We start from the raw sequence: 71,251 nt of genomic DNA, 5'->3' as shown, positions 1-71,251 counted from the left end.
CAGGGCGGAGATGTGGTTTTAATGTGGGTCAGAGAGAGGCGGGTGCATCGTATGAAGAAGGCTAAGAAGAAAAATAACTTATATTCATCTCCCTGACAACTACCAGGACTCTCAGCATGTTCTTGCTAAGAATAACAAAAAAGAGAAAATGGTTATAGAAACTGTTAAAAAATTAAATTAGGTCTCATTCAGGGCTCAAGTTAAGGCATGTTTCTTTTGGTATTGTGTTTGCATTGTGCAGGTTATTGGTCACGTTATGGTCTCTTATTTTTAACATCTGTCTGTCGAAGGACACTTCTTATTCTACAGCTTGCAGACAACGCTGGAGAAGCACTACTCCTTTCTATAGCGTTCAAGAAAATCCAATTACAAAACCAGGTCATACGAGATGAATGGATATGATTTCATATCCCAACAGATATGGAGTCAGTTAACCCACCACCTGATTTTAAGAAATATATGTATAAGTCAAACTTGCAATAAAATGAAGCTGCATTACTTCCTTAGTACATGTATGAAACCTGAGCATCCTGTGGTGGTCGTGGTCTACCACTGAATAATATTTTCATTAGAGGAACTTTCCTTCCATGCCAACAAAATTAAAAACACCAGAGAGATATTATGAAAAATACTAGTAAAACAATATGTGTTAACACAAAAACATTATTGTACCAAACATTTTTTTTTTCATATTTGGATGTTATTCATATTTTACAAACGTGAAAATTTATTGTCCAAACGTCAAGAAGATATTGTTAAAACAATAATAACAATGATGGGTGCATCACTCTATCTGCCTCTTTTCTTAGCACACAAGTTTCAGCCCGTCACTCTGGACCAGGGTAAGTCTGGACTCACCAAACCACATGATTTCCATTGCTCCAGAGTTCAGTCCCTATAAGTCATTGAAAAATGTAGCCTTTTTATCCAGTTAGCCTCCTTGATTATTAGTTTCCTGATGTTTCACAGCTGTTTAGTCCCAGCCCTTTGAATCACCTAAGGAATTTGTGTGGAAATACTCTTACTTTCACTAAAAAACATACCCCTGAGTTTTACTATTGTTTTTCTTTTGATGTGATTTCAAACAATTGAAACATTTGATTTCACCAAATGTTTAAGTGTTCGGTGAATATGTTTATTTAGGACCCCCCCCCAATCCACAAGACTGTTGTTACTCACTTTCCTTCCAGGTTTTAATAATGTGCTAGTTTTAGTAGTTTCTGCAGCTCCTTGAATGTTTTCTGTGCTTGATGCAGACCAAAGATTTGACCCATCTTAAACAGACTAACATCTTTTCAACAACCGTAAGATGTGTCTTTCGACATGGTTGTTTAAGAAAAGCCAGGTGAACTGTAATAACCTGTGCAGTTTCTACTTTGTGTTGGTGCATCATATAAAATTGGAGTGAATTACATTGTATTTGTGTAATGTGTGTGTGTGAAAGTAGCAAGACTCATCTGTCAACAGGTTAAAAAAAATCTGAATACATTTGCAAGTATCGCAAATAATTCCTGACGTTTAAGGCTTCTGATATTCTGCTTATAAATATGTTTTTCCAGTAAGCAGCAACATTTAGTCAGGTCATGTGTCTGTTTTTTTTTGTGTTTTGTTTTTTTTACAGATCAGACATTACAGCTTTAAAGACTAGAACCCCGACACAGTGTGTGAAATCAATTGTCTTAGTACAACTGAGTTTTATGGTCTCCTAATTTAAATTAGAAAAACAAGAGTGTAAGTCTAATTTGAATAATAGACAGATTTTCTCAGCATCCCGTTATGATCCGTTTCTAATATGCCCCACGGTTGCTTTATAAGCGTACTATAATTTCAAAATAATCACATTTTTATTTGAAGGTTATGAGCAGCAAAAACATGAACATTTGTTTGGGGCTGATTGCCAATCACAGTGTTGTCTACAGACGTTTTTTTTTGTATTCGTTTTTTAAAAAAAGGCAGAAACAAATTGTATTGCAAAGTGCCTTTGTAGGGTCTATAGATTAAATTTGATTTCCTAAATCTTGAAATGCAGCCCAGATTTCTCCATTTCAGCTTGAAGATATCCACAGAATCGAAACAGTCCTACTTTCAAACGAGAAAACAATGACATTAGCATCGCTCGCTACGGCTGAATTTATAGTCTGAGAGGAGCTGTGTTCCTGTGTGTTCTGTCTGTCTTTTCGTCTGTCCTCTTCCACCAGCAGAGTCTGTTCATCTGGAGGAAGATGAAAGGATGACATTTGCTCATTGATATAAATATATGGAGAGATAGAGAGGGATGAGGCGAGCCCGTGTGGGAGGGGAGATATCCTTGGGGCGAAAGAAGGAGTAGGAGAGAGGGATGTGGCGAGCGCAGGGAAAGAATGAAGGTGGAGGGTGAGGGCTAGAGGGAGGTGAAAAATGAGGAGTGGGAATACGGAGAGACTGAGAGCGCGGTAGTGAAGAAAATTCTGAAAACAGATGGGAGAGGGAAAAAAAACAAATAAATAAAAGAGATGGGGATAAAGGGTGTAAATGAAAACGAAATTCCCTCAATAAAAATTACAACCGGCATAAAAGGCTCAGAGTGATTGAGCGCGTATACGGCCTGTGTTTCCCAAAACTTTGATATGCGTGTTACAAAATGTGCACATTTGGTCTCTGCCCACACACGTTTCTCTACATTTGTAGGCATGTCTGAACGTGGATCAACTGGCTCTTGGTATTTTGGGGAGTTTATGAGCTCATCTGCCTATTTTACACTGAAACTTGTGTGCTTGTGCAACTGCCAAGAGCATGTGAGTGTGTGTGTGCATGTGCGTGCGCGTGTGTGTGTGTGTGTTCAGAGCCTTTATATCACCCACCTGTTCATGTTGAAGTACATTCATACGGAGCTCCAGTTAACCTTTCTTTCCTGTCTAAAGGCACAGAGTTGTGACATTTTATTAACTCTGGCAGGTGATATATTACCACACTTCCCACAGTAAGATCACATTACCTCTCTCTCTTTTCTCCTCTTATTCTTCTTTACCACTCCACCTCCTGATATCTACCTGGCTTAACTGCTTCTCCTGCTTGCTTTTGTTTCCTCCTCTCCTCTTGGCAAAATAGATCTCCACTGCATTGCTACGTGACGGCATTCACCACAATAATTAGGCTGAAGGGATAAGGGAGAGAAATTAAAGTCGCAAGAGACTGTAAGGAATCTTATTTTGAAGCAGTTTTAGAGAAGTGGAGAGAGTGCACACATCCATAAGAGAAACAGAATGTAGAAAGAAAGAGACACACAGAGAGAGAGAGAGAGAGAGAGAGAGAGAGAGAGAGAGAGAGAGAGAGAGAGAGAGAGAGAGAGAGAGAGCACCTTTCAGGAAGAGACAACTCAAAGTGCTTGTACAAAGAAGTTAAAAACAACATATATTAAGAAAAAACAAGGAGGAGACCAAGATGAGAAGATTGAGAGTAAAGTGTTTTGAGTTTTTTCTTTTTTTTTGCATTTATGGGCATCCCATGTGGTTACAAGTGCTGACATTCGCTGTGGTGTCAAGGTGCCTGGAACTCGTACATAATATGTAGCTTTACACTGGAAGATGGTTGCTACATGAAAGAAAAAACTGGCATGCTTCATATCGGCGATTCTCTGTTAAAATAAAACTGTTGCCTCAAATTCTCAGGTTCAAATCGCAGCTCGGTCCGTTCTCCGTGGAGTTTCTTCCCATGCATGCTTGGGTTCTCTCCAGGTACTGTTAAAGGTTTCTCCCAAAATCCATAAATCTGCATGTTGGGTTAATTGCTCAGTCCAAGTTGCCCTTATAGACAACTTAGTTCTCATAATATGGATACAGCCTATACGTATTAAGGATAGAGTGTATACTTAACATGGATACACCTGTAATAGGGCCCTGGATGGATGGATGGATGGATGGATGGATGGATGGATGGATGGATGGATGGATGGATGGATGGATGGATGGATGGATGGATGGATGGATGGATGGATGGATGGATGGATGGATGGATGGATGGATGGATGGACGGACGGATGGATGGATGATCTTATCTCTTGAGTGATAGTTATTCAGACTGTGGGAGAAATCTGAGCAAAACGCATCACTGCTATAACCCATCAACAACAATAACAACATTTAAAGCACAGCACCTAGTTTATGAAGCAGCAGAACAACGTTTCCTGTATGTTTTGCTGACGCAAGAGTAATTGGAATTGCAAAACCTTTTACAAGTTCGGTTATCAACAAAGCATATCAAAACAAAGAGCCGGGGAACTGGAGTTAGCCACAGCAAACACTTCTCTCTGCACGGTCCCTTAGGAGAATGCAATGAGCATTTACTGATATGATAAGGCTACACAGCATTTTGATGAAGGATTATTAGAACATTAAAGCAGCTTCCTAAAACCCAATTAACCTTGTGTTGGAGAGGGCAGTCCAGAAACTCCAGAGAGATAAAACATCAATTGTTAATCAAGTATAGATTGAATTTTAAGTTTACATCTGAAATGTTCTTATCTCAGAAACGTCTTCACTGAAAACATTTTTTTTAACTACACAAACACTTAGACAAAACTACGTTTTCAAGATCTTTAAAAGTTTTCTGGTTTTCTATTAAATATTACATACTGAAGGTATAATTGAATACTTCTTTCTTAAAACATAGAAATTCATTCATCCATCGACTTTTTTTACACCCTTGTCCCTAAGTGGGGTTGGGAGAGGTGCCGGTGCCTATCTCCAGCTAACGTTTCGGGTGAGAGGTGGGGTCACCCTGGACAGGTCACCAGTCTGTCGCAGGGCAACACAGAGACACACAGGACAAACAACCATGAACACACACACACTCACACCTAGGGGCAATTTAGACAGACCAATTAACCTGACAGTCATGTATTTGGACTGTGGGAGGAAACCGGAGAAAACCCACGCATGAACAGGGAGAACATGCAAACTCCATGCAGAAGGACCGGGTCCGGGAATTGAACCCAGAACCTTCTTGCTGCAAGGCGACAGCTCTACCAACCTTGCCATTGTGCAGCTCCATAGAAATTCAGAATATTTAAAATTTTATTTCGGGAAAAATAAAATTATATTTTTGATTTTAAAAATATAGTTAATTTTACAGGGTGCTTGAATTGGGAAGTTCATTGAAGACATGTCACTTTTTTTTTTTTTTTTACAAAAGCTTTTCTAGAAAAGCTTTTTCTCTATCTGGTCCAGCTCTGTGATTTCATGACACAGTGTCTTATTGCACTTCAGTCATTTTCCATATACTTCTTTTGTCTCTAAAAAGTGGCTGTTTGTTGAGGCATAAAAAGTGATTAGAAGTAGATTGAGTTAAGAATCACTTCTAAAATTAGAGTGCTCATTACACTTTCTTGCGACAGACTGGCGACCTGTCCAGGGTGTATCCTGCCTCTCGCCCGGAACGTTAGCTGGAGATTGGCACCGGCAGCCCTCCCGACCCCACTAAGGGATAAGGGTGTTAAGAAAATGGATGGATGGATGGATTACACTTTCTTGTTAAAAATGAAAGCGGCTTAGGGTCACAAACAAATACAGCATAAATTATTTTGCTTGTAAGTTTTAAGCAAATTGAAGAAAAGCAGTTTTCTCCTACTTCTCCAGGTTTTTGACCTAACCTACGTATTCGGTTTAGTCCTTTAAATGTGAAGTATGAGAGGAGTGAGATGAACCTGATTTTGCCATTACGCACCTTATGTTTGTAACTGAACATCCTTGCCTTGGAGGAAAGGATATTACTGAAAAAAGATGGGAGGTAATAATTTTATAACCCTACAGATGTGAGGATTTGCAAAAAGTGCACAATTTTAGTAGAAAAATACACAAAAAAAAGATTGATAAGTAACAAGAAATTATGTATTCTTGCTGAAACTCATTTTATAAACATTCGTGCTGGAACGTGTTCTTTATTTTAATTGCCATATGTCATGATGGGTTTGAGGTTCTTGACCCACATGCAGGAACACTCAGAGGCGAGCGGGTCTAGTTAAAGGTTTTATTTTCAGCTTAGTGGAGATAAGAGAGCGAGCGGGGAGAGGCAGGCGGATGCGGGTAGGCGAGGCTATCTCCAGGTTGTAGGTGGACCAGGTAGTTCGCAGGGCTGAAGGGCGGACAGGTAGGTCTATCCCGCTAGACCGAGAGGGAACGGTGCAGGGGCGGCAGGAGAGGATTCCTCCGAACTCGGGTATCACGAAAAGGTTCCAAAGAAAACTGGCAACGACCTGGGGAGGATCCACAAAGACAGGTTAGGTCACAAAAGAGGCTATGAATCAAATTACAGGCTGTTAGGCAACTCAATGAGGGCTCTGTGTACCAATGCTGGCAAACACTCTGGCGAGGAGGAACTGGCCGCCTGCTGCTCATATACTCCTCACGGTGATGATAATTTCTTGCAGGTGCGTCAACTGAGACCCGTTGGCCCACCCTCTGAAAAGACGTAGCCACAAGGAGCCCTCTGGTGGATAAACCTGGAAAAAGAAAACAACTACCCCAGCCTGGTCCCCAACACCATAGTTGCTAACATAAAGCAACCATTGCAATCAAAGAGCATTTTTCTAAATATAGCCAGCTTTCGTAAAAATTTGAATTTTTCAGACCATGTGAAATGAGCTTGGTGGTTTTCAGGGTACTATGGCTTCCTTCCACCATCTACTAACACACATGTCAGGTTCATAGTCCACTCCAAATTGCCCTTAAGTTAATGTTTGTCTCTATGCTTCCCTGTGATGTCATGGCAACCTGTTTGGGCCATACCCTACCTCTTAACCTCTGGCATTTGGAGAGGCACCAGCCTCCTCACCCAGCAGCTCTAAAGATGCACTTTTCTGAAAAGGGAGTTTAATTTCAGCTGCATGTGTGTGTTCCTGAAGAAGGGAATGACAAACAGAATCTAAAGTAAGTTTGTGTTAACCACAGTATAAAACACTAGTTACTTGACCGGAAATCCTGTGGATAATAGTAAGTCCTATACGTTCAGCAGAATCTTTTGATCTTTATACAGTAGCAAAGCGCTAAGCATGCGTGTTCACCACTTTCAAGTCCATCCCTCCTCTCGTTTCTTCCTCCATCTCCTACGCCTTGTCCTCTCTTTGATTTAACTCGACTGGATCAAATAAACGAGACGAGCCATGATGCAAAGCTCCGCTTTATTTGGCAAGCCGCAGGGAACTAATCCAAATTGTCCCTATAAATCCCGTTCACCCTGTTTTTGCAACTTGACCTCTCAGAACTAAACAATAAAAGTTGCGGAGTGTGGACTCAGATGAGATTTAGAGCCACAAAAGACCAATTAACTGCAAACTACACTATGGTAAATCTTCCTTTAATTAGGAAATTATAATTAGAATTGTGCCTATTTTGAAAGGCACAAGCATTTTTCTCGTTCTGTTAACGAATGTAATTTTGAGATGTGCCATTAAAACTTACGGTTAAACCTAAAATAGTTAATTTTGAGAGTGTTTTAGTTGTTGACTTTTTAATGTATTTGTCTTTATGTTTTTTGAACCGTCGCCTTCTTTTTTTAAGATCATGTCTTGCAATTTTCTATCTGGAAAATCTTGACTTATTCTTTTCCTGGGCTTGTTTCTGTATTCTGTGGATTGCGTGACATTTTAATTTGCAGAGCCTGTTTCTTGTTCACTTTTGATCACATTACTGATTGGCACTAACCTTTTCTCTGTACCTTTACGTTTCCTCCCTCTGAATGCTTTCTGGTCCTCTTTGTTCTTTACTAGATTATATGAAGCTACTCTTTCAGTGTGTTCTTTCTTATATAATGTTCTTTGTGCAGAGCTCAAAAAACAAAAGTCAGTAATTAAACTGTACCCCGGACCACCAAAAGAAAAATGTCAAACGATGTGGCGTAATCAAGTTTATGTTACATCATTTTGATGGTGTGTTTGTGTGCCTTGAACTGCGCCACCTAGCCAGCGAATGCCACAGACCATGACCCTTTCACAGAACCTGTTAGCTGGAGCATCTTTCAACAGGTTAATGTAACCTGCAATAAAACAAACAAACAAACAAACAAAAGAAACATGGTTCATCCTCATAAAAGTGTTCAGAAAAAAAAACAAAACAGACTTCATTGACACCCCGATAGCATATTTGATCTCCAAGACAGACAATGCTAATTGGTATATATAATGAATGAAAGCTGAATGAGCTAAATCCCATGTTTTCTCTTGGGACGTTATTTATTTCAGATGAATGCAAATAATTCATTTGAGGAGATGATTTGAGACCCACATGAAGAGCAAAAGAGGACATACTCAGGTACTGAAATTACAGCTCAATTAATAGCTGGAGAGTTTTTTTGGCCCGCGCGCGACTGTTGGGAGGGGCCTACCTATCACCTTAATATGACAGACAGCTTTTGGATGGGATTCGGTCCACTGAGAATCAGCCGCTCACCAGCGCAGTCAGTCACCTTCATAGAGTCTGACACCGGACCGCTTTGGCCTAATTCAAACTTCACATCCGATCACTTTTCATCTTCTCATAAATCTCGCTAAGCCCCGCCTCCTTTCCCCGCACTCGGCTTAGGTGATTGTGTGTTTTAATTGGAGTCAGCGAATCGGCCATTAGCTGCAGCGGACAAGCTACTCGTGTACCGTCGGCCAGGAGCCCGGCAGCTGTGACAGTTCATCCTCTTTCACTCACTCATTGCCCAACGTGTACTTGCTAACAAAAATTAAATGCCCCCGTCCGCTTTTAGGAGATGAGATTAGCCCAACTGCTCAAGCAGACAGGAACAGACAGGAGCCCTGAAAAACAGAACACAGAGCAGATGGGTAAATCTGACTTCCCTTGCTCCTGGGCTGTTAGGTTAAGAAGTAAGATGTATGCTGACATATTTGCAAGGTGTTGCAGAGCGGTAGAAAAAGAAAGAATAATAGAGAAGAAGATAGAGTTAGTTAATTGCAGTTGCAGAGGGTGTCAGTGTATTATCAGGGTCTTTTTTTTTTTTTTGCTTTGGAGTTGACTGGCAGCTTGAGAGAGGCTTTATCAGAAAGAAGGAGAAGTGAAAAGAGGCTGCGAAACAGGAGGGAATAAGTGATGAAAGAGAAAGAAAGAGAAGGGAAGAAATAGAGCAAAAAAACAAACTAGAGATGGATAAGAAAAAAGATTTTCTTGTTTTCTTATTTGCAAAAATGGAGACGCTGAATCTTCTTCATTCATCAAGATCCAGTTCAGAACTTCAGAGGATTTTGACTTGTTGCCAACACAAAAACATTAGCAATTATGAAGAATAGAAGCTAAACAAACTGGCTTCCTTTTTGCTAATTCAAAACCCTCCTCCGCACAGTTCTTGTACAAGAAGGCCTGGTTTCGACTTTTTGCGTTTATTTCTGTCTACAAACATGTTTGCCCTCCATAACTGCCTCGCAAATTTTCCATTTTTCACGAGTTTTTGTTGCTTTTATCTATTTCCCATTTTGTTCTGTGCTGCTTGTGCTTTTCAGCTCTCCCACTCTACATTAGTTCATATAGTGCCTCCTTGCTCAGCTTCCCTCCCCTCTGCTGCACTTTATTGTCCTGCTCCAGTGAAATTCAGATCACATCTTGATATCAAAGATGCCAACCCTCCAGAAACCACTACTTTCAAGTGATGAAACCTGCTTATAATCCTTTCAAAGCTCTGCAGCCCAGGCTGAATATTAACATCCCACATTATTGACCTTTCTCCCTCCACGAACCTTCTTTGACTGCTATACTCAAAGTGTCTATGAACAACAAACTCCTGGGCAAAAAGCATCCCATCCAACATCTGCACATTAGGTAGAGTAGTTTCATTTGCTGCAGTGTAAAGGACGCAATGTTCGTCCTTGCCATGGTGAACGAAGTGTTCTGGATGTCAAGAATGGAGGCGTTTTTTTTTTCTCTTTTAGTGTCACAATGTTTCCTCTTCAGTTGATGTCACGAGGCATAAGGTCATATTTTGCAGTTTTTTACAGTTACCTAACCATTGCAGTTTGTCCAAATTGAAGATGTTTGGATGCTGACTAACCTGAAGATGTCAGCTGTGACGCTCCAATGAATGTCACATCACCTACAAAAGAACAAAACACAACAGAAAATGACTTGCTTATTAATCATGTTTTCTTTTCTGTCCTTTCTCTTTTAAAGAAGACAACATACATCAGTGAGCTGAATGGTTAAATACAATCTTCTTTTCTAGAGTTAAAAAAATTGGGAGTTTTCATGAAGCAGCAATCTCCTGCATTTTTGCACCTGTTTTATACCCATATTCTAAAGTCATTACATGATGTTTGTACAGATATACTATACTAAACTGCACATTTGTAATTATATCATAATATTTGTTCATTAGGCAGGATGTAAAGTTATTCCTTGAATGTGCCTCACCCAAATTACAATACAAATTTTTTTTTTGTTTTTTTTTGTTTTTTTACAGTTAAAGTATTTAAATTCTGCAAGTTTATGTGTGTAAAGAATAATCTGCAGTGCTTCACAATCATAAGGTCAGAGTTGCACATCTAAAAAAGCTAAACAACCTTTTCATCGATTAGTGAAATTATTTGCAAAAATATTCGTCAGATCTTTCTAGAAGAGAGGATACTTTCCCTGAACTCCCTGACCCAAGTTTTTTATAGCCAGACGGACAAAAGGTTTGTGTTTTTTCTTCTTTTTCTTCTTGAACCAAAACGACACTCAGACTTCAGCAGAAGGGATTTGTTCACACAAACTCTGTGGTACGAGTCTTTGAAAACTTGAAGGTATATGGTCTGGCTGTAATTTTCATAAAGTATGGACAGACTTTCCCTTAAATGCAAAATAGCTAATTTAAGTGTCCAGGAAGGGAGATACATTTTGCTTGTCCATGATATTTTAAAGCTGAATTATGCAACTGTTATGATGTGTTAAAACTGCCACCAGGTCGTGACAGTGTAGGAGACAGATAATCTGTTCAATCTTACGATCTTTCACCTTCTTCCACTGCTACTATTGCCTGAAGAAATGCACCGCTCCCAGTCAAAAACAACCAATCAGAGCCAGAAGAAAGGTTTTAGTGCTGTCAATCGAGCTTGTGCATGTGCTGCTAAATGTGCTACTGGTGGAAAAACAGCTGACCATTCCAGGGAAAGACGTTTATATGTCTCCATCAGTGGCCATGCCAACTAACCTGAGCATTCATGACTGCCTCTGCTGACAAGGAAAAGCTCCAGCATGGCAGAGAGCAAGGGAGGATGTGAGCAGCATGGATGACTTACAGTGCTAAGCCCTTCCTGCTGACTGTGACTGGTTGCTTCTGACCCAGCTGTGTATTTCTGTAGTTAGTACTGGGAGCACTGGGAGAAGGCAGAGGAGCTCGATTTGTTTCACCACTCAATCACACCACAATTTATCAGTAATAATTCTGAACGTTTGGAGTATTTATTTTGTCATTTCAAAGTGTCGTGAAATGCGATTTTACTGCTGGACCAAAATGCAGACAGAAGGATGGGATAATCAATCAAATTCAATCAATCAAATTTTATTTGTATAGCACATTTCAGCAGCAAGGCATTTCAAAGTGCTTCAGATAATTAAAATAAAAACAGCATGTGACATTGAATAAACAGTGAGAGAGGGAAAGAGATTTTAAGAAAGCATTAAAACGGAAACAGTGAGAAAGAGAAATAAAAATAAATTAAAAAGTAGATATAAAAACATTAAAGAAATAAAAAGAAAAATACAACAAAAACATCAAAGACATCAAAACCCACACTCTAACCCTAATTTAGCTATAAGCAACTCTAAACAGGTGGGTTTTAAGTTGAGATTTAAAGGCACCCAGTATTTCAGCTGTTTTACAGTTTTCTGGAAGTTTGTTCCAAATTTGTGGTGCATAGAAACTGAATGCTGCTTCTGGGGATGCAGAGCAGACCAGAACCAGAAGATCTGAGGGGTCTAGACGGTTGGTACAGCAATAACAGATCTTTAATGTATTGTGGTGCCAAACCGTTCAGTGATTTATAAACTAGCAACAGTATTTTAAAGTCTATTCTCTGAGCTACAGGGAGCCAGTGTAGGGACTTTAAAACTGGTGTTATGTGCTCCTGGTTTTAGTGAGAACACGAGCAGCAGCGTTCTGGATCAGCTGCAGCTGTTTGATTGATTTCTGTATTGATAATCATAGTAGAGGTTTAAAAATTAAACGTACAGAACTTGCAGCAGTAGAATGAGGAGTACAGGACATGGAGCACAGATAGACAAACGGGAGAAACCAGTGACGAATAATGAAAACCAGTGTGCTTAAATGCTGATGGAGAAAATAATGATAATGGATGCAGGTGAGGAAATCAACAGAATGGGAAAACCCTGAAGAAACAGCCAATTGACCAGGTGGGAAAACACATAATGCGACACAGTTATAACAGAGCTGCTAGGTGCTTTGAAAGATATGCTTATGTTCACAGTAGCTGTTCGTGGCGATCAGATGTTATCTCACATTCATCAACTTTAACATACTAAAAGATGGAGTTTGATAATTGAGGCTTCTTAGTAAAGTTGTCGCCAAGAAAAGCTCTCTGTTAAGTGGATTGATCTGCCTAATAATGGAAGCACAATTAATTGAGTCAGGGGAGATAAATGGCTGAGCACCGATGATCCGGTGACTTTGCAAGAATTGATTTGTCCCTTATCTTTGCTAATAAGATGCAGTGGGAGGTGAGGGGGGAGTAGCGCTAGTTATTCAAACTTAAGCTTTTGTATCTAACTTAAGGATGAGGCTGATCTCTGGTAAAAACAATATTTGTTTAGTTATCAAATGTGACTAAGAAGGAACTGTGATGGGAAATTCAGGGTTCTTGAGGCAGAAAGAGAATTTGTAATTCTAATTCTAATCTAAAACCCAATGAATATGTGTAAGCAGCTTTAAAACAAGAAAGTATTTTACTGCTGTAGGTTGAGCCTCTAAACTATTTGACCCACTAACTTTGGGTTTTTCCATTCGAATGCATTTTAGTTGACAACTGCACCAGTAAATGTGCAAATTCCTGAACTTAACCAGTCACATTTAACATTTACTTACTTATTTTGGCTGTGATCCTGCATCAAGACTGTGATTAGTTGGTGTTATCCAACTCTTTTTACACTACAACTGTTTCAGGGAGCAAAGAAACCTTCAACAGTGTGCTACAGGATGAGTGACTGTGCCTCATGATTGTGCCCTATTGCCACAAAGAACATTGCCACTTGAACAACAGCGACCATAGGCAGCCCTACTGGGTGCAATTTCAGAATAAAGCATTTTCTATGTTGCAGGCAGCAGAGGGCTGCTCGGCCTGAAAACATGACATCCACAGATAAATTTCCTGATTACCGTGCCTGTAGTCGCTCCTGCAGTTGTGAGATAAGCACACTTTAAAATAAGTGCATCTTGCTTAGAGTTGTTTTTAGTTAACACTATTCAAACTGCCGTTTTACTGAAGACTGATTGCACCTGATCCATCTTTACTAATTTTAGTGGAAGTCTCATCAAGTGGAAAAGTAATCTTTTCATTAGCTGCGATGCATCTGAAGTGACTGCCGGTTCCTTGGGGTGTATGCAACCTCTGCATGGTCAGAATGTTTTGGAAATACTCCAAAGATAGATTCATACTTTGTCAAGAAATGTCAGTAGATGACCTGCTTAAGGAAGTAACACATGGGGAAAAAAATGGATAGAGAACATAATAGTTGACATTCTGAATAAAAGACTGACATGTAAATTATATGTGTCACCTCTCTCTTGCATAGCGTATAGTGTTTCCCCTTAATAAGTGAGGTGCAGGTGCTGGACTGATGGAACTCGGTGAAAGACATTTCAGCCTTTTATCTGCTCATAATGTGGCAACGGCAGCCATGACACAAAACTTAGATAAATACTGTAATTATTATTCCTGCCTTTCACAGCTCACCCGTTTGCCAATCGTCTGTCTTATTCATCATGCCTACACAAACACGTATTTGCACACATGCCAACAGACAAGCATGTGCACGCAGTGTTTCGATGTGTCAAAGCTATATCCATCGTGGCGAGTCAAAGTGTGATTTAGTGCAGCACACTGGCAGGGTAACTGCAGTGTGGGCGACTTCATATTAAATTGTCTACTGAAGTGGGCCAGATTGTGTTAGGACCAGCCTATCCATTCATCTGGGTTGGTGCTTTACTGCCTTCATCTATTTCATGAGGGGTAACAGAGGAGGACAATTCCTCAGGGAGAAACAGAGGAATGATTTTTTTTTTTTTTTTTTTAGAAGACCCAAGATAGAAAGGTCGCTAAAGAAATTAAAATTAAACCAAAAATATGCAGCACTGTTTAGATAAAAAAGTATGTTCACAATGCCTACGTAAAGCTGCTGCTTACATTTGCCTGGCTCAAGTACACTGGGTTTTTTTGAATGTCTGCATATTTTATTTGCCTTTACTAGTTTTTAAACTAATTACGAGTCCTTCTATCTGACAATGACAGCGTAAGAAATTAGGAAATCAGATGACAGAATAAAAGGGTCAAGGTTAAACTATATGTTGCAGTTGAGCCATATTAATAACACAGAGTTTATAAATAGTTTTCTTAAAGGTAGATTTCACGAATCCCATTCTGTGATTTAAACAGTTGGTAATAAGTGTAGAATACACTGCAGTCCAATAATACATTAGTTATTCAAATGATATTGTGCTTAATATTTATGTCTAATTATATGGTGAATCTATGGTTTAGCAGATTCTGAGAAAAGTTTTAAAAATGTGCATATATTTCAAGCTGCATTTTAAAAAATGTCTCCTCAATGTGTGATGACGAAGTTTGGCGGTCAGAGGGCCGGCAGCCTCGCTTCTGTCAGACTGGCCCAGGACGGCTGTGGCTACACTGTAGCTTACCACCACGTGCATGAAGGACTGAAAATAGCGTGAAGGAAGCGCTTTGAGGTCCTCTTGACTTTATAAAGCGCTATACAATACAGGTCATTTACATTTAAAACAAAGAAAAGTCTAAGCAGATGCTAATTTCAGAGTGATTAATGGCCAATTTCTTGGTACTTTGTCACTCTGTCAGAATTTCTCTTTGCTGTTTGCAACAGTGTGTTGCTGGCCCCTTTATCAGCATGGCCTCTCTCAACATAGAGTTTGTCTTGCAAAGTGCTGTCCAGTTGCTGCCACAGCATGTGAGTTTGCCCGGCAAAAAAAAAGTCTGAAATGCTATTATAATCCTAGCCTTGGAGAGGAGCGTTTCAAGCGCAACACTGCTTGAAATTCCTATTAAAGCATTAAAGCAATTAGTGTTTGAGCTGCTGTCCTGTTGTGTTAACATAACCCTTGTAAAAATATTGTTGGCCTTACTGGCAATGCTCTATTCAACTGGTAGTGAAGAGCCTTCGACCCCGTTTAAGTGTTTGTGTGTCAGGATTCTGGGTCCTTGGTGGCAATAAAACAAACAAACACTGACATAATGACAGACAAGATGTGGTTTGTAAGAATCGATTCCTGAGCACACTTTGACTAACCAGTAGCCACAGATGATGCTGAAGTCGGCATCTGCTTCAGAGTTTATATGAAGATTAAATGAATACAGTTTGAGATTTGTGAATTTTTCATTCATTCGTAAAAAAACAAAAAGGGGGCATTTTATCCTATTCTAATTTTATTAACCCATTTTCATGTATTGTTTCATGAGCTGGATCTATCATTAGGCCAGCTATTTACTATTGTGCAGTACAATACCATACAGACCCATTAAATAAGTTAGAATTTTAAGAAAAAACCCATTTATTTCAGTAGAGAAATGCATCAAGTAAAATATTTAAATTAAACAGAAACTGATATCTACAAGCCTTTTTTTCTATTAAGTATGTTTTTCTCCTTAGAGCTAATAAAAAAACATTTAAGATCATAATATTACATCACACCAATTTAAACTTCTAAAGCAGATATGTGGGCTTCATGAAAAGTATTAGCACCTGCTTGAAGGCCACCGTTTTTTTCAAAAGGTACTTTTACTCCTCGTTTTGATTCATCACCAAGAACTCTACTCTCTCTGCCCAATTCAACAGAACCCAGAGGAGCTGGGGACCCTTTGGCATGGAGAGTGCGGCTCCTCGTTGTGTCGAAGAGCTGTCAGTTACCTAAAAGCAAAATAACAGAAAGCACAATAATCATCACCATTTAACCAATAACATGTTCCTCTGAGTCTGCCTGTTTTCTGAATTATGAAAATGATGATTAGTGGATCTCCACTCTTAAGAAAAAAAATTTGTATTACAGATTGCAAGTGGCCTTGGAGTCCTAGCATGATAGTTGTAATTTTATGTTAGTATCACCTCAATGAATTCAGCTGTTGCTTCAGACTGTTGAAACCGTGAATGGCCGAGGTCCCTCGGCGCACACAGACGGTCACTGTGACAGAGCGACTCAGAGTCTGTGCAGCAAGGGACACCTTCATCTTCTGCGAATCAAACTTCGCTTGTCTGTTACCCTGTTGGCAGCATGCAACCCAGCTTATGTTTGGACATCGTTCAGATGAATGATGTATCTCCAGTTGATCCGGCCACTGGTGATTGTTAGTGGACTGTAAGCCTGTAGCCTATCTTGTGCCGACCTTAGCATGGGGCAAGCATCCATCATGACAAACACCCTGTCACCAAGAATGTTTTGAAGGGTTCAACGTGGCTTCCCTTTAGCTGCTACCCAGATAGACAAGCCCATCCATTGAAGTCACATACCACTCGTGTACCACATGTGTGCAGTTCGTCCAATGGATGAACAAGCAGAACCTCCTGAGTTTCTGGCGACAGGCTCTCAGTCAGGTAGTAAGCTACCAGGGCCTTCCAACAGCCTTTGTTGGCCAACCACCATAGGAGAAGAGCTTCAGTGGCAACATCTGTCCCACATCCACAAATTTTGTTATGTGGGTTGTACTGGACATGTTTTTAATGTCTAAGGTGTCCAACATGAGACACACACAACCATATTTAGCTGGGTCTTCGTCTTGTCTTTCCTTTAGCATGTCCAGCATCATGACGTTAAGGTCAGGCTTGGTATCCACAGAGCCCGTCCACCGTGGCAAGAAGGAATAGCAGCCATTTAATGTGGCTGCCTTGCTAAAGATTTTTTTGTTTTGTTTTCACTAATCACCAGAAGCAGTATTGGAACACGTTTTTCACGATAGATGTGGACATGTCCAGCTTTTACTCTGTGCTGTTAAAACAGGATAAAATGCACAGCTAACATGGAAAATAATTCAAATAGCATGAATAAATCTCTTTGTGGATGTGGGAAGTTGAGATTAAAACTCAACTTTGAACCACATACAGTTGAAACCAGATATTTACATACACCCAATAAAAAGACAACATACAGTGAGGATAGAGATAATTTAGGTAATTCTAACTAAGCTAAAACAATAAAAGTTTGGCTGGATTTAACTTCACAGTGAGAACAAAAAAACTTGTTTGTGTCCTTATTTGGTGCAGGTAAATATCTGGTTGGAGTGTTTATGGCTTTGTGTTGTCAAGAGGTTCTAATTAAATTTTGAGATTTAACATTCAATTAAAATTTTAGATCTCAAGTTACACTGAAATCATTGCCACAGTCCAGTGAGAGGGTCTCCTGTACTCTCTCAAAGGATAAACGATGGAAATGATCCAGCAGTGCAATGCAAAATACATCCTTGACTCCTTCACATTCAGAAAGGGGAAAACATACAGCAGAGCTACACTGCAATCTTGTGGAGATGAGCTGTGAAGCTGAGGACTAAAGGAAAGCTCTCCAGCTCTGATCCTGACTGTCTCTGTCCTGTCAAAATCATCTGGTTTGAAAAGCTCATTGCAGAGCATGGATGACGAGCTAGCAGAAAACCGTTACCGCTTCTGACAGCTGTTTCTCATTGCTTTCGCAGCACTGTTTTTTTTTTTTTTTTGGAACACAGAGAATACAAAAAAAGCTTGCTAAGCAAATAGCAACAATCACAGTTACTTCCGGCCAATTTAATTAAATAGGAAATATGTCTTGGTTTTAGACTGGTTGAAGGGCAGAAAATCACAGCATGATGCACGGGAATTCACAATAACGTTAGGACATTCTGCTTGTAAAATGACTATATAATGGATAAATACAGTCATACATATGTTTCCATTGATTGTTAACTGTGAAAAGTAATGCCAATGGATCTGGTCTGTGCCATAAAATTGATAGTATAATTCCACATTACCCTGTTTAAAAACCAGTCCCTTGTTCTATGCTTTGCTACGTATAGAGGATCTGGACGCACGACTATATATATATATATATATATATATATATATATATATATATATATATATATATATATATATATATATATATATATATATATATATATATATATATATATATATATATATTGTTTCAATTGTCAACCAAAATGTACCTGAACTGAAATGGTTAATGGTACTGTATCCAGTGTTGTGCAACTTCAACCTTAACAAAAACTAGCTCTAGATTCTGTTGAGCCAGTTTAAAATGAATAAATACATGTTCACAGTTCACCAGTTAAAGACTGTTCACTAAGCTAACTGCTGCAATATGAAATAATTCTCATTCATTTAGCATTTCTTGTCTCAATTTTTAAATATAGATGTCATTTAGAAATTACCACATCAGCTATGTAATCTGTACAGCTCATTGAAACTGTATCTTGTAATGACTGAATTACCCCCCAAAAAATTGCTCCAAGCTTCAGTTTCATTGCTCAACTTTGCTGTTGAGCATGTAAGAAAAAAAAAACAAACAAAGCGGTGCAAAAAAAGCTGAAGGCTACACAGACCCGTTTATAACAGGCAAAAATGCATAAGTCTGTATTATCAATACGAGTAATGTGAGAAATGGCAAAAATGATTCACTTGTGTCTGAACTTCATATCTGCTGCCCACATGTGCGCATTCACTTACCAATAACTCAGTGCTCGCCTCAAGGGAAAATGTTCCAGCTCTTCTGCTTGACATATCCAGAGGGTGCCCTTAAAAAACACAGTGTAAATCCCAGAATAAAGCACAGATGAATGAAGTCAGGAAAATGATGAGATGTGTTTAAGTTCATCATGTAAGAAACGATATTGTTCAACTCAGAGTTCTCAAAACTCCACTCATACACAACACACTGACTGTATCAGATATTACTACTTGATTCAAATGTGATTTACTGCAAAGAATGTAACGAAATATTTTTGTTTGTATTTTAAAAAATGTTATATATATTAAATAAAAGCAACGAAAACAAGATGGGTCTTTTATGAGACTCTGGTGGTAATGAGGTGCCATTTTTGACAGGTTGTTGACAACATTATTACGTCTTACTTCTAAACAATTCATAAGTCATAATTAAGTGGCTCCACAAAAATGGAAGAGGAAAAAAAAAGACAAAGACACATTATAGTTCTGGATTGAAATTTAGTGAGAAAAACAAAGCTGTGAAAATCTAAGAGGAACCATGAAAAGCCATAACAAAGCCTGAATAAAAATGGACTAACAATAACAAAAAGACTGAGATTAAAAAACGAATAAAGAAGGAGCAACTTGTTTTGAAGAATTCAGTGGATGTAAACAAAAAGATAATTGCAACAGCAGAGGCATTTTAGGCATTGGTTCTCCATAGCAATTAGCTGCATTGTTATTTTCACATTTGCTTGTAGTTTTAAACGTTTTCAGCTCATAGCTCCTGCTGTAAAAACCAATTGAACTAAACAAGACCTAATGGAACAGTACAGCATGCCATGTACAGTACACAGCACAAGCCCCGCTAACAAGGTTCTGTGGTAATGAGCTGGAGTAGCTGAAAACACATATGCATGAGTGGACACACCCGCGCACACACCCACAAGCAACACCTCAACGTGCCGAGACACCATCAGCGGGCTCCCACTTGCCGTCACCCCTTTGGAGTGTTCGTTGCTATGGCGACACTGTGATTTATTTCCCAATTAAGACTTGGTGAACTTGCTCACTTTACGCCCGGTAATATCAAGCTGCACATAAATTACCTTCAAGCCTAAAGTGGCCTGTGTGCTACTAAAAACAAATGAATACCGCCATCCTGTATCTCTCAGACGGGTAAACTTCGGCATCAGGAGTTGCGTCTTTGTTTTGTTTATCGCGCACGAACGGATATTTCCTGATAATTGTGCACTGTATCTAATTGGCAATTAATGCGCCTCCAAAATACAGATGAATTCCAGCGGTCTTCACATCCAATAACAGGCCCTTTTTTCATCCGCCTCGCTTAAAATGAAGATAAACAACATGCGGATGGATGAGAGAGTCAGCAGGCAGGTGGGAATGTAATGGAATCAATTAGGCAAACACTCGTGATTTATATTCGGAGCTGATAACAAAGAAAGCTTAATTTAGTTTCCCTTCCCTTCTTTTCTTCCTAATGTTTGTACGAAAACAGCTGATAAATCCCACACCGCATCTTGTGACAAATAACCACGGCGTCAGGCCTTTCTTTCTCTGTATTTCCTTGTTCGTTCTCGTGTTGGAATTAGCTCATGCGCGTTGTATCTGCGCGCATATGTTTGAGTCTAAATTTCTTTATGTCGACGCGAACTGTGTTTGCATATTTCAGGGTGTTTGAATGTGAGTGAAAGAGCCTTGTTTGTTCGAGTTTGCAAATGCGAGTTTAGCATTCTCCTGTAATGAACCCCTTCTGTTGCTCTCTCTTATCTGTTCCCCCTCATTGTCTCCCCCCACCTCCCCTCCTGCTTGCTGCGGAGCTCTTGAGAAGAAGAACTCGTCTGGCCCTCATTAATGTCCTTGGCATCCGCTTGGCTCTGCAACTCTCTCTTCCTCTCCCCAGCCTCTTACAGCTTCATCCCACATTCTGACCATGCAACTGTTGTACACAAAACACTAGCAGGCTTCAACTGCAATTAGTGCTTATGTCGTCAGGCGCTTGCAAATGCGTACACACACGCACACACACGCACACAAACACACACACTGGAGAAGTGTTTCCAGCTAGATCTTTTTCATGCCATAGACCGTCTTTCCCATCCTTCACCCCTGCAGTCTTTTAAGTAATGAAGGACTTGTTGGACAATAATTAGACTGGCTTATTAAGCATTCAGTTGTTTAGCAGAAACACACTAGGATGCCATGTTCTCTTAGAGAAGGCCTTCATTTAGGGCAAACACTGGGACAACTCAGCTCGAGAAGGAAGTGTATGTGTGGAGACAAAACTGAGGACAAGGTTGCATAAAGTTCAGGCCTAATTTACACTTTGCGTGTTGCTGTCATATTTTGCCTTTTAGCAGGCAGAAAAGTCTATATGTTGAATTGGAATTTCACAAGGGAGACCTACGCAAAGTAATGCATAACTTGAAAGTTGAAGGAAAGCTATGCATGATTTTAAATGTTTTGGGGTGTTTTTTCAGATTAAAAATCTCAAAAGTTTCCAATGCTATGAATGCAGTTTTACTTTTGCGTTTCTAAATAGAATCTAGTCCAATCAAAAGTCATCTGATTATTAGATTCCAGGTGTATGTATTACAAATACTGGGTTTTTGAGAAAGACTTCCGAGGTTTGTTAGAGAACAATAACCACGAAAACCAAGGAACACACCAGATTGGTCAGAGATAAAAACTTGTGGAGAAGGATAATGCAGAGTTAGGTTACGAAATAATATCTCAAGCTGGCCATCCATCCAAACTGACAGGCTGAGGAAGGATAGTTTTAATCAGAGTAGCAGCTATGACGTCCCTTTGTAGTGGTGGAGGAGCTGCTGATATGCGCAACTCAGGTGAGACAATCTGCTGACCTGACCAGTGAGTTGTGCAATCCACAAATCTGGCATTTATGGCCAAATGGGAAGGTTGTTAAGTTGTTGAAAACAAAGCCAAATATTTAGCACAGCTACTATACTATTGGGGGGTAAATCAAAGATGAGGAAAAAACTAATTCAAGCAAATGGGACCAAAATTAACTAACACCATAAATACAGCAGTTCAACCATGAAGCCTGGTGGTGGCAGCATCATGCTGTGTGGATGTGTTCTCTTCATCAGTAACAACAAGGTTGGTCAGAGTTGATTGGAAGATGTTTAAGCAGTCATCCATTCCTGGGTCCCCATCATTTGTAGGTCTATATGACAATTACTGTATGGTCAGGGTGGAGCTGCTGGCGTCACTCAACAGAGTCCATTAAATAAGGAACAGAAAAACGGCGCTGTTTGTGACAAGCACAAGACATTTGTTGTTCCACTAGTATAGAGTCTATCTGGCAGTGGAAACACTCTCCTGGATAATCTTACTGAACACAGCCCGGTTGTTCTAAGGGTACATTCACATCAGTCACGTTTAGTCCGCTTTAATCAAACTCTGGTTTATTTTCCTAGAAAGTCTGGTTTGTTTGGGGAGGTATGAATGCATAATCGAACTCTGATGTGGACCAAAAAAAGCAAACTCTGCTCCGCCTCAAAACCGAGGTCAGAGTTCTGTTGAAGTGAACTCTGGTGCGGTTCGAATGCTACGTGAATCCCAAACAAACTGGAGACTGTTTCAAAAGCAGGAAGCGGACTATAGCGCAGAGCATTTTGGTTAAATCCTACCAAAATAAATGCACAAGTCTTGTGCTAGTGGGAGAAATGTTTTTTTTTGTAACACACTAGAGATATCCTACAATCACTAAAGTCTGACACCACTCCATTTTTGCTTACAATGCCATAAAGAAGGAAGTTGGGTAACACTTTATTTGAAGGTGTGTGCATAAGACTGACATGACACTGTCATAAACATGACATAACACCTGTCATAAACATAAAGGAGTCTTTATGAATGTTTATGACAGTTGTAATGAAGTGTCATTCGGTAAATAATGACACTTTTAATGCAAAGTTGCTCTAAAAGTTGCATTGAAAGTCCATTAAAAATGCCAACTTTGCATTAAATTATCATAATTTACAAAATCACGTCATTATTTACTGAATGACACTTCATGACAACTGTCATAAGCATTCATAAAGACTTCTTTATGTTCATGACAGGTGTTATGTCATGTTTATGATGGTGTCATGTCAGTCTTATGCACACCCCTTCAAATAAAGTGTTACCGGAAGTTGTGGTCAGTGTGTCTTCTTCAGAGATTTTGTGTTTTTTTGTGTGTTGTTTCCTTCAGCGCAGTGCTACCACAGGCGAGGGGGAAAATGCGTTTTTCAAGGGTTTTTTTCATTTGACACCGTGGAGTGTGAAAGCGAACCGGACCAGCTGAAAATGTAACAATGTTGCAATTTTGATCCCCAGTTGAACCGAGTCCACCGGACTGTCAGCTGTGGAAACACTCTGAGAGTAATTTTCTCCCACTCCGCAAATATGTATTTTGTGTGTTGGTCTACCATAAACAATCTGAATAACATACATTAACATTTGTGGTTATGTAACAAAGTTTAAAAAGGCTGATGGAGTATGAACAGTTTTGAAAGTCTCTGTAGGTAAGATTAAGTCTGTCATAAATACAGATCAAAGTTTACTTTTCATTGTTCGATGCCTTATATTGGAAGCCAGCCAAAAAATGATTTTTTTTTTACTGCACAAAGCTGATAAGTTCTCTCACAGTGTGCAATCTGATAGGGTTTAAGCCATTAGCTTGCAAAAGTTATGGATTGTTTCATATTAGCTCTGGTGTAAATCTTTCATTTAGGCCTCTGTCACAGAAGCACTGAAACCAGGCACAGTCATCACTGTTTTCTCCACTACGCTCGATCGTTTTGTGCTGCGGGATCACTTCTTCATCCCTTGCATTCTATTTTTCATCACAACTTTATCCTCACTCATACACTCTTTTAACTTCAGGAAATGAGACGCACATCTCTCGGACAGGAAAAAAAAAAAAGGGGGAAATAAAAAAGAAAACGAGCAAAAGAACTAGGTCTGGTGTAATCACCAGAAAGTTTCTGACACCGAGAATCACCCCTAAGCTGATGCTGAATGTTTTAGAGCCGACTGGTCTCTCTTACTGAGGGAAATAAGACAGCTCTTGTGTTTGCATGTCTGCTGGGGCTTTGGAGGTAGAGGGAAGGCAGCTAGCTCTTCTGCTCTCCCCTCTCATCTCTTCACACTAATTAGGGAGAACTGGGTTTGAATTTTAGTGGGGACATGCATCCTCAGGCTGCTCTCAGGTAGGTGTGGGGAGTCATCATTCATCAAAGGCTTTTATGAAGATTCTGTTTTTGTGAGAAACATAATTTCAGGTCATATTTTATTAGAACCAGACATCATGGTGGAATGCAGCGTGACCGCTTTTCTGTCTCTGTGTGTTCGTCTAGGTGAATTTTGTGCTGTGTGGTGGCAAGGCACCACAGGCAATGATAAGGAGGGGGCTTAAGCAGTCGGCTCTCTAGGCATAATCACAGCTTCCATTTCAAAGGCGAGAATGCCAATTAAAACTGATAGGGCTCAATACGGGCTTTGGGGCTGCCACAGTAAAGAGCAGCACAGGCAAAACGAGAATCTTTCACCTTTCTGTCTTCTGGTCAGGAGAAGTGGTTTGTTGGTGATCTGACGGAAGATTCTAATAAAAAAAAAATGCTGGTTTTATTAGGACCTGTAACAAGGTATTGGTGAGGTAATCACAGAGTAAACAGCACAAGACATTTAGACTCCTAAGTAAGATTAGTGTCCATAAATCATGCCTTGTAAAAAGATTAGCACCCATAAACTTTCCTATATTTTATCACATTACAATCACAAACTTTTATTTATTACATTTTTATGATTCACCACTCTAAAAAGTACATTTCAAAAAAGACATCTAAAGAGTGTGTACAGGTATGTTTAGAGTTTCACTGATCAAATACTTCATAGAAACATACTTTGCTCAACTTTTTGCCCCATTTAATTTGTGACGATGTGCAAACTCTGCTGAATTTGATGGACAATTATCAAATTTTCCTGAAGATGCTAAATTAGACATTAGTTAAATTAGTAATAAGGTTTCCTCTGTTATAGGCTGCTGTCAGTTTTATTAAGGGGTGTCACAGAAAAGGGGGCTGAATTTAATTCATCAGGCATTTTAAAACCTTTTAAAATCTTTCCTTCACTTCACAATTTTCCATTACTTTGTTTTGTCACCTGGAATCCCAATATATGTATATTAAAGGAAATGAACTGCAGAGGGTTATGAAGAGTCAACTCAACGATTCAAGTATCATTTGTCAAAGTAATTCATTTAGATTTTCACAAGCTCATTATGACTTATGTTTCACATCAGGCAGGGTAAAGGTAAGTAGTCATCATTACAACTGCGAAACAAACTAGCTGATTAAAACCGACTCATTTAATTGTGCAGGAAAAAATGAACGAGCGCTTATGATATGCAAAAAGTCCTCAGTAACATAATTGTTTTGTTATTTGGTAAGACAATCACAGGGACAAAACACAGATTACATGAAACAATGTTTTATTTATTTATTAGGTCTCGTTGCTGCTTATCAGTGTCGCGTGAAACTCAGGTTACACAAGCAGTCCTTATCACCAAAGCAATCGAGAATGGTAGATAGGTCACACCGTGCTGATGTGATTTATGCTCATGCCCAATATTATGTGACGAGTGTATCTGGATGCTTGGACAGATGTGTGTGAAGTGCAACACTGTCTGACAAGCTGATAACATATTTTCTGTCATATTGTTTTACATCATTAAGTAATAAAGATTGATTGTCCTTTGGCTGCTGTCAGAGAGCGTTTTGCACAGTCGCCCTGTTGCTTTTGTGATGATTGTGTGTGTGTGTGTGTGTGTATGCGTGCGTGTGCGTGTGTGTGCAAAAGACAAGAAAACACAGAAAAGAATAATGTTTTTTTTTTTTTTGGAAGCTCAGGCCTTCCCCCTCCACAGATCGGATTCAAAAACGAACTACAAAGAAAGGAGTCGGTGGAACATTAATAATATATTTCTCCACAGCTGCTGCTACTAATACACATAGAAAATAAGTTGACCTCCTTAAGAAAACTTGCGCGTCTTGCCAAACAAATCGCCTACTTCTCCTTGTGAAATTTACTCATCATTACTTGCAGTTTCTTTAAAGAGGATACACACTGCATGTATCATTAGTGATCTCATACTCAAGCAGATCAGCAGTTGTTGCTGCTGAGGAATTTCAAAGGGCAGTCGTTTCGGCAAAGATAACGGATACAGCATGTAGGCCTGTGCAGCTGTCCTTTCGAGGCAGATTTGTTCGTTTGTTTTTGTGTTTCTACCTTTTCTACCTATTTGTTTTTGCTTTGCTCGTTATATGTTTTTGCAATCTTAACATTCCCAGGTATGTGGGGTAAAGAAAATAAAAATATGGACTCAAGCAACAGGGATAACTGGAGCCCTGAGAGAACTGTGAAGTGAAGCACATTTAAAAAGGACATTTGGAGGAGATTCAAATGGCTGGGGCTGCAGCTGGAGTTAGCGCTTCAAGAGCCATTACCACACAACAACTGTTGCTTTCCTCGCGTTAAGTCACTTCAGAACCCCAGATATTGGAAGCTTTTTAAGCAAAGGAGGACTGTTCGACTGCACTCTCTTTAGAGAAAGAGTAGAGAAGCTGACATGTTTTATGGCGATGCTGATTTCACTTTGCAGCAAGGCTTGGCACCTCCTCACACTCCCAGAAGTGCTGATACTTTCTCTAATGGCCCTGACGTCATGGTGTCTAGGGGAACCTTACACACCTTAGAGAGCATATGAAGTGTTTTATTTATTTATTTCTTTTTTTTTGTTTTACTGAATAACTGAAATAAAGATTTTACTTTCAGTTTATGTTGTGTACACTGTATCCTTCTTAGTTCATTTACTTGTCTATTTTCTCTCATCAATGTCATGCACTTTAAATCTTATAAACGCTCCCATTTGACGATGCTTTCCCAGAAAAAAATCAAAGTCAAGCTATTCTCTCGAGTTGGCCTACTCAAGCATCGGGGTACAGGCCTTCCACTCGGTCCTCTTTGGGGACGGGGTATAGTGCTTCGTGTGTCCGGTTCTCTCTTATGCCATGGCTGGCATAGCAGTTCATCTTGTTGACATTGGGGGGGAAGTATGTCCATGGGATTAAAGCCTGACCCTGCCATGTGTCCCCCGTGATTGTGGTTGTGAACTCAATTGGCAGTAGTTGCTGGGGAGTGAGATAATGAGGAAACTATGAATGATTAGCACAAAAACAAGCGCCTGACACGCAACGATAATGTTAACTTACATAGAGTGGATATCCGGCTGCTTTCAAAACTATTAGGTGTTGTCTGTATCTGTAAAGTAAAAACACAGGAGAGATGTTCACTCCGTCTTCAAACATATAGACATGAAAAGTAAAAAAAACATTTTTTTAAATGGCATAAACTAACTTACGGGCAAAGCACCACCCCCAGGTAATTGTTTTTTGTGCTATCAAGGAATACTGAGCTCGCAACTATGAAAATAACAAAAGCAAAGACCTTAATTATGAATCATTTTTAAACTTAATTCTTAAAACCAACCTAATTGTTACAGAAATCAGTGATCAATTTTAAAGTGTGCTCAAAACCTGAATATGTGCAATAGCTAATTTCCCATATTCAACATATTCAATGCCTACATACATTCATTATGGTTCCCAATCTGTTAAGTGGTATTAATTAGGGCCAATGTAGGGGGGGCTCAGTAACCAGAAATCACGCTTCTTTATGGTCATTTAGAACAGACTGTTAACACTCATGCTCATTATAAAGTTTAATTGCTTTGTATTGCCATAATAATGAAAACGCTGTTACTATAATGGCCTCATAACGTTGACAGGCCCCATGTCTCTCATATCTCATTGGAATACATGTGAAATTTTAAATCAGGTTAAACACTTAGTCTTCCAATTTATATTACTGCTCTACTTGTGGCTTAGAGTGACGAAGGTACAGTGGGGACTATTAAAGCCGTACATGTTCTCACGTGGAATCTATCAGGCTGTAAATACTTGCTTTGGAAGGATTTTAAACTTGGATTTTAAATTACTTGTATGGTATGTGGAATTGGTAGGTCAGGAATGATTTGCTTGTTGTTTGAGAACACACTGAGTTTAAAATGCAAGTTTGAACTTGGAGTGTAAAAGAACATTACGCTGAATGAAGAAAGGGTTATCTCGTAAATGATAGAATTGGGGAAAGTGCAGCTAGTTATTGAGTAGGAAGATTAAGTGGATGAAGTCAGTAGTAATAATTCTACAATTAGGTAAAACCGGTTCACCACCGAAGCCAGGTCAATAAATTGTGTTTTCTGCCTCTTAAAATTAAAATTTGAATATTGTATTTACATAAGTGACATTGTAAGTTTATTCTCGCTTTTTACACTATTTTTCTTCGTTGCAAATCTGTTCATACGCTCTTAGGACAGTAGCAACACGCCAAACTGCGTGGCTCTCATACCTTCATAAATCCTGAGCGAGAGGTCTGGAAGGCCGGGTTCAGCTGGAGGATGAAAACCCTTAAAGAACGGACCAGACACTTCAATTTTCAACCCCGCCTTTCCATCAGAGTAGGCCACCCTGATGGGTTCATGATCCACCGGATTGCTGTCCCAGGTGTGCTGGATTGCAACTCCATTTTCCAGAAATGACTGAAAATATGCAAATTAGTCTGAATGAGAAATTGTTGAATGACAAGAAAAGAAAGTATAATAAAATAATACTTACAGAGCTTCACAGCATAGCAGTATGTGGACCAGTGCTAGAAGCTGAAAAGTGACCGCCATGATGTCCAGTCTTCCAGCATCCCGTGTTGCTGCACTCCTTCAACTATTTAAGCAAGTTCTTATTAAAATGGGTCTAATGTTGAATATGATCCTGTTACTCACTAGCCACAGAGTGAAATAAATTAGTTTTTTCAAAGTTTCCTTGCATGATAATCTTAGAAACTGATTAATGATCATATTTATAGCCAGCTAAGTTTAGCTGCGATCGAGTTGCTGCTGAATTATAAAACTTTGGCATTATAAAACATGCTAAAAGTCTCAAGAGGCTTCTTAAAGATTTCTTAATCAATTTTACATTCTATTCAGTGAAAATAGAATGGTTGAAATACAACTAATAGCTCCATTTTTATATGCAAGTAAAATATGGTTGCATCTGTAAAATTTAAAGCCTCAGAGTGCTTATCCATTTTGACTTGTAGCATTTCTAATTACCTCAAGCTATGCTATCATCAGTCATACTGAAGAGCTCATATAGCAATGAGGTTGTTAAGATAAAATAAAAACATTTTTACTGCCTCTTTTACATCATTTCTGAAGTATTTTAGTGCGGTTTCAGAGCTCTTACAGTTTCTAAAAGGTCTTTTATTTGTCACAGCTTCAAGAAACTCTTCTTTTAGGCCCTTTGACACTATTGCCACTTCAGTAGTGGAATATTAAAAAGTGCCGTACTAGAGTGGCTGTTCTTTAAACCTCTGTAATTCTGTTTCATCTGCCGCTGTTCCTTGTGGAGTTCACCAGGATTTTTATTCTCAGGCCAATATCATTCTTTATTTACATAATCTCCCTCAACGCTTCGTTCTGTGGGCATGAACATCATGTTCATCTCTGGATGCAGGTGAGGTGCATGGACTCATTTTCATTTTGCATCCAGCATTTTAGGATGTTTTTTTTGTGTAGTAGGTAATGAGTTTTGTTACATAACAGCTTAATTGTTGCGGTGTGTTTTATGTTATGTTACCCAGACCTCTCTATACAATTTAGGAACTATAACACAGAACTCATCAAAAGAACTTTAAGCTTGAAGCGTGGATGAAAAAGCAAGCTCATATTCACAGAGTCAAAGTCAGAATACAGACTTTTCTTCTTATTTTGCCATATTTTGTGTAATTGAATATATTGTTAGAAGGGAAAATAAGCATCAACGACAGTGAGATGAGCTTCTTTTTCTCTTTATTAAGGTTAAATTTCACAAATTCATACAAATATATCCAATAACAAGGGAAAAAAAGAAATTACACAATATATTGCACCATAACTTTATTTATCACAAAAAGAGTTACGACACCTTACATTTGTGTGACAATTGATTAAGGAAAAGCAAGAGGTAAACTAGACAAATTATCTAATCGCTCTGGCAATTAACTATAAGTGTGTCTAATAGTGAAGTATTTTAATTCAACATATTCCTTTATCCTCATTTTCGTATGTTATTTGACAGGCGAATAAAAATATATTAAACTTTTGAAATACAGAGTTAACACGTAAGTAAGCTGTGCATGATCATATATTAATGTCTTCTCTAAACAGCAGCAGAAAGAATCATTTGGACTTGCTGCACGGTTTGTTAATACAGCAAAAACATTTTGGCTACAGGTGCTGAATGTCAAAATTAACATTCATGGAAATCGTAGGTCACACTATGCTCGTGCAATTTATGCCGAGGATGTCCAGTATTATGCAATGTGCCTGGGTGCTTGCACACACGTGTGTGTGATGTGCAACACAGCTTGACAAGCTGATGGCATTTTTTTCTACATCAATAAATAATAAACTATGATTGCCCTTTGGTTGTTGCAAGACATTTTTCCTTGCAGTCCTACTGCTGATTTCGTTAAACATTTGTGTTAATAAAAGAAAAACAGAGAGGCAGCATTTCATAAACAGCTCAGGCCTTTTCCTTCCACAGATCCGATTCAGGCTGGACCCAATCTTCTCCCATAATGCTCTGCAAGCGGAAGTTTTGGAAATACTCCAGGCGATGGCTAAGAGACAGAGGGTTGAAAATGTTTGTTAGGAAAAAAATATTTATCAACCTTCACATATACGGTACTTTTTAAAATGAAAAGTTAGGGACATGTTTGAGAGAGCGTATTTGTTTTCCTGGTTTATTGTTTGCCATTATAAATAAGCTAGCAGATACTCATAAAACTAATAGCTGTAAACTATTAATTTTCCAGCTAGAAAACGGTTGCATAACTATTCCACGAACGGTTGTAAAACAGAATCCAAAGTCTGAAAAAAATTAGCAAAGAGGGATAACATTGAGGATGTTATCAAAATATTTTCCATGATATCTTTACGGTCCACGAAGAAGATAAAAGCCAGAGAAGTCAATTGAAATCACACAGTGTAGAACCATTTATAGTTATATAAGTTAGATCAAGAGCTGCCGCATAGTGATCGGAATAACTGAGAGGATGATAAGTGGAAATGTTAGAGGAACTTTTTGGTTAAACTTCCCTTTCTTATCAAGCAATCCACAAGATTTAAAGAGAAAAACAAACACTCTTAAGATTTCCTCATCATGACATATCTAAAGAGTGAACTCTCTGCGTGTATTTTTAGTGTTCTTAAGCAGCTCAGAGATTACTGTTGCACTGATGTGGGAAAAGATAGTTGGTTTCTTTGACTGTGGCAGCAACTACTTTATCTCCGTCTGTACAATTATCCTTTTTATGTGAAAATTCTGTCAGCAGTTTAGTTGAGGTCGCGATTAGTCTGGCCATAAATTACATTTTTAATCAGTTGTTTTGAGTTTGTTCATTCCCTTGTTATCAAAGCTTGTTTTGCTGGGGGTCGTGATGCTTTTGTAATTATGAGATTTAAAACAGTTCCTTTGTAGTATAGCGAAAGCTGTATTTTTGTTACGAGGCTGGTGCTTTGTTGTTTCAGGGTGACATCATTTCTTGGTTTTCGCATTTGAACCATTTTCAGACAGTGATTTGTTCTTGATTTTTCTTGTGCAAGTTTTCACATACAGTTCTGATGAGAAATGTAAATGCACTCAGGAGGAGAAAGTTTGTCATTCTAACTTTTGGACTTTTAGTTACGTTTTTAAATTGTGCTTTTACAGGCTGGAATGTATTAATGGCATAAATCGCACTGTGTTTTCAAAAACAAGAACAGGGTGCACAATTATGTTAAGCTCGACCAAAACTTGCCGCCATTCCTGTAACCCACATGCCTTCCAAGGAAGAAAAAAAAGTTATGGGGAAAAAGATGGAGAAATGTTGCCACAACTACAAGAAGTTAATTTGTCTGACTCCGTGTGAGGCTTTCAAACTGAAGAAGACTTCAACAGCTGTCAAACAAGGTGGCAGCAACAGCCCCAACCTTAACCTCTATTGACTATTTGTGTACTGTGATGCTGGGTTTATGCCATTAAAAACCCATTTTAGGATAATTTCAACAATTCTGCCTTAAAGAGCAGTCAAATGTCAAGCCAGAAAAATGGCTTGACAGAAGATTGTTGATGGCTGCAAAACTAAGTTAGTACTTGAAGTGTAAGAGTTTATGCATAACTTTAACCAGCTTGTGAACAAACTGAAGTTTTATTGAAGATGAATCATTATTTCACCCAGATAAAGAGCAATTCAAGTAAATCATAGAAGTCACTAATTAATATGATATTCATGCCCTTGAGTGCATCTAAGCTTCTCCCTGGAACTGCTTGCAACCGTTTTGGAAAGATTTGTCTGAGATGAACTACGGAAGGCAGCATACTCACAAGTTTGGCTGCTGGCCTTCCACTATGTCGGCTTTGGGGATGGGGTAGAGAGCCTCATATGTACGTGCCGCCCCAGAGCCATGAATAGCATAGGAGTTCATCTTGTCGACATTGGGAGGGAAGTATGTCCAGGGGATTACAGCCTCACCAGTCCATCTGTCCCCTAATTTTGTGGTAGTAAAATCGATTGGAAGTTGTTGCTGGAGTAGGAGGCAATTAGAATAACTCGTTACCCAAGATGCATACAAAATCTCGGGAAAAAAAATAGGCGAAATACTCTTTTGACCTACGTAAAATGCATTGCCGACTCCTGACAGTAGCAGTACAAGGTGCTGTCCATGTCTAAAGTGGAAAACAAATGAAAGCCGTTAATGAACACGTCTCTTTGACGGGTTATGTAGCATTATAGAAGTGGAAAGAACAAAAGTTTTGCTTAGAACTTACGGGCAAAGCTCCACCTCCAGGTAATTTTCTTTTGTGCTGTCAAGGAAGAAGGACTCCACGACTAGCAATAGAACACAAAGAGAATAAAATGAGGATGAAACCTTAATTCTTACATTAAGAAATGCTTAAAACTTCTTGATAACATTATCAGCTGCTGTAACATAGAAGTAATGGAATAAAATGACTGCATTTTTTTTCTTGGACTGTTACAACATAAAAATACAAGAGAAGAAACACAGGAATTATAGTATGAGTAACAGGCCCCCTGCTAACCTCGAAACATGCTCATTACCTACCTACACTTATAATGGTTTCCTATTTATTAAGAAACAATAATGAGGCCAAATATGGGGGCCTCATTAACCAGAAATCTGACTTCTTTAAGGTCAATTAGAACAGATTGTTAATACTCAACCTCATTACAAAGTTTAATTGCAATGTATTACCATAATAATGATAATGGAGCCACTGTGTTCTCATAAACAAAGACCGTCCCCCCCACCCCGCCTCTCAAAAATCATAGGAATAGATGTACATTATTAAATACAGCTTAAGTCAGCTTTGCCCACACTCATTTAGTGAATCTAGAAGTGAACAATGACACAGCATTGGTTTGATGACTGGGGGGAAGATGGAGGACAAAAAAGCTAACACCGTCCTTGTGCAGAATTATGCAATCTTTTTCAAGAGGCCTACCTGTACACCGTCTCTAATTAGGTTTGTTCTCAATCATGTGGGGCAGTGAAATGTTATTTAATAATTGCAACAATACTATAAAATAAAATGTTCACCTTTAACAAGGAGCCAGCAGCTGCCAAAAGCATTATAAGGGACACACCAAACATACAGCGTACTGTGTTCTGGTCAGATCAAGAGTGAGATTGCTGGGCTGCATGGGAAGCCTTATGTCTGTGCAACACTGGCACTGTATGTCACTGTGCACACACTGTCCCCACCATGAAGCATGGTGGTTGCAACATCATGCTTTAGAAGAGAAAAGGAAGCTGATCAGATGGAGCTAAACACAGAACAAGACAAAGGACATACGACTGGGTTGCAAGTTTACCTTCATAAAGGCAACAATATTCAAATGCTGATGATTTTTGATATTATTTAATTTCTAAAATGTGTAAACTTGTTACATCTGGCAAAATGCTTGGTAATTTTGCTATATTTGTCGACGTTTAACTTTTTTAATTTTTTTTATTTTAAAGCCCTACACTTTTATTTTAAAGTGGCACAGTGGTGCAGTTGGTAGAGCTGTTGCCTTGCAGCAAGAAGGCTCTGGGTTCGATTCCCGGCCCGGGTCTTTCTGCATGGAGTTTGCATGTTCTCCCTGTGCATGCGTGGGTTTTCTCCGGGTACTCCGGTTTCCTCCCACAGTCCAAAAACATGACTGTCAGGTTAATTGGTCTCTCTAAATTCCCCCTAGGTGTGAGTGTGTGTGTGCATGATTGTTTGTCCTGTGTGTCTCTGTGTTGCCCTGCGACAGGCTGGCAACCTGTCCAGGGTGTACCGTGCCTCTCGCCCAGAACGTTAGCTGGAGATGGGCACCAGCAACCCTCCCGACCCCACTAAGGGACAAGGGTGTCAAGAAAATGGATGGATATTTTAAAGTGGCAGGAAAACTACTGAAAGTCTTTGAACAAAGACAATAGCACAGTGAAAAAGAAAAAAAATCATTCTTTACCTTCGTAATCCCAGAGTCCAGGGAACGGGATACCGGGTTCACCTGCAGGAGATTCTGGGTCATTGAAGAATGGACCAGACACTTCCATTCTCAGTCCTGATTTCCCATCAGAGAAGGAGATTCTGATGGGGTCATGGTCAACAGGGTTGCTGTCCCATGTGTTTTGGATCGCAAACTCCATTTTCCTGAAATGCCTGAAAGGATGTGATTTAGTCAGAGAGGGAATGTGTTGCATGACTACAAAACACAGTTGCATAACTACTTACAAACTTTCACAGCATAGGAGAATGTTGACTACTGTTAAAAGCTGAAGTCGAAGTGAGACCCTCATGTTGTCAAAAGGTTTTTCACTCAATGCTGAATCAATATGTTGCACAGAAGTTCACTGTGTGTTTAGCTGTGCTCTCTGTTCAGCTATTTAAGCAGGCTCCTGGTCAATTAAATCTCACCTCAAATAAATGTTTGTTACTCAGTAACCAAACGGTGATTGACCTTCTGATAGAGAAACGTTTGAGGTATAGGCTTACTTGATAAGGTTGTTGGAGGGCACACTGGCATTCAATAATGGACACTTTAAAACACAATACAGAAATTGTTCCAATAGCTCAGCAAGCCTTATGTCAGCAGCCAAACTTCAATATTTGTTCTCCAGACGTCTGTACTGTATTCCTTGTGAAGAGTGAATATTAACCTAACGCTTTTATGACTTGATGTGCAAAAGATTAAAAAAAAACAACGTTATGTTACTTGGTGTAAAAAAAAAGACTGCAAATTAAATGAAAATGAAACAAAAACACGGTATTTCCTGTTTGAATGAGCTGATCCTTCGAAATCTTTCAAAGAGGAACTATCGTGCTTATGAGCGTTTTAAGACGGAAGGACTTCAGCAGCGCACAACTTAATCGCCATTGGTTGTTATTTGTTTACTTCAAAACGGACGGCGGAAACGCAGATTGGAGTAAAAATCCGATTATTGTTGTATTATATAATACAATACACACATTGTGTTGGTAAAATATAACAAAGCTACTGAATCCACTTCCGATTTAGCTATTCAAACGTTAGTTTATCTCGCTAAGTTTACCCGTGATTGCCTCACTGCTGTAGCTAGCTGCAGATTTCCAGAGGCAGCAACTGAAAAGTAGCTCTCAGTCGATTTTTCAATTTTAACCTGCCTCCACGCAGGTTAAAATTGAAAAATCCTCTTGCGTTTATGTAATTATATCTAACAACACTACTTTATTTACTTTTGCCTACATTCTAGAACACCATGGAGGCAGAAATTGAATTTTTGAGAGATCAAGGTAAGAGCAAATTGAGGGCAGTTTTATTATTCACCACTCTCTATTTGTTTTGTATCCCTTTTTTTTTTTTTTTTTACATGTTGTATTCCCCAAAATTACGAACAAACAATAGAAATGTTGTGGACGTTAACTACAATTGAAAACATTTTTCCATCAGAAATAATTCTGTTCGGAAACTAAGAGCTGATGCTTTGTCCCGTCTGCAGTCCACAGGTTAAATTCTGCGCTTAGCCGCTATCAGCTGGGGGTCACATCGTCTCAGGTAATACATCAAGCCTAGCTAAATGTGAAGTATATAACGTGATGATAATATTTATCTGCCTTATTTTCAACTTTGCAATTTGCGTTCATATGTCTTTAATCAAAAGCTGGGAAACAAGCATTATTTAAAGTTAGGTGCAGTGACTTGCAAAACTATCCACGCTCCCGGTTTGTCAAAATACAAACATTTTTTGTGATCTGAAAATGTGCTTACATTTGTATTCAGTCCATCTGAGTCACTAGTTTTGGTAACCACCCTTTGCTGGTGGCAGGTGTTTTGAGATGCATCTCTAACAGCACATCAAGAAACGGACATTTTTGCCTATTTTTCTTTGGAAAAGAGCTCAAGCTCAGTCAGACTGCATAGAAAATGTCTGTGAACATCAGTTTTCAACTTGTGCCGCAGATTCTCCATTACACAAGGGTCTGGATATTAATTGTCTCATTTAGCACAGAAATTTGATTTGTTCTGAACCACTCCATTGTAGCTGTATTTTTACTGCTGCCCTTCTGCTGGAAGGTGAATGTCATTACTGAGATGTATTTGTAAAAATAACCCATCTCAAACAAATCAGATATTAACACAGCAATCAAACAACAAAGAGCAGTCTTTTCCTTTTTACAGAATAAAATTGCCAATTTCTTTAAATCTTACATTTCAATTTAAAAAAACAAAATCTAAATGCCTCTTCGCTGAAATTGTTCAGTCAGATTTAATAGTATTCTAATTTTCAATAAACAAATCTAAAAATGTTATTGACTAGGACGTCCATGATGGTTTGGGGTCTCTAAACAGTAAATTACTTTGCTGATGCATTTGCTTGACTCTGTATCTCCGGTTCCCTGTCAGTGCTGAAAAAAAGTATCCCCACAGCATGATGTTGCTACCACCAAGTTGTATTGTAGAGATGGTTTGTTTAGTTCGCAGTTTTAGGTGTTTTTTTTTTAAAAGAACCTTCTTCTATAAGTTTGCTGTTCCTTCCACATGTTTTGTGGCAAACTACAAACAGGGACTTTTAGGACTTTCTTTTAACAATAGCTTGCTTGTTAACCCTCTTCCATAACTGCCAAATGCATGACCAGTAGATATTTGCTAAGCAAAGTATTTCACCCAGATTGTGCTGAGCCTGTAGCTCCCACACTACCAACTATTTTTAGGTGGACATCCATGCCCTGGTTTGCTGTTACCCCTGACTTATTTATTGTGATGTTTGATCTTCATGATGCTGTTTCTTCACTGATGTTCTCCAAAAATCATCTGAGGTCTTAACTGAACAGCTTTATACTGAGATTGGAAAAAAAAGAACAGTAGGTTCATTCTATCTACTAATTATATTTATTTAAGGGAAATCAAAATAAATGAGGACTGCCTACAATTTCATGTCTTATCAGATCTTTATTTTTATACATTTTAATACACTTTTAATGTAACTTTATCATTGCCCTCCCTCTTCAAAATGATGCGGCATCTTCTATTAGTCTCTTACATAAAATGCATCAAAGTTTGTGGCTATAATCTGACAACATATTAAAAAGTTGAAGGAATCTGAACAGCTCCTGCAAAGCTATATGTGTAAGCAGATTCTGATCGAGATAATGTGTTTAAAAGTTTAAAAAATGATGAGCGGTTGCCCTTCTCCCACCAGGTTGCCTTTGCCTCGTGGTCATCCAGCTCTGTGTGCTTCGTTTTGAAATCCTCCTGGCAGAAGTCTTAGTCATTTCCTAGCTCAGCTGTTTCACTGCTCTGCGGGCCGTGTTTGCTTCCTCGACTTGCATGTCCTAGAGAGAGAACTGAACTATACATTTTTTTATGTCAGCTATTCAACAATGCTTTTGTCAGTTTCAAATTAAAAACAACTCTTAAGAAAATTCAACAGAGTCACAGGGAAAATGTTCTGAATTTTAAACGAAAACTGCACTTATTGACTGTCCCCGGAGTGTGATAGATGAGCAGAAGCAAAACCTCAGCAACTTTTGGTTTGAATGGGTGAGATGCAAAAAATGCACAAAACCATGCCTAAAACTTCTGCATTGGACTCTAAAGTTTCTATCTGCATTTTGATATGGTCAGTAAAGAAATGGGTTTACTGGAGCATCTCAATAAATATAATATCGCTATTTTTTTCCCCACAGTAATCCACAATCAAAATGTTATTACTGAATGCAGACTGGAGCCTTAGTTTCCAAATCAGGTGCAACATATATTTAGATTGGAAAAAAATAGACTTCAGGACACTGAGCAACAATCCTGTCCTTTTATTTCTTAGACCAGGTAGGAAGCTTCTGGTGTTTTTTCAAGAGTTACTTTCAGTGTGTGGTGGCTCTTGAGACGCTGACTCCAGTTTCATTCCCCTCCTTCTGAATCTCCCACAAGTTACCAAATGTACTTTGCTTCAGTACTTATCAAGACTGTCATTTTCCCTTTTGTCTGTAAATGATTTTTCCACCACACGTTTTCCTTCCACTCAACCTTACATTCATTTGCTTGGCTTTACTGCAGTTTGTAAGAAGCCAGCTTTCATAACACTGACCTCATTGTGAAGCGATTGAGTGGCTATCTGCTGGGCAAACCATCAGTCTTTTTCACGATTGTGTTGGTCAGCACATAAGATGTTGGTATAAAGTCATTAAGCTATAATCATTAGAGTAAACAAAACTATATACTGTCTTTATTGAATCTGTGGCGTGTATGTTGCTTTTTTTTTCACTTTCCACATTTCTTTAAGTTAAAATAAATGAGCATTTTGTTAATGTTGTGACTTACAAATTGACTGAGCTGGATCTTGGGAACTGTTGGGGAACACAAAGCTAATCTGTCCTGCTGGGTGTCTTGTGTTTGACAGCTGGATGAGGCACAGCAGGCGGAGTCTCCTCCACCCTGGCTGTCAGACAGAGGGTCAGACATGTTTCTTTTCTTTCTAATAGTTTAACACATTTCAGAACCACCCTATTATCGCTTGAAATTCTTATAGGTAAAAAAAAAAATGGAAAAGCAATTGCTTTTATTTAGACAATTTTTTTTGTAATTATTACTCTGTGTTATAGGATAATGGCTCCTCTAATAGCAGAGTATGACCGGCACATGGACGAAATGACTGAAAAGCTTCAGAAATATCAGGTAGAAAAAAAACCTTTATGTGACATGTTCTTAATTCATATTCCTACTTAAAACTTTGGCTCTATTGGGAAAGGGTTGCTTCTGAGGTGCTAAAGACCATCTAAAAAGATGGACTTGGATGGTAAAAGTTTCTTGTTTACCTGTTTGAAAAACACTTATGTTGTTGCTTCACAGGAGACGATGACAGACGTCAGACTGAAGCTGGAAAAGGTTGTAGAGGAAAATGAAAGGTAGAAGGATTTTAGTCCTGTCAATGGGTGGGCTTGAGCTGCAAAACAGAAGTCAAATTGGTACCATTTTCTGTCATCAGAGACGTGTTGAAATGATAACCGGTCATATAGCACTTGAAATATCTCTAAGAAATGACATCGACTGTATCGGCGTCCCCCGCCAGAATACATTTTACAGGAATCAGGTTCCCCGGCCTACGGTTCAAAAGTTGTTGTTTTTTAAAATGATCTTTACAATGTAATTTTTCCAACACTCATCACATCCTCCAGGTTGCACACAGAGCTGAGGGAGTCTATTGAGAAGCAGCTCCAGTCCCTGCCCATGGGCTCAGAAGCAGAGGGCGGCGCAGCAGAAGACACGGCCTTCCTCAGAAACCTGCAGGAGCAAGTTCAACTGTCTGAACAGGTCTGCAAATGTGCCCGTAAATACCATGTGCTGTTTAAAGTTTCATAAAATGCGTCTGTAGGCTTCTGTCTTTTGACTCGATTTGTCAAAGTATCCAAAAAGAATAACAATTATAGTGACTTTTTTTTTCCTTTTCTTTTTTTTTAGATCCGTTGTATGTTGTCCTCAAAGCCATTTTTTTAGAGAATGGAAGACCACTTAACTATTTACATATAGAGAGTAAGAAATCTTGACTGATATTTGATTACTTTGCATCGATGAATGAGAGGTTGGAACTGGATATTTTTCCCTTGATCAGCTCTTGTCGGGATGTCTGTAGGGCAATTACTGAAATAGCCAAGGTTTTTATTTCTCCTTACAGCAATCCTTCATCAAAATGAAGGATTGCTGTAATTTGTGGTCGATAAATGCATAAACCAGTAGCGTTCAGCTTGTATTTTTCGGATAGAATAGGTGCTTCAATGGTTAAATTTGGGTATTGTTACATTTATTACATTTTTGTTGTTTTTAAACGTCTGCCTCTCTCAAAGGACCCGGAACAGTTTTTTTCTTGTGTCGACATATGTTAAAATTTTTATGGAAAAAAAAGATCTGAATCAGTCAGGAATGGAATCTGCAAACCCTCTTTCTCACCAAGCCAATGCTAACACGGTTCTGGTTTTATCTGATAACCTGGTATCATAGAACGGTACTTGTCAGGAGCTTGGGAGTGGAGTCATGGAGACAAGCAACCAATCAAAATGTTGTAAATGCCATATTTAAAACACCAGTTAGTTTTGCTTTTGATCTCCTTGTACTGCGTTTCTCCATAAAAACAGAGCATTTATCAAACATTTAGCAGATGAGACGTTACTCTGTTAGATTTCTGGACCTGATTGTATTATATTAGGTCAATATCTTGACAAATCTCTGTCCTGGACTTTATAAGAGGAACTGGTGAATTTTTGCCTCTTCGCCAGTTAATTGTTCTGCTGTTTTTTTTGTTCTCGGCTTTCTTTGATTTATGCCACTTCATGTTTTGCATTAGCCTTTTTAATGCCCAATTTATTTTATAACCTGCTAACGGTTTATTTGTGGGTAAAGGTAATTTATTCAGTCAAATAAGCAATATCGATCCACAGAAGCTTGCTTAGTAATTTTACTTTAATTCAGAATTATAATTTTCTTTTGAAAATATCATGCAGTCAAATTTTACTTGATTTAAAAAAAAAAAAAAGAGTTCTACATATGATGATAGATTTTGATTTTACGAATGTGGCTTTAGTGCCACAAAGATTACTTAGGCCATGATTGAATAGAACCAGCAATAAAAACCATCCTCTGCTTATAAAAACCCCAGAGATTATATCCTAAATCTGTGAAGCAGCAGTTATTCCTAACCTGCTGAGATCCAGATAGAAGACTCAAACAGAAATACAGAATCAAAATGTTTTGTTTACAAAGAAGAGTTAAGGGAAGAACGAATATTTCTATATTAATTCCCAGCTTCGAATATCAGAAAAAAACTAATGGCAAAAATGTTGGCAAAACAACTCAACTCCATTATTTCTGTGAACAGTGAATGGCGACAACGCTCGCTCCCTGAAACACTTCCTGCGGATTCTAAAATTGCAACAAAAGCTTTGCTGAGCCACAGAAATTTGATGCAGCTGGATGCCGTGAGCATTTGTCGTGACTGGCACATAAATTAGACGATCAATATAATTTTGATCTCTGCGTTCAGTTGTGAGCACCAGGAAACGCGCCGCTCCTGCTTCGTCAGAGATACTTCCTGAAATCTTTTTTTTCCTCGTCTGTTGGGTGGCAGCAGGAAAAAACAAACACAGTAGTTATGAGAATAAATGTGGGTGGATTTTATTTGTGTGTATGCGTGTGTGTGTGTGCGCGTGTGCGTGCGTGAGTTCAGGAGCGGAAACAGGCCACGGAGCTGTGGCACACGACGGCCCAGGAGCTGGAGCGCCTACAGCAGGTCTACCAGAGGGCCCTCTCTGACGGGCAGCTCCACAACGCTCAGAGACAGCAGCTCAAGGTTCACTTTCCCACACCAGCTTGCAGGACTTTCGTATTCTGCAAGCACAGAAAAGGGAGAAGCATAAACTTTTACACAGTGTGATGGAAAAGTATTCAGAACCCTCAAGGTTCTTCTCATTTTATCACATTTCCGCCACAAATTAAGCGGGATTTATGGGCTAGACCTTCACAAGCTAATGCTAATGCATTGGCAGACAAAAACACAGGATTTTCAATTCCATTTTTTTACAAATAGAAATCTGATTAGTGTGTTTTGCACTTGTATTCAGCTCACCTTTTACTCTGAAACACCAAGTTAAACTAGGGCTGAAACAATTAATTGTGATTAATTGATTATTGAAATAATTGTAACTTATGCTTGATTAATCGATTAATTGTTAACTGGACTATACAGACTCAATAGAAAACCATTTGCTGAAAGAACAACATAATCAGAGCAGTAATTAAGCCACAACTGTACAAATAATGTACATTTTGCATTTAAGATAAAACAAATAAACCGTTTGTAAATTTGTTCTACCCAGCACTTCTCAAGAGGATTAGTTTTATTTCACGATTTTCAAATTCTGCAAAAAAAAAGGGGTTATTAAGCAAATAATAATTATTCATCAAAGTTAATCAACAGATTAGCCCTAATCGGTTGATCAGCACCTGCTACTTAACCTCTCAAGTTAAGTAGCAGGTGCTTTATTTAACTTTCTGTTAAGGAAAGCAGAAAGGGCCGAGTTTTTCACATGTTGTTAGGAATGTTATGTTGTCGCATTTTACCCAATAAAATGTTTATTTTCTTATAAAAAAAAAAAAAGGAATTACGTTATTTCTTATCTGCATTTTTCTGCAGAATGCGACAATTTGTTTTATCCGATTACGAGATTAATCGTCATCGTCTCTAGCAGATGGAGACATGCTTAAAAAAATCTTACTGTTACGTTGAAGGTGGTTACATTGACTGGAAACGTAGAGTAATATAAACGTATGATCATGTTATTAGATTATTATTTTTTTATCAGTTTCAGATGAGTGAATTAACTATGTGTCTTTTGTGCTGGTTTTTTACATGAGCTCCACGTCAAAGTTTGTGGTTGTACTGTAGCAAAATGTACAAAACGGACTCGAGAGTAAATGATGTCCACATTTCTGACCCGACTTTAGTAAAACTGTACCATTTTTGCGATGCGGCCCTCACCCCTAGGTGGAGCTGTTGTCCTGGCAACAGGTTTAATTAGAGTCGTTTGGTCTCAGGTAATTCTTGATGTGTACTGGAGGTAATTACTGGCTCTTAAATGCTATTGAATGCCCTCTTTTCTGCCATCACAGGATCAGCTTGTTCAGTTCCAGCAGCACTCTTACAAACTCCAAGCAGCCAATCAGAAGCTGGAATCTGTAAGTAATGCTTAATTAAAAGTGTGTTAAATTACTGGCTTCCAATTAGCCGTGGGATCGAAATGCTCTGCGCTTTTCTAAAATGAACCCTGCTCTAATAATTAATCTTGTAACTAAGTGAATGGGTTTCTAAATCCCACTGGTAGTGAGCCAGAAATGTCTTGTTGTATAATGGACTGTCAGCTTACTCGGTAATCCTCTAACTATCTTGGCATTTTTTTTTCGCGCGCCTTCCTCCCCCCCCCAACACATGGCGCCATATACGACTTCCTCTCCGTCACCTGAAATCACAGACGCAGCAGCCACCGCGCTGATCACGGCTGCGTCTCAAACAACCAAACCGAGCTTCGCCCTTTACGGACGTGTTCTTAACAAAATACACATGTGCTTACTTTGCACAACATTCAGTGCGTGTAGAGACAGTATAGTAATACTATATCTTCCTAATGCATTTTTAATGTGCGGTTAAGCCCTGGGCTTCCCCCCCTCTCTGACTGTTCATGCAAGCAGCCTTTTTTCACCCGCTGCATATGAGAGCAGTTTACTTTGTAGCGGTGAATGACTGATACAGGGCTCCTTAGGGTTTGTTCTGAAAGGACATGGAAAGTTTTAAGTGAGAAGTTTTGCTGAAAAGTTGCTTCTGACAGAAACTTTCGGAGCGGCGTGTTTGGGAGCTATGCCTCACAATTGGCATTCTTGTCTTTCCTGCCACACGCAGGCGAACCAGCAGCTCCTGAAGACGGTGACAGAGCAGAGCACAGAAATGGAGGAGCTGCACTGCCAGCTCAGGTAACAGAAAAAAAAAAAACAACACCTTTGCGTTTTTAAAGCTGCTGCTGCCAAAGGGTCTTGTTTCATTATGGATGCACAACACAAGGGAGGCTTCATGCCGGAGCCCTTCTTGTACCCCTTTGACAACAATTTCCCATCCAATTTGTGGAATAAAGATAAGTGTAAAAGGTTTTTTTTTTTTTTTCTTTTCCATTAACTGCAACCTGTTCACAAGGGCACAGAAAAGCAGCTAAATTAACATCTGCTTAACACTATTATGTCTGTATTGTCTTTGTTTGTCCTCAGGTACTCTTCAAAAGGAATCCTCAGCAAATGTGCCCGCATAATTACGTTACAATTATTACCTTAATTATGCGTTTAATTGGATCATAAGTCGGGCAGTTGTTAAAAAAATAATCAATCAATGCTAATTATTTCAAAACAGCAAATAATTGCCCTAATTAATCCCTCTGCACGGCATTATTTTTTTACTGAAGCAGTTTTGGCTTTTTTTTTTTTTTTTTAAAGATTACATTTAAATTCTTGACTTTGCCCTCAAGTTAGAAGTTAACTTTTAAGCAGCATTGACAGTGAATATATTGTACACTGTGTATGAAGGATCTGCCAACAAAGGATTAGTGTCTTCATCAGGTCTTGCTGTCAGTGTCAGGTTGCCAGGAAACCAGCTGGTATTCAAGAAAGTCACTCTTCAGAGGCATCAGATTTAGAAGAAAACTCCGCTGTCGACACAGAGCGTCACCTGCACTTGTTATTCTTTATATTCATCAAAATGCAAAAGTTGTTTGAGAGCCAGAAAACCCAAAGGGTCATCTAGAAAGTTTAAAGCACATAAAGTAAAATCCTTCCATTGTTTTTCAAAGCTAATTAGTAATTTTCAAGCATAATTCTTTTTGACTTAAGAAGAGACTTTAGACGCACAAACCTTTGCAGTGTTTTATTGTGGCTTTTAATTTTGAATGCGTCTGCTGTGAATATAAGACCTCTGCAAATTTAGGGTGTGAGATATTAGGAAAATGTGTGATTTTGGTAATATTGGTGAAAGCTGCGATACACCGATTTGACTTGCGATGAATAAATAATTAAGAATTATTAGTGCCTGCCTCCACTGGTTTTCTCTCTTAAGTCGAATGCTTTGTGCTCAAACCATAAACTCTTTCTGCACTGGGTTAGGCAGGCCAAAGCTGAACTCAGGACGGCCACAGCCAGAGTGGACGAGATGACCAAATTTTTAGAGAACCTCCAGGAACAGATGCAACGAAAAGTGAGTAAATCTAAGTAAATATTGATGCATAAAAGATCCGTTTAATAATTGTTGGGGAAATTTTGTGGATCTGACTCTGGCGGATTATTTTGCCTTTCAACGTGTGCGTGTGTGTGTATGACACTTTACCAGTATTGATGCTGTTTGATGTTGTTCCTTTTTTTTTCCCCAAGTTTGAGTTATAACCAATGTGTTACCTACTTCTCGAATATATTTCTACAAGATTCCGGTCGACGACTCATAGTCATGCTTTTGTAATTAGGAGGAGGACATGGCTGAGGCTCAGGCCAGAGAGGACGCAGCAGACAGACGACTCCAGCAGCTTCAGTCATCCCTGAGCCAACTGGAAACCCGGTGAACACATTTTTAACCTGCTGTTACTTCACCAGTAATCACCTGTCACTTCTTATAACAGGTCTGACGGGCGAGAAGGAACTGTTCTGTCCATTTTTTTATATATATATATATTTTTTAAAGTATACTGCAATATTGATCTGATGGGAAGTCATCGAGTTCCACATCTGAGCTTTAAGTGTCACAAGGCCAAACGGCAGCGCTTACTCTCTCTCCGCTGCTCGCTCTCACTGTTTTCCTCCTTTTCCAGGCTAAAGGCTGCATCTCTGGAGACGGAGGCAGTTCGTCGAGAGCAAGCTGTGTGGGAGACAAAGGTGGGGGAACTCCAGGCGCGTTGCACCGCCCTGGAAGAGGAAAAGTTCGAGGCTCTGTCCAAAGTCAGAGAGAATGTTCAAGTAGCTGAAGAGGCTGTATTGCAGAAGGAGCAGGTGACCCCCCCCAGTCTCTCCTCGTCTTTCCGTCAAATCTTTTCTTTTTCTCTTTTTTTGTACTGACTTGAGTCGTCCTCTCAGTCTGCTCAGCTGCACCATATCCCTGACAACTCTTCACATTCTCTCAGAAATACCACCTCTGAAATGTGCACCTTTTCCCCTCTCTTTATTTTACCCTGCAGTCCCTTTTAAGAGAGAAGCAGAAGACAGAGGAGCTTGAAAAGACAACGCAGGCCATCAAGCTCTTGATCCAGGAGGCTGCAGTCCGAACCAGGAAAGAGGTACAATATTTGGAACTGGTTGGATAAACAGTTCTCTTGTTTTAGCAGAATAAATTGTGCCATTGATTGCAAAGTACCAGCTGAGGTTCATTTATGAAGTAAAAATGCTGCATTTAGAAAAATGATTAAACCGGCATCACACTTTTGATGGAAGATTGGTACATTCTCATGCTCGATTTTTTATTTATTTTTTTGCTGATTATCTGTCTCATGTTAAACTGTCACAATACACTGGTAGTTTTTGTGAATATATAAAAAAAAACCTGTTATTTGTGCAAGTTAGCTCCTGCAACTCATAGAGTCAAAAACCCATACATTGTGCATAGATGTTCCATAAATATTAATGTTTGTATTTACACTTCAAGAAACGCAGAAAACTCTGAAGAAGAGTCTGAAAAATTCTGCAATTTTGACATGAAACATAGGAACACTGTGCAATCTGAAAGTTATAGTGATTTGTGTTCCTGTCACTGCAGAGCTCCATGTCCAAACATGGCTGAAGCACTGGCTCGCATTTATTTATGTCCCTACTCTTTTAAAATATGTCAAGGGAGGACATTTGAGGCCTTGGACCTTCTTCATTTAAGGACCCACATGCATATTTAACTGTTTTACCTTCCAGGTACTTAATTTTAAATATTACTTTGAGAGCAAGACACTTTTTTTTCCATTTTAATCTCCTTTTTGCCCCTTTCCCTCTTTTAAAGCCACTCAGAGGGAAGACAAGCATGTATAATGAAGAATTAATCTCCAGGTTACCTACAAGTTTTAGCCAGACTTTGTACTCTGAGGACATAAGTATTGCCCAGACTGTTAAGCATTAGAGGGAAAACTTCCAGAACATCCCCTACATTCATATGTGTCCCTGGGAAAGATGTTACTTCAGTATATAAAAATCTTTTTTTTTTTTCTTTCCTGCAGTAGTTTACTTCCTCAAACACAAACAAATAGAATTGGTTAATCTTTAATTTGAAAATGTTTATTCATTGAGGAAAAAGCAAGTTATATAAAAACGAATAAATAAAAACTCAGCTGCACCACTGTAAAATTAATTTATAGTTGAATGTTGACGCATATTCTTTAAATTTGTGTATTACTTTTTTTTTTTTTTTTTTTTTAGTCGATCAGATCTTGAGAAGCATTTAATTTTTATCCCCGGCTATAAGTTTCCCCCGGGGTGTGATTAGGACATGAAGCAGAATCTCTAAGCTGCTCTTCAAAACGGGAAAAACTAGAGTATGGATCACAAGCAAGGAAGATGTATCTTGATCTGCCTGGGTCTGCACATGGCATCAAGAAAATTTGTCCTCTTAATGCACTGTTAAACATGGAGGGTGTCAATGCATTATTTCTGACTTTCTGCTGGTTGTTAGTATCTTTAGAAAACACATTAGCTATGAATATGCAGGAATATATCATATACTTTTGCTCTGCTCGATTTCACTGATGAACATTTGGAGAACATCGTGTGCCAAGAAACTGAACCAAAACTGCATCAGTAACACAGCTGCAAAGAACATGTATGATATATGTATTTCTGTAAATAGGTGTAAAAATCTACCTAAAATGGCTATGTGAGTGTTTCTTGTGAAGAAATGCATGTGAGATGTCAGAAAGCAGGGAACGAAGCAGGCTGCTCACTTTGATGAGTTTATATTGTTTAGTTAAAGAGAAGAACATTCTCTACAATAAGTCCAAGAACATATCTCAGATTTTTCATTTCTCTCATTCTGTTTTTTTTTTTTTTTTTTTTTTAAACATGTCCTTTCCTGACTTTTCTCTCTTGACTCACCAAAGCATTTATGAGCTTAGCAGTCATGAAAATTATCAACTGAGAAGCCGTCATTAGTAGTTGCAAAAAAAAAACTTGTATTATTTTGACAGTGTCTTCCTTGGGAGGTCACATTAGCTCATTTATTTTTTTGTTCAATTTTTTTTAGATGATATATGAAAGAGAAAAACAAAACTCTTCAAGTTCTTTTTTTAGACATTTTTTAGACATATGGTTTTCTATGGTATTAAAACCATAAAAAATTAAGCAATCTCAATATTATTCCCATTTATCCACCAAAGCCTACATCCTTAACCTATGTGCTGTTTGTTAAAGTGTGGATAGACCAAAGATGGGTGTAAATTCTTAGTTTTGTTCCTAATTTCTTTTTTTTTTGTTTAAAAATGGAGTAAACTTGATCGAAGGAGAATTGTCCAAGGCCAATCTCTGAGTAATCTGTTGGTGTATTTTCACTACTCATCCTTGAAACAAACTAAAACATCAGTCACAAATATATTTCAGCCATTAAATAGTTGTTGTTATTGTAAATTATGGCTGTCATTTCCTTAGACATTTACATTTTCAAAAGAAAACCTTTATCTTTTGCATCATCTTATGTTGTGTTCACATTGCTACTTGTGTGGGACTGAAGGGTCATTTATTTATCTCGGCATTTAAATCTCCATTTCTTTTAAGCCTCATTTATGCCTCCTGCAAGATTTTCTGCTCGTACTTTGAGTCATCTAATTGTGCTTCCTGGAAAGGAAAAATATTCAAGGCACAGTCTGAATACAAAAGTACTCGATTCATTTTTATTTTCCTCCATCTGCCGTGTTAACTCCTTAATCGCTCGAGTGAAGTCCTCTTTGCTTTTTCTTCCGTTTCTTTTCGTTCCAACAGGTGGAAAACGTGCGCAAGCAGTGCAACATCCAAATCCATCGTATGGCAGAAGAACTGTCTGCACTGCAGCTGGTACAAACCTTTCCTCTCACGAGGATACTCCTTTCAAAATGAGACTAAACCCTTTTAGTCTCTCTGTGTCTGTCTTCAACTCATGTCTTCCATGTCAACCCTCACACCTCCCTCTTTCTAGGAGTGTGCAGATAAAGAGGCTCAGATCGAAAGGTCCCAGCGTGAGAGGAAAGCTGTAGAAGAAGAACTGGAGAAGGTACTCGCAACAACTCGAGCAAGTTCTCTGCTGCGGTCGGATGCAGAGACTTTGACGCCGTTTGATTACGTGGCTCTACAACTGGGCACGTGGGATCTGTTTTTGTTTAGGTGTACAAGGAAGGCAGGGCGGAGCCGGAGTTCAAGAAGATCGAGGCCCTCCATCAGAGGTGTCTGAATGCAGAGAGGTTGAAGGACGACGCTAGCCTCACTCTCCAAAGCACTCAGAGCAAGCTGAAAAAGATGGAGATGGAGTAAGTGGCATCGTGCACGTCACTGTAGGCGAGTGACTCGTTTGCTTAGCGGGCAGGAAATGAATCCTCCTCATCTGGTCCACCGTAGCTACAGCGAGGAGGTGTCGCGGTGTCAGGTGGAGGTGCGGCGGCTGCAGGACTTGCTGGCTGCGGCTCGGAGCGACTGCGTCGGCGTCAGCGACGAGCGGCTTCAGCTTCAGCAGGAAAACACGGGGCTGCGCAAGGAGATGGATGACCTGCGCAAGGCCAGCATGCAGATCCAAAGAAACGCCAAGCAGAAAGTAATGGGGCTCAAAACGATTAGTCGAATTAATCGTGATAAATCCATTATTGAAATAAAACTAATTTAGTAATTGATTAGTCGTTAGCTAGAGTATACAGACTCAAACAAAGACCTCATTTTGGATGTAAGATAAAAAAAACCCTTCTTTGTCAGTTAATATGTCATTTTAATAATCTAAACTTAATTGACATCATCTGGCTTCAAATTCTGTAAAAAGTCAATCTTCTATTAAGCACCTTTTTTTTTTTTTACCCAATTACGAATCGGGTAATGCAACAAATAGTCGACAGATTGTAACCCACTGAGTATTTATAAGTCGAGCAGAAAGAACTGAGCTTCTCACATGTTGACGAGGCATTTTCTACCTGCAGACGCATTCTTTACTACAGATGATCAAGCATTCACTAAAGTAAAGTTATGTTACTCCATTTCGGGCAATAAAGTGTTTATTGCCTAAATAACTAAACAATACTAGACATGAAGGCAATAAGAAAAAGGGTTCAAATAAGGTTGCGGATAGAGAGGAGCCTCTTGGCGATTTACTGATACTGACTGCCAGGAAAGATTTTTAGAAAGTATGAAAAAAGGTAACGTTGGTAATTACTGACACGACTGTAATTCAGTGTTTTTAAAGAGGGCGGCTCTTTATTTCAGAAAATTGCACAGGATTCTTCACAATTTGTCGTCAGTTTTTACAATATACAGACGATTTTGATCATACGTACATTATTCATTCAAAAGATGCATATGATTATTACTTCAGGGTCAGTGTTGCAGACTTTATTTAATTGTACAGAAGGAACTGGGTATTTAAAAGCATTTTAATCGGCAAGCTTCCTCTGTGGCCGTCTCCGCTTTAGGTCTCCGAGATGGAGCAAGCATGCAGCCTCAAAGAGCAGGGACTCGACGCGCGGGTGAAGGAACTGGAGGAAAGGAGCCGAAGCTCCAGCGCCGATCTGACACGCCTCCTTGCAGCACAGCAGAAAAGCACTCAGCGATGGAAGGAAGAGGCCAAGAACCTAGCGCAGGCCTTTGAAACTAAAATCACAGCTCTCAAGTAAGAATGTGTGGAGATGGGGCTTTAACATTTCTAAGGAAAGGAAGAGATGCACAGATGTATTTCTGGTGTTTTTGAAGAGGAAGAGAATACGTTTATTTATGTAAGGTCTGTGTGCAGCATGCTGTACAGGGCAAATGTATTAGGTTAGATCTAAGCAGTTCTAAGATGCAAGAGATCAATACATGAAAGTTGAGACAACAACTAATTTCCATTTGGGATTATTAAAATATTTCTAAGTGGAATAGAATTTTATTAGAAGTGTTTAGGGTTTGTTAGTAGTGAGTGATGATCTGTATTAATCTGAGCCCCAAGGTGGTCTCTGGTCTCTGAAGCTCCTTTCGGTGCCAGTTTTTCCCCCCCAAGATCTTTGTTGCGGTTATCTTACATGTGTGGTTCAGCTTCACTCTTGGGATTTCTTTCATTTTTCCACGACCTATCGAGCAAGAGCGAAAACATCAGCGCGCGGCTCTTTCATGTCTCCAGAGACGCTCTGCTGGGTTCAGGTCTACATCCCGGCATTGTCACTCTTACACCATTACCGTTTTCCTCAAGCCACTCGTCTGATTCGACGGCACTCCGGTTTGGAGTGTCTTTGTAGCCTTTGACTAAGCTGACTACTTATCCAAATGGGCTGGCAAATCACATTAACAAATGTGCAGCGTCTATTGGTATATCTGAGTGCACCTGTGCCTTTCACTCGATGCAAAATGCTTTGCTTTTTACCCCCCTCTTTCTTTGTTTCTCATTAAAAAATGGAAAGCTGTGCGGCGCTCGACAAAAGCCGGCACATTCTTTGCAAGATAAAGCCCTCAACGTGAAGTGTTGAGCCATAACAATTTAATGTAAAAGTAGTTAGTAACTGGCAGACGGCTTAAAGGGGATGTTTAAAATTGATGAACTGCATAAATATTTAATACTGTGATTCATTATGTACAAAACAGTGTATTATTCAAGAACAAATACCCTTATTTTTTTTAAGCTCCGCTGCCTGAGGATTTCATTGCATCTGTTTTGCCGTGAACACTATCAAAGGTGCTGAAACATCTCATACAAAAATTGATTTGACACTTGATGTTGTTCTGCTCTGAGCAATAGCCGAGATACATCTGAAATAGTGCAAATGTGGGAAAACAAAGCTTTATAAATGTTTTTGTTGTGTCTTTGAGCTGAGCCTCGGCTCTAATGTTTTGTTTTTTTTCTTTCTTTCGTCTTTGCTATGTATTCAGGGCAGAGCTGAAACGGCACAAACAACGCTCGCTTGAGTTAGAGATCCAGCTCCAAACGGACCATAACACAATATCTGAGGTGTGTGCGACTCGCAAACGAGAGCAAACTAGTGTTCGATTTAATTTAGCAGATCACGTAGTTGATATCAGCGAATGAAATACTGTTAAATGACACTGATGGTTCTCAATATTTTAGAAAATAGTTGAAAATGTTGTGAAGTTTACTTAATTGAGAAAGTGAAACTCATATTGCGTATAATAACGACACACCGTCATGCATTTATACCCTTTATTTTGGCTAACTTATATTTTTTGGCTTGGTTCTAATGAAAACCCCAAATGAAGTTTCTTGTAGAACTTCAGAGATATATAGGACCTGTGCACTTGACAAAACACAGTGGACCAGCACCAGGAAATGACATGGTTACCAAAATGTGCAGCCTTGATACCTTCAAGCACAAAAGTCCTTTCAATCAAATCCCAGCCGACGTCATTCTGTCTATAGTTTGCATCATCTCTTCGGGCCTGCATTGGTTTTGGATGGATACTCCACTTTAGTGAAACAGACTCAAGCTTGCATGCAAAGTTAATTGGTCATCTGAAATTGCCCGGAGGTGAGAGAGAATATGTGTTCATAGTTGTTTTTCCTGTGTTGCCCTGTGATGGACTGCTGACCTTTCCACAGTGTGCCACTGCTCTTACCCATTAGCTGCCAGAGATGAGCACCAGACCCCTCTTGACCCTACTAAGCATATAGCGAGTGTAAATGACAGATGGATGTTTGGCCACAGCACTCTATGAACAGTCAGCTTCTTTAGCAATGACCTTTTGAGGCTTAACCTCCTTGAGGACAGTCAAATCCTTTTTAATTGGTCTTATGTTAAATTGTAATTTCTGACAAACTGTTTTTTGCGTTTTTATTCGCTGTAAGCCTTTATCGAAATGAACACAGATGTATGTTAGATATGAGTTTCAGTTGTTTTCAATACGATAAATGCAATATTTAATTATACTCTAATTTATGCTTAAGGATAAGAGATAGTTGCACTATTTGTCTGAACTGTTGTGCTTTGAAAACAATCTTAAATAGAAACTTTGGTGCTACACCCCATGTGTCAAACTGATCTGTGTTTGCTCAGTATGAGAAACAGCTTGCAGAATATCAAGAGAAGACAAGTCGTCTCCAGAGAAGACTGACACAAGCTGAACAGAAGGCAACTACAGCTTCGCATCAGGTACTGGTAGCTGCATTTTTTTTTTTCTACACAGGATAAACCTACACACCTCTCCCATTGAGATGCATATATTTTTAAGTTGATTACATTTGTAGTTACAGTATGTCCATGTTGTTTGTTTTACAGCTGAACATGTTCGCATCACAGCGAAGGAAACCTGCCACAGTGGATCCAGGGACTCTATGACAAGTGGCCATAATTTTGGGAAAATAATAAAATAGCCATATGTTTTGATAACTCTTTCTTAGGTTCACATAGTTTGGGTTGTTGCTGTGTTTCCTGAGGCATTTAATAGCATATTTTCTAACAAGGAATTGTATGTATTTCAATAAATGAATAAAAAGTGAGAAAACCAGTGTTTTTGGTCTGCTTCCACTCAAACTGCAGGGGGAGCTAATGGGTAAGCCTTTTGGATAAAATCTGTAAGTAAGGTTAAGAATTCCGTTGCTAGGTAACTAAGCGTTAGTTTCATGTTTGTAACCATAAAACAGACGCGAAAAGATTTGTTCGTAAAGGAGAGCACTCTTTGGAGAATTCGTTGGAAAACGACGCTAAAGTACGCTAAGTGTGTTTTAGTTTTTTTGGTTGTTTTTTTTTTTTTCCCAAACATTTTCAAGAACACTGTCGAAACCAGGTTTCACATTTTAAAAACTCTGTTCGCCCCTATAATACTTGCGTTACGCCGCAGTTCGTTTCTTTTATCCACGGGCTTTACTAGTGTTTCTGTCTCAACGTCTGTAGTTCCCAGAGATGATGGCTTCTGCATCGTCGTCGTCCTCTTCCCGAGACGTTTCAAAGCAAATAAAGGACGGGCCACTCCGAGGTGAAGGTGGGTGTAGCTAAAGAGGAGTTGAACGCAAAGAAAACGAGACATTTTGACATGGGTTGTTAGCTACGGCAGCAAATTTAACTTCTAAAGCTAGGAAATATTCAGGAGCAGCACCTTGTCATTACGAGATATAAAACTTTTTCTCGTTTTATATTGTTATAACGAGAAAGTTTTATTTTTTAAACAAGATGTATATGCTCTTAACAGTGAGAAAGTGTGAGTCAGATGGGATATATGCCTTTATGGCCGTACAAGAAGAGCTGTCAGAGGAACTATTGTTTTCTCGTTATAATGACATAACTAGTCGTAGAAACTAGTTACATTTATTTGAGTAACTTTTTTGGGGGGAGTACTTTTAGAAGTTATACTGCGCCGTACTTTTTAATATGATGACACCGTTCATTCCTGTATACAACTGTGAGTAGTTTCACTGAATGAAGGACAAACATATTTTAATCAAAAAGACACCAGGCACAGACCCATTCATAAAATATTTGATTTGCCTGAATTTGTAATGAAATTTGTATTCGTTTTCATTTTAGTCTTTAAAATACCAGAACTGGCACATAAATGAATGTTCTTTGTGTCTTTCTGATTGTAAGATATTCAATTAGATATGATAAACTTAAGTAGTTTTTTAATCTTGAGTAATTTCTTGGAGGACTACTTATTATTTTTACTCAAGTTAAAAAATATCTTGAATTAGTGCTACTCTCACGCACAATGTTTGGGTACGCTACCCACCTCTGTTTGAACTATTAAACCTGTAGAGATTTGCACTGACATCAGTTAGTATCCAGGGAACTCGGATATAAATAGTGGACTCTTAAGTACCTTGGTATTCATCTGAATAATTAACTAGACTTTGTCGCAGCTCTTTCTCAGCCAGCATCCCTGGGTTGGCCCATATCAGGACAAATATGTAGGGGCCTCCTTGGAAACCGCAAACAAAACCTTCTGGGACCCATATTCTTGCTCTCATTTATCCCACATGGGTCCCACTTAGTTATGCTGGCTGGGTTATAGCAAGGGTCAGCGTTCCTCATGCTTAGGAGGCTGAAGTCTTTTGGAGTGCTGGGGATGCTACTGAAGACCTTTTTGACTAGGACGGCATTAGAAATCTTCTAAAGTTTGAGCAGCAACCTTAAGCATTCTACGCTTTAAGCAGTTAGATAAGTTCATCCGGGAGGCCACCTCTGTGCTTGGGTGCTCCTTCAGTGATGGATTTACGATGGTCACTTGGTCTACAAACGTTGTTAACACAGGCTTCGAGACAGACGCTCTGTGAGAAAGAAGCTGTTCTAGGTACTTTTAATCAGAAAACAAGAAGCTCAACAGTTCTAGTGTTAATGGGATTTAAAATTTATTTGGTTAAAGCAAGTTTAGCATTTTGTTCTAACAAGATAGTGCTGAATTTATTTCCTAGCTCTGACAGTTAAATACTTCTGTAATTAGCCCGTTTCATAATGGTAGTAAACTTTCTTTTTGCCGTAGAACGCAATATCAATCGAGTGGAGTGCACCACTGTACCACCAGGACCTGAATATAAAGTACATCCACAGGTGAGGCCTAAAGAAAGTGTATCTAATCATTATGCTCATAAAAATATGCCATGAATCACAGAGGGAGGTGTGGTCTAAGCTTTGTGGCTACTTAAGGGGCGAAGGAGCTGGAATTCACCCAGAACAGGTATAAAACTGTATAAGTTGTACTCATACTAAGCTGATATATTAACATCCAGGACTTTTGGATGTTATTTTGACAAAATCACACAACACAACCAATCCTTCCATAAAAGGAAAAAAAAAAGAAAAATTACCCAATTTTACATTCTGATTAACAGCTTCATCACACTCGTTTATAATGTTTAAGTTACATTTAAAACTAAAAATATCTTTGTAATTATTTTCCTTTTTTTAAGTTATTTAAAAACATTGCATTTGCTCAGAGTAAAGTAACTTATTGTTTTTCTAACTTCTCCTTTGGCAATTTGTTTCACTCTTTTATTTTTTTTACTTTGAAGTCAAAGTAAAACATGTTCTGAGTTCCCAGTTCAAAATTTATTAAGAATGCCTGCTAAAACTGAAATTCAATTCAGTTATCACTGAGCAACGGTGAGTTTATTATCCAACAGTGGCCAGTGGCACCCATAGTGCTCTTCATTATCCATTTGTTTAATGTGTTCCTTTGTTTTTTTTAATGCATGTAGAAGATGAATTCGCTGTAGCATGATCAAGATATGCTAGCTTTAGTTCTGAAACCATTGCGTTTCTGTTTTTCTATTTAACAGTTGAAGTAAGGACAAACAATGCTAAACTTTTAACGAGCAAGAAGAAAATATTACCAGACTCCAAAATTCTTTGAGTTATATATTCCATGTAAAGGAAAGATATGAGCAAAGGAATGTCTAAAGCTCAGAAAAGCTTTATTGAGTTACTTTAGAAATTAGATATAGAAAAATTTAAATGTCTTATTACTTTTTCCCCAGTTGGCCGACATTGCTGTTGTTTAATATTGAGTATCTGTTTTGCTGGCAGTTGTGCACCAGATTAGTCAACTTGTTTTAGTTGCTTGAATGCCAGGACTTTTGTGTGATTCTTAATCATTTGAAAGAAAATAAATGCAATGTTTGAATGTAATGTAATCTGTGCAGATAGATGTTACATTTAAACAACCGCAATATTGAAGGATTTTAAAGTAACTGAAGCATTACCTTTGTTATATTGCCTGAGTGCTTTTCTGCCTAACAACATCCCTCCAGAGTCGAGTACTAAATAAACACTTCCAATTTTATGCTCAGTAAAAGCCACTTGGCGCAGACCATGAATGGCTGTCTCAGAATATATCTGTAAAGCTTTGTTAAAATTTTACACTCTCAGCACATTTTTAGACATTTTCCTCATCTTAATCTAGGCTGTATTAAAGAGACCTGTGTTACGAAAACAACCCAGTGTGCAACACTTGAAGGCCCGTGAGAAAATGATATTTCTAGGCTGGTACACCCCGTCACCCGCAGATAAGGAAAAGGAACCAGAAAGCACACAGACGGTCCCTGAACCACAACAGTCTACTCTTCTAAAACCTTCGCTTAAGGTGAGATTTTGACAAGCTAAGATCAAACCATAAAGCTAAAAAACTCATAAAAATGACTGAAACACTTTAGATTCAATGTTTAGAACATAATTTGAGCAAGCTGTAAGTCATCTATGAACCTCCTTAAACAAATAAAAAAAAAAACATTTGTAGTAGTTTTTTTTTCTACATAACTGCCTCTTCTTTTTCTAGAAACAGGAAAAGATCACAAAACATGAAAAGAAACAGGAAAAGGTGACAAAAACAACCAACTTCCAACTTATAAGGGACTTCAATCGGATGCTTTTTACAGAAAACCAAACCCAGTCAACTACGCCCTCATCAAAACAAAGGGCATACAGTTATCCAGCTTTATCAGTGATCGACGATAAACCATTGGCAGACATGACAGAAAGAGAATATTATGAGTTAGATCCCGAATCCGCTGCAGCCTTGACTTCCCAAAGACTTTCGAAAGCCTTTACTCTGTGGCACAGCGAGGTGTATAAGAGGAAGCGTGACGTCGCCAAGACGGTTCTCAACACCGACCTGTTTATACTGGACCCGGTATGTTTTGTGCAGAGCGTGGACAACTGTAACACAGAAATCCTTACAAGCACAAGTCACAGGTACATCTCAATAACAAAAAACTTCGTGAAAAAGTTAATATACTCAAATAAGTCTAAAAAGTGAAACTCATATATTGAGTAGATTCATTGCACAGATTGGGATTTAAAAAAAAAAGACAATATTGTGCACAGCTAATGAAAACCTAAAATTCAGTTTCTTTGAAAATTTGAATCTTTCACAAAAGGATTTTAAAACAGGAATGTTATGTTATTCCTTGCACATTCATGGGACAGTTATCTAGTCATTGACACCGCCAACGAGGATGGTGTTCTATGCCAAAAAATGTCATCGCTAAAGAAGCTGGATGGAAAAGTTTTTTTGTATCCAGCTCCAGGGACTCTATGACAAATGGATTGACTACAGCCTTGTCAGAAGTGTGCAATAAAGACCATTCAATAACATGTCATTAATGTAGATAATGTGTTAAGCTAATAATTAAACTTTTTGATAATATTTTGAGTTATTAAAATGTACCTGGGATATAGAAAAGAATCGTGTGTAATTTTCACAATGAATTGTTACTAACATGTATATGTTTTCTAGAATCTAAGAAAGGCATTGATGAAAATCAGGACACTCTCATGCAAGCTCATTGAGACGGGGACGTATCAGGTCATAGCAAACCAAACATACACATTGACAAAGTTCTACGAGTCCCAGGTCCAACAACAACATGAGGTGCAGCAGTGCATTCATGAACAAATGCGTCACAATTAATTGTTGTACGCATTTCAAGTTTTGTCTTTGTTGGCCTTTTCTGAAACCTTTTGCTTGTGTTTGTTTGGTCAGATACAGAGTAGCCTTCTGCACTTTCGAGAGACTGTTAAGGGGGTGACAGTTTGTGCTGGACGTGCATACCTCCTGGAGCATAAAGCTACGTCTGCGAGGAGTTTTAACAGTGACGTCTTAAATGCGACTTTTTATAGGCGGATGACTTGGTTAGTCAAATTTCTTCTCTTCGTTTGTGTTCTTAATTTTACCATTTGTGTCCAACTTCGCTTTCACAAAGTTAACATGCTCTGCAAAATGTACTAAAAGTGGTTAGCAAGTAATTTAAATCCAACATTCAATTAAAATAAGAAGCTTTTCGTTTTTTTTCTGGATTTATTTTTTTCAATGTTAGCAATCAGATTATTTTTTTTTATTGATCAAACAGTGTAAATATGCATTTATTCAACTTGATTTCTTCACTTACAAAAAAAATTATTATGAAACCACTTAAAAATAGGATAAGTTCACGAAAGTTCAAAATGACTTTGTTGCACATTCATGTTCTCGTCTGCTTCGGCAAGAGTGAGTTTACTTTATGCAAGTTTTTTCAATGTTTTTTATAGAGATTGTGATAACATTAGATCACATTCAGAAGATAGCAGACATGTTGTTGTGGTCAAAGACTTTCATGATCAACTGAGCATCTAAATTCACATTTAGATATTCATACAGATCATCTACATGAGCTGACAGAGTGAGGATGGGTTGAGCTTCCGGCTGGCCACAGTTTAGAGTTGGCCAGTGCTTTTTCCAGCTGATGGTTATACATTGTATAGCAGGATAGAGTATTAATAGTTTCTAATACACAAATAGCACATACACCAAGAAGTAAGGGCAACAAACACGAACAGCATCAGATGCATGTCAGAAAATACCACATTTTTTCTAACTGTAATTTTGGTCTTCTACAAACTAAACATAGCAAAAACAAAATGTGTTTTTTTTGTCCAGATTGCATGTGTGATATTTGTTGTGTGAATGACATAAACTCTGGACAAGAGAAACAAATTTTGTTTTTGCTACGTTTTTAAAAATATCAAATGGCAAATACATCTCTTGCTGTTGCTTCGTTTGTGTGATATTTTCTGAATGCATATTTCTTATATTAAATACATTAAATGAACTTTTTAAACAAAAGTTGTGGAGTTATTCAAAAGTAAAAAAAAGTGCATGTTATGTCAAATACCACAATCAGAAATAGCAGTAATGATAGCCTAATTTCACTTACTGCAACACTGATGTCTTATCATTCATTGAGGCAAATCTAATGCAGGTGTTCCGTGTTTCTAACCCTCCCAGCTTCATTCGTCATGTTGACCATTTGATGTTTAACACAGTGCACTCCATGGTGCTAAATGCAGTGGATATCATCCTGACTGTGTTCCAGGAACAGGTAGGTTGTATGCCCTGCCAAATCACTCCTCCCCCCCCAAGTGACCAGCCTGCGCCTGCTTCTGAAGAGGAATCTGAAAAGAAGGTAGGACAGTTTTTCATAACTTATTTCAGCAAAGACCACTCTTATCTACTTCAGATTATACTGAACATTGTTACAAGTTATTGAGGTTTTGTTTTTGCTTGTTTGTGTTTCAAAGGTTCTTCCTGACTTTCCTTTATTAACAACTGAGCTATTGCTGGAGTTAAATGTTTTGACGTTCAGGCCCTCCGAGGAAGACTTTAAGGTCTGTTTAGTATGTTCTGCAACAAGTAATATTTCACATTTCAAATACACATATGTAATATATTTAAAGTATAATTTATATATACAGAAAGCCATTAGAGCCCTAATCAGGGAGTTCAAGAACACAGGAATGTCTTTGATTCCCATCACAGGAGACCCTGAAATGGTTCCACTGATAGAGTTTGAACAGGTGATGGTAAAAATATTCATGAATTTAATCACATATCTCTGACTAGACATAAGTTTACCCCTATAAATGTTTCAGACATTTCTTTTAAACTTTTATTATGTTGAATGTAAAGTTAATTGTATTTATGTTGAAGATAATAACGGTACATGATGACGTTGTTTTCAGTTAATATATTTCTAATATTGACATAAAATGCACATCATATTTCTGTAACAATACAGATGCTTAAAAACTGAAAGTAGTCCATAACTTCTTTGTAAAAAAGTGGAATGACAGGATAATTATTGAACATGAAGATTAAGAAGGGCATAGAAAGCTTATAAAATAGTCATAATCTGTCCAGTATTTAGAAAGTTTTGCATTCGTATTTTCTGGTTGCACCAAAATTTATGTTTTCCAATTCCATTGCTTACATCATGTTTGGAGGAGGATTGGAACTTCATATCAGGCCCTGAACACCTTGTCTGCAGTAATGTTTGGAAGAGAAAACATTCTGCTGTGGAGCTGTTTTTCAGGACCTGGTGCCAGCATCTAATAACTTAAAGGGATAGTAAATATTTCTATACAAGATATAAATCCCAAATAGTCAGTAAAGCTCTTACAAAAAAAAGAAAATGAAGCTGTTGGAATGGTGAAACACCCAGCTTGACTGCAATTGAAATTTTTTGAAAGGATCATAATGTTTAGAATATGCTCTGAGTGTCTTTAAGAATCGATGCCATCTGTGTGAAAGAATCAATGTGTGACATCAATGCATGTGGCTAATTTTTCTATGCAGGATGTCTTGAAGCCTTGCTTACTTTAAATGCTTCGTGCAACGCATACAATTCAAGATGTGCATCCACTATTAATTCTTTCATCCTAGTTTACTACACATAACTTGAATATGGACTTACTTGACTTCATGTCTTTGCATGTGTGGATTACTGGGGTTGTTATTGAGATCTGGTGTGAATTTGATGCCAATAGCCTTATTTCTTGTCTGATAAAACCATTGATGTGTTCAATGCTTCCTTTCTCTCATGTATGTGTTTATTTTTGACACTTAAAGGAGGAACTGGAGGGTGGTCCATCTTTGAACACTGTCTTGGAGGAAGATATCCACCTTCAAGGTATCATTAAAAAGATCATGGTAGGTCTTTACACAATTTCTTTCAATGGAGTCTTTTTGTTCAGATTTAAACTCTTATGTAGTCACATCCACTTTTTTAATGCTTGGGGGGGCTTTTTACCTTCCCTTCAGGATTCACTCCATTTAGCTTTTAATTTAGCCCACGTCTCTTCACGCGCATTTGAGCATTTTCTGGATTTCGCTAAGAAGAATAAAGATCTGGAACTTGTTGCAATGGAACAAACAGAACCAGGTGATTGTGACAAAATAATTACAGTCAACAAACAGTTTTTTGATTACATTTTAGGGGAACATTTTTAAAGATTTCTTCTTTTGTTAACAATTGTTTATTTTATTTTAATTTTAATAATGTTTCAGTGTTATTAAAATTGATGTAAAAATTTCTATGTCCATTGTTTTGCACATGATTTTTATCTACACTATAGACACCATAAGTCCATATTCATTTTGTAAGTAGCTTGTACTAATTATAAGGTTATATTATTATTCTTAAGATTTTCTAGCTAACCTTTCTGTTTTTCTGTTGAGGAAACACATTTTCAAATCAAGTCTTCAACAACAAAACACATTGGATGTATCCATTAAATGTAAAAAAAAAATAAAAGTTGGGAAAGATTACGTCGGCACTCGCATGTTGTGCCGAGTCTATAAATTGTTGGAATAGTAAGAAATTAAAATTAGTAAAATATTGACAAACTTATTGACAAAAAAATTGACAAGCAGTTAACAGTCTGCCAATCTGGTGTCAAAGCCTTAAGCTTGATTTTTTTCATGTAGAACACGGAGTAAAAATATGTACAGTGAGATTTAGATCTACACGTTGTATGGCATTTGAGTAAAAAAAGCTGGTAATGTTCTGATTTAGTTTTTTTGTTTAAATCCTTTCCCACGCATTTTAAAAACAAACTGTATAATTGAAGAATGACATGCAGCTACAAACTTATTGAATATTGGAATAAAGACACACATTGCAGTAAGTTCACATTTTTTCTCACTCGTTTCGTTTTATACAATATTTTGATGCACATAACACTCTCGACCTTGGACTCTGTAATCTATGTCAAGTGTAGGAATCTACTACACTATGACTCAATCCAAAAGACTGAAAACTGCCAGTCACAGAGGGAATTTCTCACACTTCGATATCATGATATTTTATTAGCAATACTTTTGTGTAGACATGTTTTGATATATTAAAAACCCCAAATCAGTCATTTTTAATTAGGAAATAATGCACGGAAATACAAATTGTCTCCTTTCTGTAATAAATTTGTTTTTAGGTATTATATAATATTGTAAAAAAATAAAAGAAAAATACAATGAAGCCAAGAGTGTAAGGCCATATAGGGTCACAGAAGTTGAGAATCACTATAATACATTTTCAGGTACATAAACAGCTGTGAAACAGCATTTGCTGTCATTTTTTTTATGACGCATGAATGTTTATGAGCATCAACCAAATTTAAAAAGCAGACAAAGATAACCTGAGTAAATAGAAAAATACATTTTTGAATGCTGGTTTCATTTACTGCGGGAAGAAAGTTATCCAAACTAACCTGGCCCCTTAATTACAGTTCATTTTTAATCTGGCTTGTAAATAGTTACATGTTGCTGAAAGAAGTGGCCAATGCATTAATCTGCATGCTTTACTGTAACTTTTAATGGATGATCTGAAACCTTTAGATGTTGCGAGAAAAAAAACAAAGAAATTTAGTGTGCACCAAGTACTTTGTCACAGTCCTGTTGAGTATGTATTCGTAAGTCATATAGAAAGTAGCAGTTTTTTTTTTGTTGTTGTCTTTGTCTTACAGATTTGAGCTTTTTTGCCAAGACCTTGGAGTTATACCACGGTAAATATAAGGAGGCCATAGCTATCCAAGACAAGATGCATCTTGGCTTACTGCTGGTGGATCAATTACTGCTCAAACAGCAGCTTAATGCTTCTACTCTCTCTTCTCTGGAGGTCAGAACTACTTTAATGGAATCATGAATATAGAGACATTTTATCCAACTGCATTGTAATCCATTGAAACACTTTAGCATTTTCTTCTCTAAATCAACTTCTATTGGCTTCATGTGGTCAAAAAATCCCATGTATTTGCAACCTACCGTGCGCAAATTTCCATTGTAAACATTAGGTACTGAAATGATCTTCAGTAATGCTTTTTTTTTCACTACAATAATATTCTGACAAATTAGCTACGAGGCATTTTTCTTTTTTTTTTTTTCTCTCCTTTTAAATAAAACCCAGCTGACATTCTGTTGTAAGCAATGTTCGATGCCACAGGAAGACATTTAATTAGAGAAATACTTTCCAGTCCAACCGAAGGTCAAATTAACATTTTTATTACACAAGTCAAGGGTGTGTTGTAGAAGTTCTTGTTTCTCATCTTTTCTAGGAATCGCATGGAATGCTCATAAAGCTGGCTAGGAAACAAGTCGATGACCTCCTGACTAAAGTCGGTGAAGCCAAAACTAAACTGGAGTCATATCCTTCCACAACAGTGGAGATGGGCGATCAGCTCATATTCCTGGACGAGTTTGAGGACGGAGTGAGAAGCAAATTTTCCCTTTGTTGCATTAAATCACAGCTGCGATGTCAAAATAAATATTTGCTGTAATTGATAAATAGGAATCCATTTTTGTCCCCTCTTTTATTTATAACCCTTCTTCTCCATCTCACCAGATCTTGGACGTACAGGAGCAGCACGACAATGTTTCCAAGGTGTACAGCCTGTTCAAAGCGTACTCTGTTACCGTACCGTCTCAGGACCTCGTTGATTTCGTCACACTGCAACCCAACATCAGCTTGTTGTATTATTTAATTGACGACGCTGTGACAGACAGGGAGTCGAGCATGGAGAGATTCGTCAGCTCCCTGGTCACGGATGAAAATAAAATGCAAGAAGAGATCAAAAAAATGGCACAAGTGTTGCAGGTACAATGTGTGTAAATACTCTGCTTCTTTTCGGCTTTAACCCTGTATACTACGAATGGAATGTAAATTGAAATAACAAACATAATACAATTACACCTCCCTGAAACAATTTACATTATACATGCATTTAGAACTTACAGACAAATGACTCATTACAGTGGTTTTCAAATAGCTGCCCTTTAAAGATGGCTTCTATACACACCATTGAAATGTAGAGAAGAATATGATGTGTGCGTTTTTTCATTTTATAGATCTGGTATGAAAAAAACTAATAACTTGGGACTGGATAAAATTTCAAACAAACCACCCACACTTTTTTACAGAAAGAAATATGTTTGCAAACTGCTTTTTTAAAAAAAGCACGTGTTTATTGTAGGGTACTCCCATCTATATGGGCAAACCATGAAAAGTCCAGGAGTTATAGATTTTGAAATAGAGCAGATTTATTTTTGTTCGTACATCAGAAAGCAGAAAAAAAGCAATAAAATTAATATCAAAACCCAGTAAATAAAACGCTCTTTCATGATTGTTTTGTTTTATTTTTAGTGGAACCTAAAGATATTAAGACCTGATTAGTATTATTAAAGCAATTTGAGGTTAATATTTTGTTCTCAAATGTCCAGAATGTCTTAGAGTTTTCAGAAATCGGTTACTGGAGTAGTGTGAAATTGTAAAAATCTGACTTGTTGAGGTGTGTTCTTCTATGTGCAGAATCCAGACTTTTTGGACATCAGAGTAAACCCCTCGTCATTGCATCCCTACTTTGAGAAGATCCAGATTGCTGTAGACAGGCTGGAAGCCCAGGCATCATCCTGTAATTTCTATGAAACTAGATTCAAGGTGCTACTTTTTGTCTCTTTTTTTTTTTCAGATACATACTGTGATATCAAAGTAAACACGGTCTTACTGTGATGCTGAACTGCATCAAAGTAAGATGCAATCCAGAATCTTACTTTGCAGTGAATTTTTTATTTAGTTTTGACAGTCACAACTAGGGGTGCACCAATTGTAGTTTTTGATGATCTTATCCACCATAACATTGGTGGATAAGATCGGTGATCGCTGATCAAAAAACGCCTGACCTGCGGAGTCAGATTTATGCCAATACTGTTTTTGTTTTGTTTTGTTTTAGTCTAAAAAGTCTCTTAATATAGCAACAAAGATTCTTAGTTGGCAACAGGGGGGGGATGACTGTTGATGGCACTTATGCAGACGTGACCAGGTGGGTGGGTGGGTCTGTCAGTCAACCTCCTCTCGACAGGGAACAGAAGCTGACTTTTAGACCTTTGGGAACGTAGATAACATTGGTGGATAAGATCGGTTTTTATATTAGCCAATCTCCCGAAATAAAGGAAATTGGAGCAGATTTATTAGTGAACCCAAATAGCCAAACTCCAAGGTAACTAACTCTTTCTGCTCTGATGGGTAAAGCTGGAGTTTACCAAGTTTGATGTCCTGGAGGAGATGGCGGCAAAATTCAGGCTGATCCTGCTTCTCTGGAACTCTTTAGAGGAATTTGATGATCTACACAATAAATGGCAGCAGGTCAGATGCTTTAGTGTGTTGAGCATATAAACCTAAAAATACATTCTTTGTTATGTGCAGGGAGACCTTATGTTGTACGTTTGTGTTTTTTGACTTCTCCAAAGACCCAACTGAAGGAAATGGACATTGAGGAGTTGAACTCGCAGATCAGCAAGTTCAACCAGTATGTCGAGCAGCTAGAGAGGGGCCTGCCTCCAAACTCTTCAGTTGTGGTTTTGAAAAATAAGGTGGAAAAAATGAAACAGAAGGTAGGTAGAACAAAGTTCAAATTAGACGGATGAACTTTTAGACGCTTTGGGTGATGTCGTTCTAACTTGGGGCTGAGATTGTTGACATCGGAGTTTATGAGAGCTGATTCTGCTTTTTCAACAGGTGCCTGTCATCGGTAATCTGTTGAATTTGCGTTTGAAGCCGGGACGGTGGGTGTCTTTGGAGAATTTAGTGGCCGCCACTCTGGATGTGGAGGAAGTTACTATTGCCACACTGGAGGAGCATGATGTCTTCTCATATGGATTAGAGATACTGCAGATATTGAGTTAGCAAACTTAGGCCCTTTTTCAATCTTTATTTCACTTCTGTGTGTAAGTACATGTGTGAATCTTAATTATACTCCTTAAGTTTGTAAATACCCTTAACCTGTAAATTAACCAGGTGGAATAGACACAGACAGGCAAACGGTTCAGATTTACAAACCATCGTTTACCAGCATCATTACCAGCTTTATTCTGTTGGTCAGATTTAGTAAACAAGGTAAAAAAATAAATAAAAAATTTGCAGGTGCTGATGAAAGGATCTATTGACTCAAGAAAATATTAGAAATATAAACACAGAGTTACGAGCTAAATTATTTTTTTGGTAGGAATGTTATCACAATATTAAAGGCAGCTAAATTAACAGTTCTATTAAACACATTTATTTTCAACCTTGTTTTTGATATTTTATCTGCTCTGGCAAATGGATTGCAACCATGGTGTGGGAGTGTAGAGAACACAGTTCTTGCGAAAGGAGGAGGTTGTAACACATAATTTTAAACTTTGGTGGAGGAATTTAAAATCTACCAGCAAAATGAGGACATCACCGAAATGAGGAATGGCCCACACACTTTGCGCTAAGAACAGAACCATTTTTTTAACCATTGCTGTGGAAGGGCATTCACAAACAATAGTTGTGCTTACAGTAGTGAACAGGCAATAAGGTAAAGCACCGAAGCTAAAGGAAATGAATAAATAAAACAGACCTAAACTTAAATATGGTACTACTTCCTATCCTATAATATCTTCTCATTTTCCTGGAACAATCATTCTTCCTTCGCAGTCCAAAATAAGCAGAAGAAGGATTTGGTGTGGAGAGACTTTAGGAGGAGCTGACATCTTTAAATTAACTGTTACAATCCCAGATTGTCTTTTTGTTGTGTCCATTTGTGTCTTGTTTCTATGCCATTCCTCAAGACTGACCTAATGAAACATCACATCTGGATGCATGCTTGATGGTGTAATGGCAAATCAGTGTCTGACTAAAACTAGTAAAGGAGGCTTGGGAAGAACACTTTTTCAAAACGTATCTTTGTTGTGATCTGATGTTCCTATTGTTTCAAACCCATCGGTTTAAACATTGTCCTTCCAGATGCTGAGCGAACTTTATTTTGAGAAATGCATCTTCACAACTGGACCTAGTACTTGTTACTTTAGGCCACCTTTTTATTTTTCAGCTTGTAATGAATCTTGCAGGTGAGCGATGCATAGAACGATGTCTCACGCTGACTTCTGGAACGTCTGAATGTTGAGAGGAACTGGTGGGACTCAAGTGTTACCATCCAGCTCTCACGCAGCGTTTCGTAGAACGGCATTGTGTTTGACCATCAGACGTCGGACATTTGTCTGTTTTTACTGTGAAGATGCTTATGGAGGATTTTAACACCATGTTACTGTCAACAGCTTCTTAATGGTCAAGTTGCAGACAAATCTGGCTCTGTTTAATTAGACTCTGCTAAAAGCTTAGAAAGCTCCCAGTGATTTCTGTACAAGCAGGAAAAGCTTCCAAACATTCCTTCTTGTGGATTTGATTTGAATCATGCTGGATTTGTTCTCAAATTATTACACAGCACTTCCCCCTAGTGGCTAGGAATAAAAGACAAACACATTCATACTTGTGCGTAAGGCTATAGTTCACTTGCTTTTAGGGAATTATATTGATTCTGCTCATTCTCTAAGAGCGCCTTCTCTTGTACCCTTCCTCTTTTTTTTTCTTTTCTTTCTCATAATTTTTATGTTTTCTTCCAGGAAACGGCTCTTTTCAGCACAGTTGCTGTCAGTTTGACAGTGTGTTGTACACTTACTGTGGGAAAAGCAGATATTTGAATTCTACATGATTTCTGTTTGTATGAATCACCTGCAATCTCAGTCAGTTGTCTATGTTTATATTAAAATGATGTAAAATATATTGGGCTGCTCTCAGGAGACAGGCACTGGTCCCCACCCCCCACAACCACAACCCCGCATGCAGAAGTGGGTATTGACAATAGACATCTATTTTCTATGAGGACATAACTTGCTCAGAACATCTCACCCTCGTATTTCACTTTCTTTGCCATCCATTGCAAATTCATGGTGACAAGAAATCTTTAGCAACTGAAGTGGTATATAACTTTGTTTAAAAATGTGTTGGTGCACAGGTATCTTCTTCTTTTTTTTTTTTTTCCAAAGAAAGCTTCAGGATGTTGTCTGTTAGATATTAAGTAAAGAGCAATGTGGATAAATGACAATGTGCTAAATCATTTGTACTGAGCTCCAGTTCTCTAAAATGAAAGTAATCATCACATGAGATTGTAGCACAAACTGAAGCATGTTATGGCTTTTTATGCTTCTTTTTATGGTGGAGTGGTTCTTGTTGGGCCAGCAGTGGTGGGACAAATTTAAAACCACCAAAGACTTGACAAATCCCCTCTCTGTCCAGTTTGTGGTTTTTACCTGGTTTGATGGACATGACAAGGCCAGTCATGTGTCAACGCACCATAATGATAATCTGTGTTGACTGAACACTTTTTTTCATCCCACAAAGTACTTTGGACAAGCAACAATGTAAGTAGGTCATTGTAAAAAAAAAATGTAACCTCAACCAAATAAAATTCAAACTGTGTATGAAATACCACAACAAGCCAGGAGTATGTACAAAAAAATGTCAAATGACAATCAACATTTATTACTGATCACTATAATATTCGTTGCCCCCCTTCTAATTTCCCATCTTATTCCTGCATTAAATATTCATTTAGCTTCTGTTTAAACTTGTTCGTTTCCAGGAACACATATATTTTCCTCCATTTTGTAGTTACATGTTAGCCCCACAAGATGGTACTATTACAAAAGAAGTCATGCCAGAAGTCAAGCGAATCAAAATAGGACTGGTTAAAAAGACATTTTGTCTGCTAAGAAGGCGGCAAACATGACATAAATCAGGTAAAATGAAGTATACAGATTTTCCTCTTGAAGATAGAAAGATGCAAATGGATGTTCATCTGCACAGCCATGTCTTTTTTTGTTGTTGTTTTTATAAAGTGTAAAAATCACTTAAAATGTCATTTGGCTTTATAATGTTAGCATCTTTGTCATCTGAAGTGTCTATTTATGCACACTGTGTTTAAATTAATCCCCATCTTCTTTAGAGAGGGGGGTACTCTTAAGTGGTGTCTCTTAAAGGGAGTATGTCAATTTAAGAACAAGATAATAAGAGTAGCAACAATGAAAAATCAAGACAAGTACCAAGATAGAATAAAACATATGGCAATAATACATTGTGTAAAAATAATCAAAAGCAGGAGAAAAAAATTTCTTGAAAAAAGGTTGGGGGGGGGGAGGGGAAACAAAAGCAGGATAAAGTTTAAGATAATCACTCATAGAATCACATTATAGCTGGAAAGTTGTAGCAAAAAATAGGTCTTAAAATTCTTTAAATATTCAGTGGAGCAGCTTCTCCAATATCAGTAGGTATAGTTTCAAATCTTTGGGGCATCTGTGGTGAACTGTAATAGGGAATAAATGTCTCACTACTTGAGCTTAAACATGATCTATGGGTAGATGTATCAGTTTAATCAAGCAAAATATATTATTTTAATTATTCTCAAATCTTTTCCTTCTAAAGGGTAACTTCTCTTTGTCACTGAGCCTAAATTGAAGATATCAGAGGAATATTCACATTCGAGATATTAACAGTTCTATTTTGCTTCTAAACTGAATGATTATATTGCATCTGTCACTAATAGAATCAATAATAAAAAACCACATCTAAAGTAATCATCAACAGAGAGATGTGAACAAATAAAATTACAATCTTAACTACTGAAAGGGTCTCTCCAAAGAGTTGGAGAGTAAAAGTTCAGGTTTCCTGGCTGATAAAGGGGTTGTCTCCATTAAATGTGAACTCAAAGTTTATGTGCCTAAATTTTTTTATTTCTAAATAACTGACTTAACCTTAGGGAATGTTTGGAAAAGAGATAAATAACTCACCAGAGAGATTCCACTCCAGGTCCCAGAGACTGATGTCCGTTAACAGCCTGAGACACAGCGATGGTGAGGCATCGGCTCTCAGTGTGTTGCCTCTTTGCAACTTGAACTCAAAACCATAGATCTCTTGACTTGTGGGTTTGAATTTTCAGCACCTCGGCTAAGTGGATGGAGAATCTCACCACAACGTTTGTTTGGCCCGACTGCAATGTTTCTCTCCACTGCGTGTGTTCATCTCTTGACCAAGGTGGTGGAGGTTTGCAAGTTCCTCTCTATGGATTTCAGAAACAAATTGGAGGCAATTAAATACCTTAAGGTATTACTACAGGAGATGTTGGTGAATTAAAGGATGCAACCAGATTTTAAACAAGGGAATTAAAGATGGCGGTTGACTCGACTGGGCGCAGGTTCTGGGTTTAGCATGTTGACCAGTTAATCAGTCTCTGCCCACCAATTTCTTTTCCCTCTATTTCTTTCTACCTGTGACCCGGCTCTCAGGAACACTGGGAGAAATCATGAAAGTATTTTGACTTGTCTGGAGT

General features: G+C 38.3%; 3 protein-coding genes across 9 annotated transcripts; 2 read left to right on the top strand and 1 right to left on the bottom strand.

Moving 5' to 3' along the window:
• Window positions 1–29,869: 29,869 nt before the first annotated feature.
• c1h4orf33 (chromosome 1 C4orf33 homolog) lies at window positions 29,870–35,724 on the bottom strand. 3 transcript variants are annotated; one of them, XM_081607074.1, is made up of 6 exons: window positions 35,662–35,724; window positions 34,578–34,771; window positions 32,888–32,948; window positions 32,734–32,785; window positions 32,444–32,643; window positions 29,870–30,698 (listed from the first exon to the last, which is right to left on the bottom strand). In XM_081607074.1, exons 2-6 carry the CDS (start codon window positions 34,756–34,758, stop codon window positions 30,602–30,604), a joined length of 591 nt encoding a protein of 196 aa, XP_081463200.1. In that variant the 5' UTR covers window positions 34,759–34,771; window positions 35,662–35,724; the 3' UTR covers window positions 29,870–30,601. The 3 variants fall into 3 exon arrangements, with proteins under 3 accessions (XP_081463200.1, XP_008406340.1, XP_008406332.1); XM_008408118.3 differs by lacking the exon at window positions 35,662–35,724 and adding an exon at window positions 35,105–35,401; XM_008408110.3 differs by lacking the exon at window positions 35,662–35,724 and adding an exon at window positions 34,844–35,069.
• Window positions 35,462–53,780, top strand: sclt1 (sodium channel and clathrin linker 1). Of its 3 annotated transcripts, none has more exons than XM_008408129.3 (22): window positions 35,462–35,535; window positions 35,842–35,881; window positions 36,088–36,143; window positions 38,986–39,038; window positions 39,188–39,260; window positions 39,435–39,490; window positions 39,761–39,896; window positions 41,803–41,925; window positions 43,245–43,310; window positions 44,029–44,099; window positions 45,273–45,363; window positions 45,626–45,717; window positions 45,968–46,145; window positions 46,331–46,429; window positions 49,101–49,172; window positions 49,294–49,368; window positions 49,479–49,621; window positions 49,710–49,902; window positions 50,765–50,961; window positions 52,191–52,269; window positions 53,330–53,425; window positions 53,552–53,780. In XM_008408129.3, exons 2-22 carry the CDS (start codon window positions 35,848–35,850, stop codon window positions 53,609–53,611), a joined length of 2,043 nt encoding a protein of 680 aa, XP_008406351.2. In that variant the 5' UTR covers window positions 35,462–35,535; window positions 35,842–35,847; the 3' UTR covers window positions 53,612–53,780. The 3 variants fall into 3 exon arrangements, with proteins under 3 accessions (XP_008406351.2, XP_081463186.1, XP_081463181.1); XM_081607060.1 differs by having other exon boundaries at window positions 35,499–35,637; XM_081607055.1 differs by having other exon boundaries at window positions 35,526–35,881.
• Window positions 53,781–53,869: 89 nt separating this feature from the next.
• On the top strand, window positions 53,870–67,132 carry LOC103464202 (dynein axonemal heavy chain 6-like). 3 transcript variants are annotated; one of them, XM_008408156.3, is made up of 19 exons: window positions 53,870–53,981; window positions 54,167–54,254; window positions 55,749–55,816; window positions 57,168–57,347; window positions 57,540–57,893; window positions 58,500–58,634; window positions 58,746–58,894; window positions 60,027–60,204; window positions 60,320–60,406; window positions 60,494–60,595; window positions 61,647–61,727; window positions 61,839–61,959; window positions 63,539–63,690; window positions 64,127–64,279; window positions 64,414–64,665; window positions 65,377–65,505; window positions 66,097–66,210; window positions 66,315–66,458; window positions 66,583–67,132. In XM_008408156.3, the coding sequence occupies exons 2-19, from the start codon at window positions 54,176–54,178 to the stop codon at window positions 66,748–66,750; spliced, it is 2,646 nt and encodes an 881-aa protein (XP_008406378.2). In that variant the 5' UTR covers window positions 53,870–53,981; window positions 54,167–54,175; the 3' UTR covers window positions 66,751–67,132. The 3 variants fall into 3 exon arrangements, with proteins under 3 accessions (XP_008406378.2, XP_081463175.1, XP_008406386.2); XM_081607049.1 differs by having other exon boundaries at window positions 53,870–53,990; XM_008408164.3 differs by lacking the exon at window positions 60,494–60,595.
• The last annotated feature ends 4,119 nt before the right edge of the window (window positions 67,133–71,251 follow it).

Source organism: Poecilia reticulata, chromosome 1 (assembly GCF_904066995.2).
Source record: "Poecilia reticulata chromosome 1, P_reticulata-male-v2, whole genome shotgun sequence".
Lineage (NCBI taxonomy): Eukaryota > Metazoa > Chordata > Actinopteri > Cyprinodontiformes > Poeciliidae > Poecilia > Poecilia reticulata.
The sequence above is the reverse complement of the archived record's forward strand: the minus strand, read 5'-3'. Positions and strand labels throughout refer to the sequence as shown.

Excerpts from the sequence above, each read along its gene's own strand:
- LOC103464202 (XM_008408156.3), top strand. The coding sequence starts at position 54,176 with ATGATGGCTTCTGCATCGTCGTCGTCCTCTTCCCGAGACGTTTCAAAG. Across the intron at positions 58,635-58,745 it reads AGGTCCAACAACAACATGAG|ATACAGAGTAGCCTTCTGCA; the intron begins GTGCAGCAGTGC and ends TTGTTTGGTCAG. Across the intron at positions 60,596-61,646 it reads CACTGATAGAGTTTGAACAG|GAGGAACTGGAGGGTGGTCC; the intron begins GTGATGGTAAAA and ends TGACACTTAAAG.
- c1h4orf33 (XM_008408110.3), bottom strand. The coding sequence starts at position 34,908 with ATGAGGGTCTCACTTCGACTTCAGCTTTTAACAGTAGTCAACATTCTC. Across the intron at positions 32,644-32,733 it reads GAGTCGGCAATGCATTTTAC|CAACAACTTCCAATCGATTT; the intron begins GTAGGTCAAAAG and ends CTCCTACTCCAG. Across the intron at positions 30,699-32,443 it reads GAAGGCCAGCAGCCAAACTT|CCATCGCCTGGAGTATTTCC; the intron begins GTGAGTATGCTG and ends TCTGTCTCTTAG.
- sclt1 (XM_008408129.3), top strand. The coding sequence starts at position 35,848 with ATGGAGGCAGAAATTGAATTTTTGAGAGATCAAG. Across the intron at positions 49,369-49,478 it reads TAGAAGAAGAACTGGAGAAG|GTGTACAAGGAAGGCAGGGC; the intron begins GTACTCGCAACA and ends GTTTTTGTTTAG. Across the intron at positions 49,622-49,709 it reads CTGAAAAAGATGGAGATGGA|CTACAGCGAGGAGGTGTCGC; the intron begins GTAAGTGGCATC and ends GGTCCACCGTAG.